Raw genomic sequence first — 71,225 nt, 5'->3', positions numbered from 1 at the left:
CAAGATGGTTGATTTTTGATGACGTATCAGGGCTGGTTTCTTGAAGTTTACAACCTTCACACTTTCATATTGAAGCATTCTTACAAACTAACTCAGGATATTTGATGTAAATAATTATTTCTTAGCAGATAAATTTATAAAAAAATAACAAAATTATAAACAAACGTTGAATTACATAGAGGAGCAAAAATCAAACATTTAAAAAAAAAAATAAAGTTACTGTTCTTGAATATACTTTGAGCTTAATACACACATAAGTAATTTTATTGTATTCATCTTAAAAATAATACAAGAATTTTAAAGTACATCAATAAAAAAATATCATCACTATATCTTTTTAAAAAAATTATAGATATGATGAGGAGCAAATGTTCATAATTAAAAAAAAAATTAGCTCCAAAATATTAAAAAAAAAATTGTATCAATAAAGAACTTAGAACTATTCAATTATTTTATGGGTATTTAAATTTATATATTTTTTTAAATTTTTTTAATTATAATATATTGTATTTCAAAATAAATTGAAGACATGAAGTTTCCCCCACCTGTCCACCTCTTAAATCGAGCCTCTATTAACGGGCTAATAATTTTTGTCCAGCTGGATATTACTAACGTGGGGTCATCATAATACACCCACGTGGACATCTTGACTGTGGTCTTCATTTGCGGGTCACTCCGTCTCTCTACAATGTATTTCGTACTTATGCGGGTTTCTATGATTTTTGACTTCTGACCGGAGACCACAAAATCGGTTCTTGAAACACATTTGAAAGAGTTATTAGACTCGCAAGAAAAATAAATAAAATTCTCTTTTTTTTTCAACTGGAATAAATACTTTTTTTATTTGTCAAGAAAAAAAAAAATGGAGGCATGGAATAAAATAACATGCAGAAATAAAACATAAAAGTTAAAGCTCGAACATTATTATTAAATTTTAAATTTTTTTAGAGAATGTCTGGCTTGTGTATTGTTTGTTTGTTTTTGACAAAAATATGCATATTTTTGTAATATTAAACTAACTTATGGTTCTCTTTTAATAAAAACATCTCGACAACCTCCCTCTGCTAAGCCGTAGCATCAGCCATCACCGAACGCTTGGTTGGTTGATACCACCCAGCGCAATCCCACCAAGATTGCTTGTCGTTATCGCAACACCACAAAAAAACCAATACTTAACAATATTCATATAGTATTATCCAATATTTATTTACAAACAGCAATTTGGTTCTCAAAATTATATGAATTTCATATAACGACAATAAGTAGATTAAAATATAAAATAATAATAAATAATAATAGATAATACTATTTGAAATGAGCGCTTAATTTTCGGTGTAAAGATTAAATTTCCAAATTTAAATACATCAATCATAAAAAAATCATAATAGGTCTCAATCAAGATATGTGGCATTGTAGAAGGCGCATTCATTTCCTAGTCAAGAACATTAAACATTTTACATAGAAGCATTTTTATCGCTTTATAATAAATAATTATTAGTTCAAAAATTATACTAAGATTGCTTTAGAAATCAAATAAACATCTCAAGCAAAGGCTTAATATGTGAATTGGATCCAATAAAAATCATAATTTCTTTCCACATTTGGCTAGAAGAGTTGCAAGCATGCTGTTATTATTAGCAAGCAATCACTACACAAATCACCTATTACGGGAGGCTTTTCCGACGGAATGTGATAATTCTAGGTGGCTTAGAATTACCAGGCCGGGAAATTATTTCGCCGATTTTATATTATTTTATAAATAAAATCATATAAATATAAATACACAAATTATAATATAATATATATATTTAAATTTATTTAATAATATAAATAAATATTTTATAGTAATTATATATAAATATTTATTAAAAATAAAATAAAAATTGATATTAATAAATAATAAAATTATATATAAATTATATAATTTAATTATTAATAATATATAAGATTAAAATTATTTATTCATAATTTAAATTTAATAATAAATATATATAATAAAAATAAAATTTTATATATTAAATAATATAATATATATATATATATAAAAATAAATAAATATAATTAAAAAAGTATAATAAATATAAACAAATTATAAATTATAATTATAAATAATTTACATAAAAATATAAGTTTAATATATAAAAATAGAAATTAATTATATTAAATATAATTAAAATTATATTTTTAGAATAAATTAATTATTTAATATAAGAAACTATTTCTTATATCATAAATAATAATTAAATAATTATATCAATATTAAAAAATATTTTATAATTAATAAAATATTATTTATAATTATTATAAATAATAAATATAATTATAATAATTATATCTATTTAAATAATAATAAATTTAAAAAAAATTATTAAATATAAATTATTATATTTTAAAATAAATCATATATAATATTATAAATATAAATTTAGATATTATAAATAAATTAAACATATAAATATATAATAAAAAAATAAATTAATAAAAAATATTAATATAAATATGTAATAATCATATACTACAATTTCATATTTATATAATTATTCAATAAATATATTAACTAATATAATAATAAAATAAATAAAATTATATATCATAATAAATAATAATTAATTAATTTTAATATAAAATTATTTAATGATAAAATAAATATATATAATTTTAATAATTATATTTATTATCTAAATTAAATAAAATATATAAAATATAAAAAAGAATATATAATAATTATAATATTAATAATATATTTTTAATATAAAAATTAATAATAAAAATTTATATATTAAATATAATAATATTAATTAATTTAATTTAAATTATTAATTATAAATTTTATATAAATAATTTATAAACATATAAATTTTTTAATATTCATTATTAAATTGTATTAATTATATAATAAAATTTATTAATAAATATTTATAATAATATTAAATATTAATATTATAATAAAATATATAATATTAATTTAAATAATTAATATTTATTATTATATAAAATATAAAATTTTATATATTATTATTATATTTAAATAATAATTATTTATATATTATATAAGTTATTATGTTATTATTAAATAATATAAAAATATTTTTATATTAATTAATATTATAATAATTTAAATATAATAAAAATAATTTTTTACTAAATAAAATGATGATATTTAATATAAATTATTATATATAATAATATATTATAATAAAATACAAATCATTATTAAAAATAAAACAATATATAATAAATAATTAATAAATAAAAAAATAAAAAAATATTAAAAATAAATAAAAATATAAAAAACAAATATTAAATTAATAAATATAATATTAATAAATAAAATTTATTAAATTTATACTTAATTGATTATAGTAATAAAAATTATTATAATCATATAATTTTATAAATATTAAAAAAAAACCACGCGTAGGAAAAATTTTCCAAAGGTAAAAAATTCTGAGGCTGTACTAGCCGCCTCTTGGGGTCGTCTGGAAAATAAAAAAAATAATAATTCAAAAAATTTGTGCTAGCTGCCCGACGCTCAAGCTGCCGCTGCCTGATCGCTCAATCTGCCCGCTGACCGCCAGATGCCTTTCTGCGGTCAGTTGCTCCACTACACAAGAACCCATGCCCGCCGCCCGGACACCTTCCCAAGCTTCCCGCACTACTTCCTGCTGAGTTTCGCCGAATGCCACTAACCGCGCTGCCCAAGCTACCTAGCTTGCACCAGTCGCACTGCCCGCTAGACGACAGTTCCCACGTTTCCCCTGCCTTCACGCCGTGCTGACCGAAGTGCCCGAACAGCCTGCCCTGCCCTGCCACCCCACATGGCCGCTGGTCTGCCCCTACCCGTGCCCGCCTCATCAGTGGATTCAGAACTGTTTGAATTTCAAATTATTATCAATCACACAACCATTATGATTACAACTGCAAAATAGTTCATTGTTTGGTTCTTATATTTTAAACTATATTACTTCAATAAAATTAATAATCCATTTTAAAAACAGAATATATAACTAATTAATTCATATATAAATATAAAATTAATACATAAATTTAAAAATTAAATAATAATTACTATTAATTTAAATGGAAATTAATTAAATTAAAATTTTTAATATACAAACAAACTATTAACTTAATAATTACTAATAGTAATAAACCATTACTAATCAATGAAAATAAAATTTATAAATAAACAAAATTAATAATATTTTAAATTATAATATAATTAGGAAAAAGTTAACTTAAATTGTTAATATATTTTTAATCTTTTTTTGTTAAATTCATTAAATAGTAATAATTTTTAATCATTTTATTTAACTTATATAAAAGCCGTCGAAAAGCTAAAAAAGCCGCTGGAAAAGTCGTCGAAAAATTATGCAGGAATTATAATTTTGTTCATTCCAAATTTCTTATAGACTCTATTGTATTATTCTATATTTTAATAATTTTAAATTATTAATTTTTTTTCTATGGCTATTAAGTGATAAAGGGGTGAATATTATTGTTGCTTGAGGACAAGCAAGAATTTAAACTGGGAGATATCATTAAGTTCAAATTGTATACTATTAATTATGTTCGAATTTTAAATATGAAAATGTATTATTTTAATTGTGTTGTACAGAAAATATTCAGAAATGGTAGGAATTATAAATTTGAAGTAGCATCGTGTTGCCTGAGTATATTACTCCACAGCACCAAGTTTTAAAAAGCTCTTATGCATATTGCGTCTACCCTTGAGGACTTTGACAACATTCCAACATAGGCATTATCATTGATGAGGTACCAATTTTTAATATTATAATGCTAGTTTTCTCTATTTTTAAGCGTCCCAGCACAAACATAATAAGCGTCATAGTGCTACATAGTGCCACTGCACCAAAAGTTTGCACTGCAACACCAGGTGCCTCAAAAAAATGAATGCCACAGTAATATGCCTTTCAACGCTTCAGCACCGAATTCTCCATTCAAGCACCACAACGCTCAAGTTTTTGGAGAGCCATGGAAGAATAGTTACTAACATGAGGAACCATGTTGACAAAGTGAAAAGATGTGTCATTTCAATCAGTAAATATGCCATGTTGGCCAGTCCTATAGTGTAGCTGATTTTACAGTGTCGAGGCGCTTGTTCAATTTTCACAGTCACAACGCCATCCTGTCGGGTACCATGATGCTTGAGCCCATTCATGTGATTACTATAAATAACTTTTTCTATTCTTTGGTTAGAGATTTATATCACTTGAGTGAAATCCTGCCATTATAAGTGTGTTTCCTTAGTGTCCCCTTAGAGTAAAGGCCAAGGGAGGTTAGGGAAGTAAAAGATACTCTTGTTTTATTGAGATCTTAACCTATATGTATATGCAACTCTGTAATTGGGGAAGAATGAGTGTGGAGAAGATCATTTGATTCTTTCTGATGATAATTTTATTATTACTTATATTGTATCTCTTCTTCCATTGAATAAAATGATAATGAGTTTGCTTGTTATTTTCTCTATGTCAAGCTAATTCTCTTATTTTGAGCTAATAATATAATAAGCATAGTATGTATTAATGTAAACTCTTGTGCTTTAATGAAAGTATTTATATTTTTAATATCTCTCATTCTTCTCTTAATGTATATAATGACGATTTATGTAGTTAAAACCTAGTGATGTATAGTCTCAACGGAGGAATGCTGGAATAATTAGAGTATTGAAATGAAATATTGGTATGCCTAGACGTAGGATGTTAAAATATTCTAAGTTCTATGTAGATAAAAAAAAATTTGTAGGAAGGCCATAAATCTTCCTTTCACCCCTCAAGCTCGATAGAAATCTAAGGATGCAAATGCTCTGATTCACATTTATATTTAAGAGTCTCATTAGGAAAGCCATATATTAATACATTCATTAGTCCAAAATATTTTGTTTCCAAAAATTTTTTTATCTTCAGTAGAATAAGTCATACATTTGAAGTAGCAGTAGTAGTAGTAGTTAACTTGCAACTGAGCATAACACTTCCTCGTGAGTTCTACACTATACTTTATCACTTAATTATTTAATTCGAAATGTATACTTGCATATTTTAGTAGGCTTATATTAATTTCACATCAAAGAAAACCTTAGCATATTTAAAACTCAGCAAATCTCATATTTGCTCATGTTATTAGCATATGTTATCCACCTTAAGCCCCATGTACCATGTGCTCTCACCCCCAGCCCTTGCTCCCACTTACATTTTAGTGTGTCGGGTCATGCCCTTTCAGGTTAGGGCAGGTTGGGTCTGGGTCAATATTTTTTACTCATTTGTCTAATCGTGTTGGGTTCGAGTCGGGGCAATTAAAGGTGGGTCCATTTTGAGTTAGATCAGAATCTGGTCTTAAAACCCAACACCCTTAGCCAAAATGTTCAACAAATTCAGTAAGAATTCATATTTTTTTTTTTAAATTACACCAAATTATTAGAGAATATTTAGAATATTATTTTAAAGCTTTTATTATTCAACAAAATAAATTTCTAGGGTCAAAATTATTTTTAGATTGTTAAAAATATCAAGTTTTTTAAATTTCTCTATGAAAATTTTCAAATAAATTATTAAAATATTCATACAAAAAACATATCAAAAGTTATATGGTGAAATATTAATAGATTTAAAGTTCTCCTTATTTTAACATTGCAAATCGATAAATTTAATAAGAAAAATATCAAAATATTTACATTATTAAAAGTTGAGATAAGCAGAATATAACATGCCTCTATCCGGACAACTTTCCAAATTGGGTCGATGACATAATATAATCTGAAGTAGTCCTAGCCTGACTTTCTCTCTCTAAAATCCTCCTCTATCTTTCTCTCACTAAATAATAGCCTTAGGTGTGGTTGAATAAAATGAGGATTTTAAGTGGAATTTGATATTTATTAAAAATTTTGATCTAGCACTACAATCTCTAGATAACGGCACCACTGCGCCGACGCATATTAAAATGACCTAAATCCAAGAGCTCAGTGCTATAGCTCTCCCAACCCAATGTTGTGGATCTCCCATGGAATAATTTTATATTTAGATTGTTGCATACTAAGCTAAACAAAGATTATAATCTACCTCAAGGGAATGCCTCTTGGTAACCATTCTAATGCATATGTCATAAATTTGATCCTAAAAATAGGAAGGCTTAGAACTTACTTTCACTATAGAAAAATCATCCATTACCGACGGATTTTTCTGACGAAAAGGGTCAATTTCCTGCGGTAATTAGTATATTTAGCTTTGCTATGAGGAATTTTTAAAGGATGATCAAATTAATATATTAATTATATTTTGACATATTTAAAGGTGTGTATATTAACTTATGTCATCATTGAGAAGTTTGTTGGATATGTGCACCCTTTGATTAATGGTAATTTGGTCATTTGATAGATCTAAGGACATAGATTACCTTTTGTCATTAAACTTTTGTATACTTGATCTTTAGTTCCATCAATATCATACATAATTATAAGAGCTTTCTCATATCATGATTATAAATTATTTCATAAAATTTATGCTCTTACATCATCATAATGATAATATGAATCAAGATCATTATGATCTAATCTTAAGAAAAATAAAGTAGTTTTAATTCTATAAGTATTATCATCTCTTCATTTGTTATTTGCATAGTTAATTTAGCATAAATCTTGTTTTTGGGGAGTTAAACCACCTTAATCTTTTGACATTAAGTTCTCAATTTTATAATCCATTTTTATCATCAAAATTTTATCTTTAATAAATATTATTCACATCACCTTCATAAAAAACTATTTTCCAACTTAATCTTTCAAAATATGTCGCATTCATTTACCATTCCACTTTCTCACCTAAAAGCCAAATTCATGAAATTTTTTTCCACATCAAAAGGAAGACAGTTTAACAACCAACATTTTCAAAATATTCAATGCCAAAAGAAAACTTTTAGCTCCTTTCTATCTTTAAATGCCACAGACGTGCAACAAAATAGTATGGTTGGGTTCCATTGGAAGCTGTGGAGGAGAAATTATTATGTGCGGAGTTCGGACATAGCTTACGTCCAGACTCCAATCAAAATAGGTCACATCGCCTGCACACAACATATGTACAATCTTGTACACAGTGTGTGTATAATACACACACTGTATACAAGTGATATAGCCCTTTCCCATTGGAGTCCAGATGCCGTCAGGACATTAAATCGGCCTCAGATTCGAACCGGTTCAAAAGGCCAAATAGCTCATCATGGTGGTTTAGTCCAGTCATGTCCAACCCATTTTTACACCTTGATTGTACTATCATAATCAATTTAAAACCTTACATCAATAATGGTTAACTTGCTCTATTATAATATTGTGCATGAATTTGAAATATGAATATTCATTTTGAGGTCAAAACTCAAAAGAGATTACTGCATCCTTCCAACTCCTACCAGAATTTACATTAAAGAGGTATATATTATTATAATAATTCTATATAATTTTCATTATTGAAATTTAATAATCTAAAAACCAAATTTTAATTTTAAAATGATATGCTTATTAAATAAAATATTTTTCTTCTTTTTTATTTAAATATTAAATCAACTATTAATATAAATATCAAGGGCAATATTTATCTTTATTATCTTTCTTTTGATATATCAACTTAAACTACTAAACCCTAACTTTAACTTTTTTTTTATAATTTGTTTTTAGTTTTTCTATATAATCATATTTATTCTTTAATTGTGTTCCATCAGATTCTTATCATATTTTTTTAAAAAGTAATTTATTAAATTTGCTCAATAATCTTTGTAAAATACAATTTGTTGGTTAATTACTTAATTCAATCTATTTTAAATATAGATTAAAATAAACTGATTTGATCATTCTAAATGCTCTCCCATCTCTTGTTTTTTAATAATATAAATGCATGATCACCAGCTGAAAACTTCATTCTGACACAACAGCCAAGCAGCAAGCATCAATCATAATTATATGTACAACAATTCATAAGCATCCCTCATAATTAAAAAAAAAAAATTATTTTGTTCGGTCACCGGCCGACGTCCGAAGGCAAATCAGAGCACGTCATGTCACTTTTTTACTATATATCAATATTATATACCATTGTGTACTGGATGACATGAAGAGCTCTGAGTTGCTTCTGAACAATCCGGTGACCGCACAAAATAATTTCTCGAATAGGCTTCGTTTAACACAATTTTTTTACCGCTTTTTAAAACAGCTTTCTAAGAAAAAAATTCTCAAATAAAATTTTTTGTAAAATAAAATGTTTTTGTACAAAAAATTTTATTTAAAAAAAAGTAAAAAAAATTGTCCTAAATGAAACCTTAATTTAGGGTGAGTTTGGGACGGCTCCAGCTGTCGATAAAGTAGGTTGTGAAGTTATGGTGCAGAAAGTTACTTTTTGAACTTGCTGTACATAAAATAGTATATTTTATTTGGATGATATAACTGTGGAGCTGCTGTGCTGCAGATGTGTGGAAACAAATTACCTAGATACCCTTATATATATTAAAATGAAAGAAATTTGTTTAAAAGATATTTTTTAAAAAAATATATATACGATAAACAACTAACAATTTTAAATTTTTTAAAAAAAGATATTTTTTTAAATTTTCTTTGCCGGTGCAAAGAAAATCCCTCCCATACAGCCGTAGAACTCCAAGCGCCTCCGGCCTCGACTGCCCAACCTCAATAGTTCCGTCGAGCATCATTTAGCCGTTTTAGCTCAAAATCCCTATTAAATCCCACAATCAAATGGCAAAAATACAGGAGAGAAAATGCCAGTAGCTCACTTTCACTAAAGATGGGAGGAGAGGGCAAAAGAGAAAGCCAGCGGCTCCAATCTCCAGATCCTTCCAAATTGTTTTCTTTCATTCCAAAAGATTAAAAAAAGAAAAAAAAAAAAAAAAACCTTTGATCGAGCAATCAAAAGAAGAACAGCGACTGATCCTATTGCTAAGGATCTTTAAAGACCTCAATACCCTTATGAATGCATATCAAAGTCGCCAAAAATGGATCAAAAACCACAAATATGACAGGAAGTAAAATAAGATTTGCAGATGAAACAGACCAGTGGCTCTCCCTTTTGGAAGAGGTTGGACATAAGCTGCGAGGGGTCAGCGGGCTTCTTTGGTGAGAAGAATTTCATGGCGAAGTACCACATAACCGCCATCCGGATTATTCCGGTCACCATCTGGCCAAACCCTCCCTGCTGCCTTTGCCTCACCGGCGTAGCCGGCGTAGCCTACGTAGCCGAAATAGCCTGCGTAGCCACTGGTTGCACCATCGATGGCCGCCGAAGAACGCGACGAAGGATTAGGACAACTGGAGTAACTTACTAACCTCTCCCAGTTCTCAGAACTCCCGCCACCACTGCCACTCGAAAGCTCTTCTTCCGACTCCGCCTTTGCTCCGCCTCCGGCCATCCTAATCCTAGCTTCCCCCGGAAAATTTGATAAAGCCAATGGGTTTTACGGTGGAAGAAGAAGATGCGGTGTATTTCGCAAGGCATTTACGTCTTTTTCTTACCCTCAAACAGCGGAAAACAGCGAAAGCAGGAGCCGACTTCTGGACGAAAAAAGCAGCCGCGGGACGCAAAAATTTTGAGAACGGAGCACGACCTTGTCTCCCCAAACCCCAACTCGGTTGCGTTTCCTACCGTACAGCAGGGAAAACGGCGTCCCAAACGCACCGTTAATATCACTCACAGTTTAGTTTCTTTTAATTATATGCCTACAAAGAAATCAATCTATACATAAAAAAGAGAGTACCAGCATTTAATAAATATTTTTTGCTCTTTCTTACTCCTTATGAGCAAATTACCACAAACTGTCGTACATAAAGCAAAGCAGCCAAAGAAGTTAGAAATTTATTTGAAATTTGAAGAAGTGGCACAAAGAGTTACAGAAAACATAGTAAATCGTATAGATTCAATGAGAACTTTGATACAGGCTTCATTAAATTGTCATTCATAAAGCTTATTATGCCTCATTTCCAACAATTTTGTAGCACAAAATGCTCTCGAACCATAAAGAGTAGCATAAGCAAAAGCAAGAAAGATATCTACAATGGCCAAGGCCGATTACTTCGCTGGAACTGAGAAGCTGCATACCTTTGATCATAAAAATCAGGTGCGAAGAAATGGCCAGAGCTTCTTGAATCAAACGGAGAAATAGAATTCGGATAATAATGGCTTAAATGACCCCTATGATCAAACTGGGAAGCATAAGCTGAATATGGTTGTATAAGAAACCTCTCTCTGCTTACTTGTGGAGCTGCAAATTTGTTCCTTTGATGTAAATCTGGGTGTGAATTGTCAAAAATGTTTGGAGAAGAAGGCCTCAGAGCATATTGATCCACTTCTCTTGCATTTGTGTATGAAGATGTCATCGTTTTGAGCTTCTTAGAATGCTTAGCTGAGGATGAGCTTGCTCTGATTTTGTTGTTGGAGTACTTTGTATGAGCTTTGGCATTATTGAAAGATTTTGGTTGGTTTCTTCCGGAAGTAGAAGCCTCTGAAGGTTTCTTCTGTCGTTTGATTTGATGTTGTTTAGAATCAGTGAGACTTCTCTTGCGCTTGGAACCTGCAAGGGTAAACTTATAATTGATAAGCCTTTTAAAGCGCAGTTGATCAGTACAAAGATGCAATTATTTCAAAGTGAGAAAAAAGTCAAAATGGTCTCTAAATTACAACTAAGAGACTATTTGAAGTTTCTAATTTAGACCTCTCATTTCACAATATTACAGTAAGGTTCATTGCTGTAACTATAAACAACCCTTCCACGTCACTCACCTGACGTGTCCTGTATCTCTGTAACCAATACATTCAATCTATTACATTTTCTGTTTCTGTTTTTCCTTTCTCTTCCTTTCCTTTCCTCGGTCTCTGTTTTCCTATATGGTATCAGAGCTGCCATGGCAGATCAAGAATCGGCAGCATCTCTTCCCCCTTCTTCTTCCTCAACCATCTCAAACTCTTCCAAACATCTCGCCATTCCACCGAAGCTGAGCATCGGTCTCTATCCTCCGCTACCTCAGACATACTATGGCTTCGTCGTCTTGTACACAAGCTTCAAATCACACAGCACCAGCCAACAGTTATCCACTGTGACAGCATCTCAATCATAGCCATGGCTAACAACCCGGTTTTTCACGCAAGAACAAAGTATATTGAGATCGATTTTCACTTCATACGTCATCATCTCAACTCAGGAGAACTTAAGATCGCTCATATCAACTCCGACAATCAAATAGCTGATATCTTCACCAAATCATTCGCAACAGCTCGATTCACTGACTTAAGAAACACACTAACCATTCGATCTATGAATGATTAGTTTGAGGAGGCATATTAACAACCCTTCCATGTCACTCACCTGACGTGTCCTGTATCTCTGTAACCAATACATTCAATCTATTACATTTTCTGTTTCTGTTTTTCCTTTCTCTTCCTTTCCTTTGCTCGGTATCTGTTTTCCTACAGTAACAACTAGCTTCATTCTTCTTCAGAAGGTAACCTGAAGAGACTCATTTGGCAAGCTTGTAAAGCCAGGTCTACAGGAAGTGCTCAAGCAGTCTAGGAAGAATTCATAATTATATACTACGGCTAAAAATATGATTGGCATTCTGTCGTTAAGAAATCATTGTCATTCATTCATTTTAAATCTTATAAAGTATTAATCATTAATCTAGCATTAAAATAAATGAAGTTGATATCAAGAATTTTTTAATCCTAAGAGTTATATCTTACATATGCCTCTTATAAAGGTATTGCAAACGTTCAACAATCGTGCAAAATATAAAATCTGAATTTGAGATCCAATTTTAACTGAATTCATTCATTTCAATTTTTGAATTAAGGATGGAATTATTGAAGTTAATGGGATATTAATTCAATTTAATTTTATATTTTTTTACAATTTATAGCCTTGGAGAAAATAGATTAAAATGTGTTACAGTTTCATAAATATTTTTTTTTTAATTTATAGCCTGTACAATTTTTTTACGAATTTGTATTATTCATAACCAAACTTGGATTATAGATATGCTAATTTTTTTTATTTGCAAATTAATGAAAATGAAGTATTTTACTTCCTGCATTATTTAGTTGTAAGTTTACATTTGAATGAAATTGCACGTTAGAATTACATTTTAAAATATAATTCCCATTTGAACGCATTATTAAGATAAATTATTTCGTAACTGACCATCCAAATTGAAAAATACAATCTGCTATTTTTTTTGTAATAAAATGTTTACGACCACATGCACTCAAACCATATAAATTTTTACTAAGTTATAAAAGAAGCCCATAAAGAGAGACAACCAATTCAAACTCCCAATGGGTTTATAAGATTGGATAGCTTCAGGAAATAATGAAAAAGTGCTTGCTAGAAACAGGATAAGGCTTTACATCTATGAATATATTCTCCACTTCCTAAAAAATGATATGGCAAACCGATTATTCAACTAGTATGAATTAAGAGGACTTTCATAATTTTGAAATAACGCAAACCTGAATTGACTCTAGCTTTAGTAGATGCTCTAACATGTCTTGCTGTGGCTCCCCTTCTGTGCTTCTCTTCAAGAACCTTGGATCTATCCGCCTCATTGGCCCAGCGCTAAGCATATAAAGTACCATGACTGACAAGATTATAATTGATGAAAGAAGAAAATCTATATTGATGGCAAAACTGATGTGAATGGAGAGCATTTCAGCAGTGAAAAACGGAATTGTCCAGTAAGTCTAATCAGAGATGGACGATTTCTTTAAGCAATATTGGATGCAGGAATTTCAAATGGAACTTGTATTCTATTTTCCAAGTAAATGAGCATCATAAGTTAATTAAAAGAAATGAGAAAATTCTACCTATTATCTGGACATAAAGAACAGCGATAAATATATGCAAGAAAGTAAACCAATCAAAACGAAAAAAAAACTGCCTCAATTAAAAATTCAACGCATGGAACAACGCAACTAGCTCCCCAGCTTGAAAGAATTCAACGCCAAACTATTCTAGCACGTCCTAAGAGAGAACTCATGTTAAGATAGTTGCTATTTGCATGCTTTATATTTTTGCAACTTGTATAGTTTTGATGATTCCAAACTTTATTGTTTAAATGTGTAGTTATCTCCTAACAATTTTAGAAGATTTATATTTGCTCTAGTGCTAATTACTAGACTCAACAACTCATGCATTGAAAGTAAAGCAGCAGCAAGCAGATCAAAATCATAAGGACTTATGATAGACAATTCAGTAAATGTGAGTGTAGTTGTAGCTTGGTCTACTTCAGATATAAATTATGCTCTTTTGATGCTAATGAAAAAAGATGCAAAAAGCAGATTACAGACTGAACTTGTTCATTTATAATAACAATTTTTACAACAATGAATTGTCATCTTGGTTGGCCATTAAAAGAGAAGCATAATGCTAAGTTAAGTGTTGCAGAGATGAGGATGTTCAGGTGGATGAGTGGATTTACCCTTACAGATAGGATACGAAATGAGCATTTATGTCAAAAGGTTTGAGGTAGCTTCAATGAAAGATAAGATTAAAGAGAGTCGTCTTAGATGGTTTGGTCACATAAAATGACGGTCTTCTGATGACCCGGTTAGAAAAGTAGAGGTATTAGATTTGACCTATATTAATAAAGGCAGAGGTAGACCTAAAAAGACTTCGTTATAAAATATTACAAATGATCTTTCTTTATTAGATTTAAATGAGAATTTGACTTTTAACAGGATACAATGGAGAAAAAGGATTCATGTAGCCGGCCCCACATAGTAGGACAAAGGCTTGATGTTGTCGTTGTTGTTATAATGAATTGTCATCTTGATGATCCAAGCGTATTGTTACATCATCAAAAATGTTAAACGAATTCACAAAGATATAAAGATACCCTCTTGAGAAATCTGTGAAATGAGCAACTTCTAATCTTCTTTGAATCATCTCTCTTTATTGCTACTATTATACTATTTCTATTTTTGTTTGTCTTATGAAACTTGGAATTTTTTTCTCTTATTGAGAATGTGTGCGGTTGAAATTTAAAATGGTTGGTGAGTGTCCTTATTTTAAATACCATTTTGTGGCTTCTCTTTAGTGGATCATATCCTCTCTTATCTCACGTGGGCATAGGCTTCGTAAGTTGAATCACGTAAATCTTAGGGTTTTCTTTGTGGTGATCAATCTCTATCTATGTAGCATTGTAGTTCATCGTATTTTTTCCTGAGTGATGTTTTCACATAAAAAATCAATAACTTTTTTATAGTAAGCTCATGCATAAATGTTATAGCTTCCAATAGAGACTAGAGTATCATTAATAAAAGGGTATACTGTGATACCTCTAGTAATCAACATCAATGGTGGTCACAAACACATCAACAAGTATTGAGATGCAAAAAAGTAAGAGAACTCAATGAAAGAGATGATGCTTCAAGTAGGCAAGGAATTGAACCACCTTGATAGTGGTATCAATCAGGTGATACTTGACGAAGAAATGTTGTAAAGAGAAATAATATTCTCAAAAGAATTGATATGCTTGCGATTTGAGAAGGATCGGTAGTACACTATGGGGCTTTGAACTTTAATGGGACAAGATGCTCTAGGATCTTAGGTGAGAAGGGGTTGTTATGAGTGTAAGTGGCGGCATGAGGAGGAGGTCAAGGAGCATTATCAGTTATGATCACATTACTTTTGTTGAAAAGGCAAGAAACTTGGTGGGCAAATGAAGCTTGCAATACTTTTGCGAGTTGGGTAATCTGTTGGCAGAGGCTCTTTACATGGGTATCAAATCACTTTTGAGGGATGAAAGCATTGCTTTTGAATGGCTTTTCAGTATGATAATCAAGGTTGGGTTGGATTTATCAAGGGTGCTACTTCCTTCGGTCAAAACTCCTTTTTCATCACAAGAGAGAGTACAATTTCCCCCATACCATGACAAAGAATATGAATAGTGAAAAGTCATTCTCTAGAAAGGCTGAGGGAGAGCACAGACCCAAGAATTCGAAAGAAAGAGTTCATGAAAGCACTATACCTAGATTACTCTGTAGGAGACAGAAGAAAACCATATCATAAAATAAGACTAGATTTATTATGGTTCAGCTGAAATACCTACATGCACTTACGGGCTAGTCGAGAAGAAATGTGCACTATTTAAGTGAGCTCCTGAGCATGAAACATGCTACATGACAGGAACATGGAGAGAAGAAAAGAAATATAATAATGAGAGATTATACTAAAAAGAAATTTTAATTGCGAGAAGTAATAGAAAATGAGAAGGAAAAAAAAAACAGAGAAAAGAAAGCCAAGAGCCTTGAATAAACTTTTCCTGATATCAGCAACTTTTTATGAATCTGTAAATTATCGCACTTGTGTATCTGTATTTACGTAGAAGATGGTGTGCCTCAAAGTTGGGATCAATTGTAAGGCTAATCCAGGATCTTAAGACAATGGACGCTAGCATTCCCTAGTAAGGGTGTAATTGAGTCAAGCCTACTCATGAAGCGGCTTGGGCTAGACTCAATAAATGGCTTGTGCACCAAGCTCGATAAGCTTATGAGCATACTCTGACTCAACTTGTTGGCTCATGAGCTTGCTTGACATGTTTATTAAATATTAATATAAATACACTTAAAATATATTAGAATTCAAGAATTTAACTTCAAAGTTGTTAAAATTTTAAAATTTATATATCACATCCATAAATGAAGTGATTCATTATTATTTCTCTTCTTAGTTATTATCATCTTCATCATTTCATCATAATAAATGCTTCAATCATAATCATTTTCTTTTTTTTTTTTCCATAATAAATAACCCGACTCGTAAGCAAACTCAAACTCGTGGAATTGAGCTCAAGCTCAAGCTTGAACTCGTTTAATTAATCATGATCAAGGTCAACCTTAAGCCCAAACCAAGGATTACTCAAGTTCGACTCGACTCATTTACACCCCTATTCCCTGTGATATAAAAGACGGCATGACAAAGTAGGAAACCATACATAAAAATAGAATGGTGGCAACATTTGACACCACGGGCTGCACAACAAGGCCATAGAAATTAGAACTTCTTGGAAAGTGGTTTCATGATGCGTAATAACTAATGGAGCGTCATGATTTTCTTAAATGCTCTCTTATTCCAATAGTATAATGTGTGTGGATCATTGATATTGCTCGTTAAATGACATGAGGCAAGGTGCCCAAAACATGAAGAAGGTACACAAACGTGCCCAAAACATGTCGAAGAAGATACAGTCCTATGAGGAAATGCCATTCCAGGACTGTCATAGGAACACACTCCCACGAGATGGCAAACAAAGCAACACTCCTGAAGATAATTCCAGAGAGATGTTTTTGAAGGACTTCACAAGAGAGTAATTAAGTCAGTGGAGGTTAAATATGTTATAATAGCAATAGCCACATATAAGATCGAAATTGCATTATAGATTCAAATAGATTTGAAGATTAGATCTAAAATTGTCAGGAAAAATCAAGAATATGAACCAAGAGAATGCAATTAAGTCAGCAATATTTAAATATGTTATAATAGTGATAGCCACATATGAAATGGAAACTGCGTTAAATAGAGTTTGAAGGCTACATTTACACTTCCCAAGAGAGCAATTAAGTCAGCAACAGTTATACATGATATAATAGTAGTAGCCACATATAAGATGGAAATTGCATTAGATATTGACGATTACATCTAAACTTCACATAAAAACTCATGAATGTGAATCTGAGCTTTTACAATTCGTCTATGAATTTATAATTGAACAAGTCATGTATGCTATAATTTAAGAGCCTAATGAGCCAAAAAAAAGAGATGATAAATCAATTGAATAAGTTGATCCAACTCCATACGAAAATTTCAAAAAAGTTATTTCTATCAATAAAAAATCATTTTGCTTTTGGTTCATAATTTCTTCGCATACAAATTCGAAAGAAGAGACATAAGAAGGTAAAATTACATCTATATTTCAATGAATTTGTTAATAAATTATTTTTTAAATAATGAAAGTCATAAAAATATGAATTTAGTGTTTGCTCAAATTTGAAAGTGTGTAAATCATCTCCATAAATATTCAAGTTATATGTATCAGCTTTCTTTAAGGAGAATGTTCATTCATATAATCATTGTGGGCTCCGAAAGTTCAGCCCCGACCTCCCCTGCTACTTTCGGGGTAGTTTTAATGGATTAAGTTCCGGGAAAAATTTTAGGAAGACAGATTGGATTTGTAAATAAGACACTACCCAGAGATTTCACCCTCAATTTGTGAGTACTTTAGATCTGAGTTCTAGTTTCCTATAGGCGAAATCCCCTAGTTAATTACTCCTCCCAATAACAAGAGATAACTTTCGATTAAGGCTAGTCGTCGATCATATATGTTGTATCTATAAATACAAAGTATCAGACTTATAGTAGCAGCATTGACATTTGGAATTAAAAATTTTAACATTTAAAATTAGAAATTTCACCATCTTGCACTTAAAGCAGATGGTGGGAGAATAGATGATGGACCAATCAAGATCCCATGGTTTCGTCATCCTGGGCCATCATAGTCCCTGGTCTACTTAGTCAGAGGAGGTAGTCAACCCAACCTGACAGAAGGATCCTTGTCGGCAGCCATGGGTTGCTTCGTCTAAGAGTACCTTGTAGACCTGAGATAGATATTTGTCTAAGGGGACAAATTTGAATCCACCTTAGCTAAAAGAGGGCTTTGTGCACTATCGATTATATCATATTGATTCATATCTCAAGGATTTGATGCCATTGGGGACCATACAGGCTCTGGTCATGGCCGTAATTTAGTGGTGTCATTTGATGGCAAACCACCAAGTTCAGAGAGCCCCGATCATAACCGTTTACCTACGGTGAAATTTGAGGGCAAAACTGTCAGTTAGAGGACATGTGCCACGTCCTTAATGGTATGAGACTGTTTGAGAATAAATCCTAGTGATATTCTTGACCAGACATTAGCTCTTTATGAGCTGAAGTTATTTTTAAATTTGTTCACCGTAGCAAACTGTTGCGGAGGGTAGATAGATTTTGTTTTGAGTGTTTGATAGTTGAATTTTGATTTTAAATATTTTGAATTTTTGGGATTTTGGAGTTTTGGATTTTGATGAGCATTTGGGTGGAATTTGTAATATTCAGAATTAACCCCTCCGGTTGAGATCCATGCTGAACACAACCATTACCGGGGTGGATGTAGGCAATTTTATTTCATTGATTGAACATTGTCGACTTTGTCTGCTTGCCGACAGAGGATCGAGTTCGCCGATTGTACGCTCTTACTAATGAATTTTTCTTCTTATAGATCTTGAAGGTATAATATGAATGTTTAAAACAAATATATCGGTCAACGTCGTGACTGTATATTTGTTTAATAGTCGAGTTATCTACTTCTACTAAACCACGTTGAAGGATCGGGTTTGAACTTGACTTCATTTACTGACCCGCGCGGCATCCCTAAACGTCAAGTGTACCCGTAACACGATCGTTGGGGCCCATGTTGATATGTGATTGCACATGCACTTTCTTGTAATATATTTTTATGTATACATATTGTAGAGCAAGTGTGGGGGTATTTTGGAATATTCTAGCTGTGTGGGCAATTGTTGTTTCAATGTGCGCAACATTCCAATTGAAAGTTTATACATGCTTTTTTTCCGGCTGTATAAGTGTTGCAGATCCGATGGTGTAGCGTTGTACTACGATCATTTGCCTGTTTCAAACAGATAGACTGTCGTGCACTACTTGTTGTATTCTGCAAGTATATTGTTGCGCACTAATGAATATCTTGCAATGCATTTGTAGATACTTGCATCCATCGTGATTCTTTCATATTTGCTCATGGACATGTTGAATGTATAAAAGGTCTATTTCAATGGTCTGTTGGCATTTACATTTGTTGTAGTCATCTTGTATTTTGCTTGTGGACAACCTATTGGGTGTACAACGAATCTTCTATAACAGCTCATAGGAGCTTGTATGCTCGTATCCCTTTGTTGCATTTGTTGTGGTCTGCAGTATTTCCACTATCATTGAATGTGTGCAAATCATTATGCTCATTAACAAATGATCTTTTTTTTATTAAATTTAAATGAGAATTTAACTCTTAATAAGACACAACGGAGAAAAAAGATTCATGTAGCCGACCCGATGTAGTGGGATAAAGACTTCTTGTAGTTGTTTTACTTTGTACAAATCATACGGTACAACCTTGAAAATTGTGCCTTACAATCCATTATGAAACCTCAAACAGAAACTAACAATTTTCATTGTATCATACCATATTGATTTTTGGTACAACCATAACATGTATTATAACAATCACTATGGAAAAATAAAACAAAAGTATAGACTCAAGGGCTCAAATTACCCCCTATATAAATTAAAATGAAAAAATTTAAACAGTGCAACAAATTTGCATCTCCGGTGATAACCACACACTATAAACTCCGACAATTTACATTTTAATTATTTTCACCCACAGAAAGGTGATACAAGGGAAAAAAAGCACTTATCAATGAATTGAATTGATTCCATTGTCAATTCAGAGAGAAGAAGTGCATTTTTACCTGGCGGAAAGTTCTGTACCTATAGAGATTGCGCCCCTTCACAAGCAAAGGATACAACGATGGTAATGGCTTGACACCTTTGCTCCACAATACTTCGACCTTTTTAATCATGTAAAAAAAATAAAAATAAAAAAAGAAGTTACCAGATAAAATAATTCTCAGGCGGTTTTTAGTTTGACTTACAGTAAAGGTGTGTTGCTGCTTTGCACTACCATAGCTTTCCTTAACAACCCTACCAGCAATTGTTCGCTTTCCTATAACTTTTCCATTTCTTGAAACTTTGTTAAACCTTGAAAAAAAAAATTAGGAGCTCCCTAGTCAAAGAGTACAATCAAAAACAATTTGGAATAGTGAAAAATAAAGTTATCAGGAGAATTTAAGTGCAAAAATGACATACTTATCATAGACTCTTTGCTTGAACATAACAACATCACCTTTGCAAACATCACCTATATTGACAACAACAATTCAACCTGCTTGACAAATGATATAACAGGAATCTAGAGTGAAGGAGACGAGATGTTACCTGTACAGTTGATGGTAAACGAAGACTTTGGATAAAACCTCACGCCATTTCCATCTTTTAGCCTGATAGATACATAATTAGAATGATAAATGCAAGTACATGCCAAAATGCAGCAACAAGGAAAAAAAATTATATTATTATTTGTTATTCAAGATTTAGGTATCATCCTACTGTTCAACGCTTCAAAATTCTAAACAAACTAGCCAGGCAATGTACCCTGTCCAATGCCTAAAACCGGATTTTTGTTAAATGAAATGAAATTAATTGATCTCATAGAACTAATGGAACAGTTTACCAGATCAATTTTAAGTAGCTGTCTGATATTGCACTTTTTTTCTCTGCATTTCTTATATGGATTAAAAGTGTGAGTCCATTCCTCTGTATTTTTAATCTATTTTTCCTCTTGCATCAAAAGGTGTCGAGTTTCAGCAATAGATTTGAGGTTAAATGGTTAATGATAAGTATGGAAAGGAAGAATTACTTGAGAATATAAGAAGTCATCAGAAAGAGAAAAAAGCAGCAACTTTGATGGTTATAAAATGAAAAAAATGGATTCAGTTATCATAGAAGATGAAGTTAATGTGCATAGTTTATTCCAAAGATTAGGAAAGGAATAGAGAAGAGAACCACAGTAAAATAAATATTTCAGCTGGAGAATGGTAGTTAATCTGCTAAAATTCATGACAACTAAATTTTATGGGACAAATCTGAATCCTGGTATTAAGAACTAAACTATTTTGCTATTTGGTGTTGAGAAATAAAAACGGGATTAAAAGAAAACTTGACCATAGCAGAGCTGAGACTGCTGAAGTATATAAACAGAAAACTATACAGAATCGAATGTTAAACGAGTATCAGAAAGTGATGATGTTTTCATGTTTGTGAAAATTATGAAGGCTGATAAGTGGTTAAGAAAGGATTCACTAGAAAATGGGATAGACTAAATAGAAACTACAAGTAACTAGATGAAATTGTTGGTAAGGAGAGTTGAAATACCAAGTTTTTAGAAGAAGAAAACAGATAAGTACTCTATGCTAGGGCCGGCGGTTTAGAGAGAGGAGGATAGTGGTAGCCGGCGGTTTGGAGGGGAAGGGGGAAGATGGCCGGCGTCTTGGAGAGAAAAGAGGGGTGGCCTGCGATTTGGGAAGGAAGGAGGAGATGGATCGTGAGCCCGGACGCTTCCTGTGGTTGATGAGTGATACATTACCCTCACCTAGGGACCTCAACTCTCTCAAGACTCACCAAGACACAAGTGGAGAAAATAATTTCATAATAATCATCATCCCCCTCTCTAGAAGAGAAAAGAGATATAAATAGCAAAGTACAATAGAATAGTAAACATCAAAAGACAAAAGTATCCCTCAGGGATCACAAAAATCTACTCCCTCAAGTGAGAGTAAAATTAGAAACAATACAATAATTAATAAAAATACAAATAATAACTCAGAAATAAAGGAAAGCAATCGTGGCCGTCGATCTCCGGCCACGTCTCTGATAAACTCTCCACTATGGGAAGTCCTCATCAAATATCTTGGCAAAAACTTTCAAGAAACTTACCAACTGAACTAGCATGCACCCATATAAAAATATATCATATTGTCCTAAATGAGGTGGATCCAACCCACTCACTATAGATGGATCGAATTTATTATTGTATTGGGTTTAGAACTATGATGCACCGACACGGACACGACACGACACGACACGGACACGGCAAATTTTAAAAATATAGGACACGAGTGCGGCGTGGACACGACATAATAATTTTTTAATATAATATATAATAATTTTTAAAAATATAGGACACGGACAGGGCACGGACAGATGGCTCTTTTGAACCTTCACCTAATCCACTCTCGCTAGCAGTAGAGCTCATTTTGCTAACAAACCAATCATACATATGAATACATCAAATTAAATTCATATGAAGTTAAATCAAAATATCTCAATAATAAGACAACATGAATACAACAATATATCAGTTTGCATCCAAGGGGGCACTGCCCCCTGGTAGGATTTGACCTGCCCGGTTAGATCGCGGGGTCAAGGGGCAGCGCCCCTGCGGGGGTTTCTGGGGGCAGCGCCCCAGGAACAAAATTTTATTGTAAGAGTAATTTTGAAGTTTTGCATGTTTTTAAAGTTCGTAAGTTGTTTGTATGGGAAGATACCGAGCATGTACCTAGCGGTACCGAGCATGTACTTAGCGGTACCGAGCATATATTGAGCGGTACCGAGCATGTACTGAGCGGTACCGAGCATGTACCTAGCGGTACCGAGCATGTACTGAGCGGTACAGAGCATGTACCTAGCAATACCGAGCATGTACCTAGCGATACCTCATTTAATAACCGGACACGCGTGTCCGATTTTAATTTTAATTTTTTAAATTGCGACACTCCAATGCCGTGTAGGACACGTTTCCATGCAGTGTCCAACATGTGTCCGTGTCCGACACGTGTCCGACACTGCATACCTTCTTTAAACGGAGTGCCGGTGCATCATAGGTTTAGAATCTATAAATTAGTCCTTTACAACATTAATTAGATTAGATCGGGTCATAACCCAACCGAATGACAAGCCCAGTTGCATGCTTCAATTGATACAATACCTCATCAAAATTTAATAGCATATAGCAAGTCTTTATCTTTATTTCATTGAGAGTGTACTAGTCAATATACAATCTCAATGTATCATCCTTCTTATGGACCATCATAATGGACAATCAACAAAGGTGAAATGATAGGCTAAAAACTCCATCCTCTAATAACTTTGCAACCTACTTTCCGGTTTCTTCATTCTTGTTGACTGAGTTATAGAACATCAAAAAGTTTGGTAACAACACATCTAAAATCAAATGTATACCATGCTTTGTGGGTCACTTCGGAGTTAAACCCTATACCTAATGAAGACTCAACCTAATGAAAGAGTGTTGCATACATCCCCGTCAATTATTATAGTTGTAATTATCCAATCTTGCTCAATGAAGAAAGAGTAAAACTCCTCTCTTCCTCAATAATAAGTCTGATGAGCACAAGTAAAAACTTTTGTATAGCAATTAAAAGTTAATCATTTTGGTTTGTTGTCACGTCATCTATTGTTGATACTCCAAAATGCTTTAGCAACTACTACATATCCACAATATGATGTTGCGTACTTGTTATGCATGTACAAACTAATCAAGATAACTTCATAAGTCTCATGTGGAACCACCTCAATCAACACTTCATCGAAGTAGTTCTTAGTGATTACAAACTTCAACTAGCACTAGTGATCAATTTTCAAACCAAACCCCTTTGGAATGCATCCCAAAGAGTAGGGATTTGGAATGAGACTAGTCACCAAACCCAACCTTTGTACTCGCTTTGCAGGGATTAAATTATTCTAGCAATCAATGCAAAAGATGGCAATGATCACCTCTCCATTGACCTATAGCCTTAAAGTGAATAACTCCTCGCTATATCCTTCAGCATTACCATAAGAGATAGAGATTGGTCCACTTTGTCTGCTGTACTCATAAATCATAATGATGTTTTCCACCAAAGAAAATAACAATCTTATTTTTAACATTTCTTCCACCTTTCGGTAGTAATTTAGAGTGCACAATCTAGTATTTTTCTTAGGTGAGGCTAGAAACCTAGCAATGTCATAGAAACACCCTAGGGCATGGGCATTTGTTTTTTCCCTCATTTACTTGTTTTTGAAGGAAGTTAATTCCTCTTTAAAAGTTATTGGATCATTTCAGTCTTAATTTTTTTGTTTTATGATCATTATCATGATATTGTCTTGGTTGAGGTCCGGGATAAGAAAGAGGCAGAGTTCATTAGCAATTTGAAAAAAAATCAAAGATATACTTCATAAGTGTTTATACATTCCAAAAGTTACTAGTTGTCTTCTGAAACTTTTGTTGTAATCGTACACAGATTGTTCTCAATGTTATCTCAAACAATCATTTCTTGAATCAATCCTCAACATAATTCATTGAGTAGAACTCATAATGCATTAATCTTTTGAATTGTTCTTTGGATGGCTACTTCCTTTTTAAGTGGTAGTTAACCAAGCTAATGGTGACCCCATAAGCCTAGCCAAAGCATATGCAGCTCATTCCTAATTTGTTAATAATGAATCATATGTGGTGTCATCTAATCATCTACAACAACAACAATAAGCCTTTATCTCACTATGTGGAGTCGGCTACATGAATCATTTTTCTCTATTGTTTCCTATTAAAAGTCATATTCTCGTTTAAATATAATCGAAAAAGATATTGTTAATACTTTCTAACTAAGTTTTTTTAAGTCAATCTCTATCTTTCATAACATAGGTCAGATATAATGCATTTATTCTCCTAACAAGTTCATCGAAATGCCAACATTTTGAGTGACCAAACCATCTAAGACGACTCTCTCTAATCTTATCTGTTGCTGGAGCTAATCCAACCTTTTTAATGCATAAGCTCATTTTGTATTATATCTCTAAGTGTAAAGCCACTCATCCACCTGAGCATCCTCATCCCTAAAACACTAACTTAATTTAATGCTTCTCTTTTTTTAATGACAAACATTCAAAACCATAAAGCATTACAGGTCTCACCAACATCTTATAAAACTTTCCCTTAAATTTGAGGGGTACTTTCCTATCACACAAACTTGATGCATTCCTCCACTTCAACCATCCAACTTGAATTTAACCAATGATATCCCCATCGCTTTGAACAGTATACCTGAGATATATAAAACGTTCACTCTTTTTAATAACTTGATCAACCAATGTCAAAAGCTCACCATTAGATCTATTACTACTAAAATTACATTCCATATATTTAGTTTAAATCTACTCAAATGAAAACCTTTAAACTATAACATTAACCTCCATAATTCAAAATTTTCATCAGCGGCCTCTCTAGTCATATCAACAAAGAGAATATCATCAACAAAAAAAGCATACACTAAGGTACATCCTCTTGTAAATGCCTGGTAAGAACATCCATGACTAAAGCAAAGAGATATGGCTTTAAAGCTAATCCTTGTGTGGGATCCGAAAATTCGGCCCCGGCCTCCCCGCCGCGCACTGATTGATTGTGCTTTTGTTTGAGCGAGGGAGTTTTAACTGAATAAGTTCTGAGGTAAATTTTGGAAGGCAGATGGGTTTGTAGATAAGATACTACCCAGAGATTTCGCTCTCATTTTGCGAGGACTTTATGATCTGAGCTCTGGTTTCCTATAGGCGCAAGCCCCTATAGTTAATTACCCCTCCCGATCACGAGAGAGAACTTTCGATTAAGGCTAGTCGTCAATCAGATACGTAGAGTATACGTGTAATCTGGCATATAATAGCAGCATGAATTTGAATTTGGAAATTGGGTTTGAATTTGGGTATTTGGAAGGGTCTGAAAAGTTTAATATTTAAAATAGGAAATTTCACCACCTAGTACTTAAAGCGGATGGTAGGGGAATGGATGATGGACCCGATCAAGATCCTATCTCGATCATCCCGGGCCATCGTAGTCCCTGGGCTACTTAGTCAGAGGAGGTAGTCGACCCAACCTGACAGAAGGATCCTTATCGGAAGCCATGGGTTGCTTCGTTCAAGAGGACCTTGTAGACCGGGGTTGAATATTTCCCTAAGGGACAAATCTGAATCCACCTTAGCTAACAGAGGGCTTTGTGCCCTATCGATCATATCCTATTAATTCATATCTCAAGGATTTGATGCCAATAAGGAGCGTATTGGCGCTGAACATAACCGCTATCTGTGGTGCCATTTGGCGGCAAAACCACTCGGTTCAGAGGGCCCCGGGTCATAACCGTTTATCCTGCGGTGCCATTTGGCGGCAAACCGCCGGTCAGAGGACACTTACCACGTCCTTACTGGCAGAAGCTTGTTTGAGAATAGATCCTAATAATATCTTCGCCTAGGCATTTGACTCTTTGTGAGTTAGAGTAGTAAATTTTGATTTGTCCACCCAGCAAACTGTTGCGGAGAGTGGATGGATTTTGCTTTAAGCGATTGATAGTTTATTTCAATTTTAAATATTTTTGGGATTATGGATGATCTTTGAAATTTTTGGATTTTGGTATTTTTGTGGAGTTTTCGATTTTGATAGGCATTTGGATATTTGGGAGACATTTGAAAATATTTGTGAACTCCTCCGGTTGATATCTGCATTTAACAAGGCCATCATCGAGGTGTTTTGGCGCATTTTGAAATGTAGCTTGAACCTTGTCGACTCTGTCTGGATGTCGACAGAGGATCGAGTTTCGTAGGCTTCATGCCCTTGTTAGTGAATTCTCTTAATTGTAGGCCTTGAAGGCCTAATATAAATGTATTGAAACAAATACATCGATCCCCACAATCATGTATTTATTTGATAGTTCGAATCCTGTCGACTCCTATTGATCCGTATAGAAGGATCGGGTTCGAACCTGGATTCACTTGTCAACCCGCGCAGCATCCCTAGACGTCACGTGTGTACCAATAACATGCTAGCCGGGGCACATGCGGATGTTGATTATATACCCTCTTTTAGTGTACCTAAGTGTGCACAAATTACAATGTATGTGCGAGGGTATTTTGGAATATTCATAAAACGCCTTCTGTCCGTTTCCAAGAACGTCGTAGATCCGGTGGCGTGGAGTAGCAGCTTCTGGATCAGTTGTTTGCTGCTTTGTATAGGTAGACTATCGTGCACTATTTATTGATATTTGTAGGCAGATCATAGTGCACTAACTAATCTCCTGCCTTTATTACAAATGATGATGACCGCTAGAAGTCTTCTGTATTAATTAGGTGATGGTATGTATAACAAGTATCATACGACAGCCTATAGGTGATTGCATTTGCTGAATATGTCCCACCTCTTCTTGTAGCGGGCCAGTGTGTTAACCTCAACTGTATGGTTGTTGGCTACAAAGAGACTTTAGCCTTTACTATTCTTTATAGATCATCACCCGTAGGAGCATTCTTGTGTATATGGTGACTCCCTCATCATTACTAATGATCATTCGTATTCGTCACCATCTTCTATCTCTTATTTGTAGGTCTCCCATACTATTGATGCATAATACACAGCGTATGTAGTTATACATGCAAAGGAGGGTGATAGATTTATTGGATGTTGAATGGTGATTGATTATAGGAGTATTATGACATCCACATCTATTGATAATCACCCGCCTATGTATATTATTGTGCATGAGATGCATTTTCCATTACAAATAGTAGATCCTTGTATTTACCACAATTTTTTATCTTTTTCCTATAAAGGATACACCACATTAGTGATGCATTCACTATCGTTGTTTATAGATAGGATCATTATAAGAGTGAAGAGTTCCCCTGTAGTAGCTTGTAGGAATTTACACTTTAATGTGGTCATCTCATATTCGTAGGTATTTACACTTGATGTGCCAATCAATCACCTTTTGCTTGCAAGGGATATATGTGTTTGTATGGTAACTTAGTTGCATTCATTCACTTCTTCATGCATGTTGATTGTCGTTGCTTGCAGGTTTGATTGCATGATTGACATAGATGTTATTTGCATGAAGTTTAACTTTGGAGTTTTGCTCATCACCAATGATATTCAGCATTTTATTGATGTTACTTACAAACCTCAACCTGCACTTTGACATTCATCTATCCAATGTCAAACTCTCAATTATTTGATCCATGGTTTAAAATTGCGCAATATGAGGCTCGCCTTGAGGCCCGCCTTTGCGCAATTCCAATAAAAAACGCCTCGATGCTTACGCCTTGAGTTTTTGTTAAGAGGCTTGCGCCTCAAATTGGTTGGCCCGCCTCGCCTCACTGGCATGAGGCTTACGCCTCACGCTATATATATATTAAAACTTACATAAATCTTGAAGTAAATGCCCGACATTTGACTCTATAGGAGAGGAGGAAGGGGAGAGAGCAGTTCATCATAATGATGACTCAAATGAAGAACCCCTTAGTGATGACAGTGCTGATGACTTATAAGTTCTTATGTGATATGTCATTGCTATTTATTTTTAGAAATTGGAATTATATATTAATGAAAAGAATATTGGGATTTGTGAAAGATATAATTTTGAGTTGAACTATATTTCAAGTTGTCTTATTATTGGGATATTTTGATTTCACTTCATATCTTATGCTTTTTTTTTGTTTTATATTATTCACTCATTAGTATATAAAAAATTTATCATTTTATGTTTACGCAATCTTTTGATTTTGAGGCTTACGCCTCAAAACGCCTTGAGGCTTACGCCTCGCCTCAAGAATGAAAAACGCCTCAATACCAGAATACGCAATTTTAAACATTGATTTGATCCTTGTTCATTTCAAATTTCACGTCATTATGAGTTTAGCTCTTTAAAGCTCATTCAAGCTCAAGTCCTATATTTACAAGTTTGATTGATATTCAATTCGAGTGAAGGTTCTTCATGTTTGCTCAAATTAGAGTCCAAATTTGAGTACAAGTACTAGTTAGTTCTAGTTCTTTGTTCAACTCATTTGAGTTCAAGTAGTCCCCTACTGTCTTGTAGAGTTCAAGTCCGAGTTCAATATGAGTTCAATCAAGTTCCCTTGTATCATTTTCAAGTCCAAACTTCTTGTTGTTCGATTTGAGTTCAAAGAGGAGCTTGAGTTCAAGTGGTCCTTGTAGCTGTCCCAAACTACAATCTCAAATTAAAGTTCTTTGTATTTGAATTCAATCAAGTTCAATGCAAGCTTCGTTGTCTTTCAAGTTCAAAATCATGTCCAAGTTGTTCAAGTTATGACTGCATGAGTTTAGTTTAAGTCATTTGTTCACTTGATTATAGACACATTAAGCTCCTTTTATTCGTTCACTTAAGTCCAAAGCATGTCTTCCCTTTGTTCAAAATTTGTTCAAGTCCTTGTCCTTTTCAGACAAAAATTTGGCAACCTTCTGGCGTCTCCCCCTTTTAGGGGAAAAACCAAGAGGCTGCCTACCCGCCACGTCACTAAAGACGTGCACGGTTGGTGTTGGTGAGACACCGTGGAAATAAATTAATTATGAATGATTATAATTATTATTAATTAATTATAATCAAAGTAATTAATGTAAAATTAATTAATTATATTTAAATATAATTAATAATAATTAATGTTATGACAATTAATTATAATTAAATTAAGTTAATTATAACTAATATAATTTTTAATTAATTTTAAATTAATTATAATAATAATAATAATAAATAAATAAATAAAAATCCCTCTCCCCCTTTGGCATTTCACGGGATTTGGCCAAAAGCGAATGAAAGGGAGAGAGTTACCTTCACAACCCATGAGCTCCTGTTCGTGCTTCCGATCAAAACTGATCCGACAAGAGGGAATGGCGTCGGAGGAGCGAGTGAAGTCGGATAGGGGAGGCGGGTCTCGGCTCCAGGTAGGGAGAACTCTCTCTCTCTCCCTCTCTCTATCTCTCTCTCTCTCTCTCTCTCTGTTTGTGCTGAAGGAAGTGTGGAGGTCGGGTAGAGCTCGCGGTTTTAGGTGGAGCAGCGACGGGAGTTGGGAAGGGAGAAGCCGAGAGCAGCGAGAGTGTCGTGGGAAAGAGAAGAGTCGAGCATGGAAGGAAGCAACGGGAGTGTGTGGGAGGCGAGTGAGAAGCTGAAGCCTCTTTGGCCCCTATTTATCGACGCTGAGAGGAGCGGAATCGAGGCGAGCCCATGTGCGAATGGACATTTTCGACGCCGTTGCAGATTGCGGCACTGTAGCAAACGGCGGGATTTTGCAGGATTTGCGCAGTGTATGAACAGCCGGCTTCACAGGTATGATGCGAATTTTCTCTTCTTTTTTTCTTTTTTTTTTTGTTCTGTCTTTGAGGTAAACACCTTGATGTAATAAAACTGAAATAAGAAATTACTAGGTCAAATTACCTTGTGTTTGAACACTAGTAACAACTCGTGCATACATATCCTTAATGACGTGAATATAAGCATTATTAACTCATTTCTTCTCTAGAACTGCCTTTAGCACTTCTCTTGAAACTTTATCATATGCTTTCTCTAAACCAACAAAATATCAGAGGTAGATCCTCCTAACTCTCTTTGTACTTCACCATCAAATCTCTCAACAATATATAGCTTCCATAGTAGACCTACCCAGCATTAATCCAAACTAATTTTGAAAACCATTAGTATAACTTCTTAATCTATGCTCAATTACTCTTTCCAATAATTTTAATATAAAACAAATTAATTTAATTTGTCTATAATTTTCACACTATAATGCAGCACTTTTATTCTTAACACACGATTTCTCTACTCATCTAACATCTTTTCATTTTCAAAATAATATTAAAGAGTTTAGTAAGCCAACAAATTCCTTGATCTCTTAAGTAATTTCACACTTCTATTAGAATATCATTAGGTCCTACAATTTTTTCTCACATCATAAATTATTTTCTTAGACTCCCTATGGGCTTCTCTATATATATCCCAATTTTCCAAGCTTGTTTCATCTAATGATCTATTAATTATTTTCTCTTAGGTTTGGAGATGGACTTAAGGAGATGAATTCATGAAGACTAAATTTAAAAGTGAAAATCCAATGTTGTTTAGCTTAATGTGTTTGCTTAGAATATATTCAATTTTAGCTTAGAGTGAGTGTTTAGAATATATTCAATGTAAATTGATTGAGATTGATTTATAAATGATTCAAGGATGATGAACACAAGTGAAGAAATCCTATAATTTTGTTAAATTTGAACTAAATTATGTTTATGTATTATTCTAAATTTATCTATGACTTTTTAGGATTTATTTTAATTTATATTCTATTTATTTAATTTATAGTCATTTATTTTCTATTTAGATAGTTTATTGCCATTTATTTTCTATTATCTAATTTATTCATATTTATTACTTACATTGATAATCGTAATTAGTTATCATGAACTAAAATTTTATTTCACTTTAAAAATGATTAATACTACAACAAAAATAACAACATCAACCATTTATCCCACTACGTGGGGTCGGCTACATGAATCCTTTACTTCATTGTGTTATATTAAGATTCAAATTCTGATTTAAATCTAATAAAGAAAGGTCATTTCTAATATTTTCTAACCAAGTCATTTTAGGTCTACCTCTACCTTTCTTAACATAAGGCAAATCTAATATAATTACTATCCTAACTAGGTCATCCGAAGGCTGTCATTTTATGTGACCAAACCATCTAAGGTGACTCTCTCTAATCATATTTTTCACTGAACCTACTCAAACCTTTTCACGTATATGCTCGTTTAGTATGTTATCTCTATGAGTAAAGCCACTCATCCACCTGAGCATCCTCATCTCTACAACACTTAATATATTTTTCTCTTTTAATGGCCAACATTCTATATTATAAAGCATTATAGATCTCACCACCATCTTATAGAATTTTCCCTTTAGTTTGAGAGGGTCATTACTATTAAACAACAAATCCAATGCATTCCTCCACTTCAACCATCCAACTTGAATTTTACTAATAATATCTCCATCTATTTCACCATCACTCTAAACAATAGACATAAGATATCTAAAACGTATACTCTTAATAATGACTTGATAGCCCAAATCCACAATCCTCCACTAGATTTATTACTACTAAAATTACACTTAATATATTCAGTTTTAAATCAACTTAAACGAAAATAATTAGACTCTAAGGTTGACCTCCATCATGGTTTAAAATTGCCCAACAAAAGGCGCTACTCAGCGCAATATGATCCCTTTAAGCCTCAAAGCCCACGCAATAAGTTCAGGTTTTGAGGCTTACGCCTCAAGTTTACTGAGGTGCACCATAAGGCGCGCCTCGCCTCACATTTTTGAGGCGCCGCCTCTTAAAAAAACTAACTTAATATATTTTTTTTTCAGTTCGGACCCCCAATTGCCAACGTGGAGTCCTGGATTACTTAGTGAGATGTCGACATGGCATCAACATTTAAACTCTGGTAAATATAAAATGACAGAAAAATTTCACAGTATACGCGGCGTTTTGATTTTCAACTTCCAGCAAACGTTTCAAGCATTCACTCCGGAACAATTTCAAGCATTCACTCAGTTCCTTCTCAGATGTCGTCACCCCCAAAGAGAAAGGTAATTTGCGGGCATGTTTTCTGTTCAAGTTCTGTGTATTTTATGCTTATGCTATGCGTAGGTGTTCAGGGTATTGAAGTTCTTCATATTTTATGCTTATGTTATGCGTATACGTTGTTTCTCGAAACTTTTAAAATGTTTGATACTTTGATGCCATCATATTTTTTCTGTATTTAAGGTTTATGAATTTATGTTGAAATTTGAAACCTAAACTCTAACTAAATTTTAAATTTTTAACAATTAAATCCTGAACTTTTAAAATAGAGTAGTTTGTGTCAATTTGCGCGTAGGATGTGCGGATGCTGGCATAAACATTGAGTATTTTATACATATAATGTGTCTATAATGTGCGTGCTTGTGCTTATGTTGTGAGTACTATATACATATATTGTGCGTGATCTTTGCGTATATTGTGCGTACTCTATACGTATGTTGTATGTTTTTTATTCGTATCTTATTTACTTATTTTATATATTTTTATTTTTAATTTTTCAGATATATGTTCATCCAATTACCTATCGATGCTATGTTTCGACGTTTCGAGCAATCTGTGATAATTTTGCTCAGCAAATTTTTCTTGAAATCGTGGACATTGAAACGTTTAAAGATCATACAATTTTTGTAGCTTCTTGGATTTGAGCAAAATGTCCCTCTTATTTATGAGCTGATCTCAAGGTGGAATATTTCAAAGCAATACTTTATTCTAAAAGGTCAGCCCATTTCTTTCATTGCTGATGAAGTGACCCTTCTTACTGGTCTGTCAAATAAAGGAGAAGAAATATCCTGACTTTCCTTAGCACATACTTCAGTTATATTATTGAAAATTAAGGCAGACATACTGGAGTTGAACAAGCAAACCCCCACACCGAGACCATGTTAACAACGTTTATCATGTATTTATGTTCAAATTTACTTTTTCAACTTAACAACTTTAAAACTCCTCAATTGTTTCAAAGAATAGCAAATAATCCAGATGATTTTTTGTCAATAAACTAGGCTTATTCGATTAGGGAATTTCTAGTTTGAGAGTTTAATAAGGCATCCTCCAAAATTTCAAATAAAAAGCCAGCAAGTTATATCAACGGTTTTGTACCTATGTTAATTGTGAGTGCTAAGTGCTAACTGCTAAATTCATTCAAAATTTTATTTAATTTTTATAATTCATTTGCTAAAATTTTCTTTCATCTTATACAGATTTGATTTCTAGAGCATACTTCTTTTCATGCTCCTATGTATACTGACAAAAGGCCCCATTTTCAACGATGGGCCGATGATATTGTATATACTACAGAGGTGATCACTAATTTATTTGTTAATCTAAGAAAAAATCAGATTTTTAATGTCCTCCAGGGAGTTTTCCAGGCTGAAATTGATTTACTTAATGTTAGGAAATATCCATCAGATAGCCCTCCATCCCCTGATTCCCCTCATGAAATATCCACCCATCAACCCCCCCAAATCTCCCAATCATACCCCACCTCCTCAGCAAGACCCCCACCAATCTCCTCAGCAACTACACTTTAGTTTTTCTGCTAAAGCACTGGATTCTCTCCAAGAAAGAATAATCAAATCCTACAAAGAAACCTGCACAAAACTCTTTCTTGAATTTGAAGGTAGACTGAGCAGAAAGTTTAAAGATCTAGCTGAAAGAGTTGAAATTATTGAGGTCAAGCTCAATAATCACATTGATTAGAGCAAAATATTTCATTATAAACGATATGTTAGCTACTCTTTATCTTCCAATAAGAAATATAAATCAGATATCACTCCCCCAATAAATCAATCCCCCAAAATGAGCCAATCCCCCAAAATGAACCAATACTAGCCGAAATGCAACTAATTCTATACCCAAATCCAAATGAACCACTACCAGTAGATGACATTCAAATAATTCCTGATTATGCAAATGAAATAGAAATTACAAAGGTATTCTGAGTTTGAGTTCTGAGAAGAGAAATTTTATGTATGAATGCTTGAAAAAGTTCAATCAAAGATAAAAACTGCAACTGTTATGAACTCATAATTCTATTAGTTTTACGTATGATATGCGTTGGTATGCTTATGTTATGTGTATGGTATGCGTATGTTATGCGTATGGTATACGTATAATATGTGTATGATATTCGTATTCTACGTGAATTTTTTGCATATTTTATTTTTATTTTTATTTTTTTGCAGGGACGATAATGTCTTTTTTTATAACCTTCTTATTTCTAAAGCTGACATTGATGAGTTATTAAGCGACAGTTATTTAGAAAATGAACAACAACAACAACATCAAGCCTTTATCCCACTACGTAGGGTCGGCTACATGAATCCTTTTTCTCTATTGTCCTATTAAAAGTCAAATTCTCGTTTAAATCCAATAAAGAAATATCATTCCTAATATTTTCTAACCAAGTCTTTTTAGGTCTACCCCTATCTTTTTTAACATAAGTCAAATCTAATACCTCTACTCTCCTAACCGGGTCATCGAAAGGCCGCCGTTTTATGTGACCAAACCATCTAAGGAGAATCTCTCTAATCTTATATTCTACTGGAGCTACTCCAACCTTTTCACGTATATGCTCATTTCGTGTCCTATCTCTAAGGGTAAAGCCACTCATCCACCTGAGCATCCTCATCTCTGCCACACTTAACTTAGTATTATGTTTCTCTTTTAATGGCCAACATTCGGCACCATAAAGCATTGCAGGCCTAACTACCATCTTATAGAATTTTCTCTTAAGTTTGAGGGGTACATTTCTATCACATAACAAACCCGATGCATTCATCCACTTCAACCATCCAACTTGAATTCTGCTGATAATATCCCCATCTATTTCACCATCACTCTGAACAATTGATCCAAGATATCTAAAACGTGTACTCTTATTAATGACTTGATCGTCCAAAGTCACAATCCCCTCACTAGGTATATTACTACTAAAATTACACTCCATATATTCCGTTTTAGATCTACTCAAGCGAAAACCTTTACACTCTAAGGTTGACCTCCGTAATTCAAGTTTACCTTCAACTCCCTCTCTAGTCTTATCAACAAGAAGAATATCATCAGCAAAAAGCATACACCAAGGTACATCCTCTTGCAAATGTCTACTGAGAACATCCAAGACTAAAGCAAAAAGATATGGGCTTAAGGCTGATCCTTGATGTAACCCAACTGAAATAGAGAAATACTTGGTCAATCCACCTTGTGTTTGAACACAAGTAATTGCTCCTGCAAACATATCTTTAATGATTTGAATATAAGCATTATTGACTCCTTTCTTTTCAAGAACTCTCCATAGCACTTCTCTTGGAACTTTATCATATGCTTTTTCTAAATCAATAAATATCATATGTAGATCCTCCTTATTTTCTCTATATTTCTCCATCAAGCCTCTTAATAAATGTATGGCTTCCATAGTCGACCTACCCGGCATGAATCCAAATTGATTTTGAGAAACATTAATATCACGTCGCAACCTATGCTCCATAACTCGCTCCCATAGTTTTAAAGTATGACATATTAACTTAATACCTCTATAATTCGCATAATCTTATGCATCACCTTTATTCTTAAAAATAGGAATTAACATACTCATTCTCCACTCATCTGGCATCTTTTTAGTCTTCAAATTAGTTTTAAAAAGTTTAGTAAGCCAAGAAATTCCTTCATCTCCAAAGTATTTCCACACCTCTATTGGAATATCATCAAGTCCAACAGCTTTTCCACCCTTCATTTTCTTTAAAGCCTCTTAAACTTAATATCTTATTTATTTAGGCAATGAACATGTAGATATTTTTGCCCTTTTGTTAAATGAGAAGTATAACCTTATGTCTGACAAGTACCATAAATTTCTATACATTTCACTAGTCTATTGGGTTAGCAACGTAGTATTCAGTTAATCAGTTTAACCAGTTTTAATATTTGTTTTCTATTTCTTACATTTACTTCTTACACTTGCAGAATAACAAAGGAATAAATTATCCAGATTGCAAATCGACCATATAACTGAACTTTTTGTTACTTCAAACAATATTTTATTACAACCAATCATTGAATCCTCGTACTGAATCCTTCTGGTTGGTTTGCTGAAAGAACAAAGGTGGAAATTTTATGACTCGTTGCCCCACCGCGTCAAATAGTATAAGCTTGTTATTCTAAAAATCGTAAGTGTTAAATGAAATCATGAAACTGATGAACTCTTCAATTTTTCAAAAACTTACATAACTAATCCTTGCTCTACGTATTTTTCAAATTAAAGCCCTATATTCTGATACGAAAGAAACTTTTGATAGTGATATCAAAAAATGAAAGCTTTCTACCATTAAAGGTGTGCCAAAACAGACCAACTATATAGATTGCAAAATGTATGTCTGTAAATATATGGAAATGATAAGTCTTGAAGGCAACACTGTGCCAAAACAGACCAACTATAGTACAAGTTGGCAAGAAGACATGCCAAAGTGTAGGATAGAATTTGCATATAAAATCTTTTGTAAATCATTAGGAAAATAACAATTTTTCACATTGTTTGTAAAACCTATTTGCTTACGATATATTGAGGGAAAACATTATCAACAAGTTAAATCATAATTATTTGATGTAAAATTACAAAAAAAATGAACCTGACTCAAATTTAAAGCTAAAGATGATAATATTCGATGTTAGAGAGTTTATAGCATTAATTTGTCTGAAGAAATTTTGAAATTTTGGTAACTTTTTTAGTAAAATTATCACTTATGTCGAGGGTATTTTGAATTTTCTTTTAAAACATTTTGTACTAAAAACATTCTTTAATGAAATAGTTAGAAAATTGTATGAAATGAAGCCTTAGCTTTTGTTATCGACGGCTTTCTTACTGTTTTTTAAAGTAATTTTTGATACAAAATTTTTTTGAACAAAATTTTATGTAGTAAGAAGCTGTTTTAGAAAGCAATAAAAAAGTTGTCCCAAATGAAAACTTAAATTTAGTTTGGGATGATTTTTTTATTGCTTCTTAAAGCCATTTTTCAGTGTAAATGTAAAAATTAAAAATTTAAAATTGAAAAGTTGTTTTAAGAATCAATAAGAAAGTCGTCCCAAATGAAGTCCTTGTCATCATAATTAATTAATTAAGCTCAAACTCAAATTAGAGGTGTAAAAATAAATTATTATAAAAAAACCGCTTTTACTTTACTCTGGTTCTACCTAACCAAACAAGGGAAACAATTATCCTGTGTTTATTTTGCAAACAACCAAACAGTCTCAAAGTATTCATAATACATTGCATTTACTTTATACTGCATTTTTTTTTTCAGGCAACCAAACAGCCCCATATAGAGTTTATTATGTGTATAAATGTTGTTTACATTGATTTGATGAAAAAAAAAACTTATTTAATAATCATACGCATAAATCACGCATATCATAAGCAGATAGAACGCATAAATCATGCATATCATAAGCATATCATAGGCATAGAGTACACAACGTACTGCTTAAAAGGATTTTAGTATTTGACATTTGTGTTTAAGGTTTAGTGTTAGACATTCTTTTTTGTTTAAAGGAAAAAATAATTTTATAACTGTTTTTTTAATATTTTTTTAAAATACGCATAACGCACGCACAAAAGACGCATACATTACGCATAATACACGCATAAACGCAGCTATCCATATTTTTAAATTTATATTAAATGTTTTAATTAATATAATAGATCTTTATTTTTAGATTATTTATATTAAAATGATGAGAAATATGTTTTACACATTGAAATTAAATTTATTATTACACTTTAGACTCAATGTGATTATTATAATTTCATTTTCTAGTCTTGAATGTATTTGAACAAGTACAAAGGGTTTAGGGATCTTGATGGATAGTATATAAGGATGAGGAATAAAGAATATGATATTTAAAAGTATTTTAATGTTTGGCATTTGCGTTTAAGGTTTAGTGTTAGACATTCTTTTTTGTTTAAAGGAAAAAATAATTTTATAACTGTTTTTTAATGTTTTTCAAGAATACGCATAATGCATGCACAAAAGACGCATATATTACACATACATTACGCAACTATCCATATTTTTAAATTTCTATTATATATTTTAATTAATATAATAGATCTTTATTTTTAGATTATTTACAATAAAATGATGAAGAATATGTTTTACACATTGAAATTAGATTTATTATTATACTTTAAACTCAATGTGATTATTATGATTTTATTTTCTAGTTTTGAATATATTTGAACAAGCACAAAGGATTTAGGGATCTTGGTGGATAGTATTTAAGGATGAGGAATAAGGAATGTGATGTTTAAAAAGGTTTTAGAGTTTGACATTTAAGTTTAAGGTTTAGTATTAAACATTCTTTTTTGTTTAAAGAAAAAAATAATTTTATAACTATTTTTTTAATATTTTTTAAGAATACGCATAACGCACGCACAAAAGACGCATACATTACGCATGCATTATGCATACATTCTTTATAGTTTAAAGGAAAACAACTTTTTTTAATAATTTTTTTTTATTTTTTTTTAAAATACGCAGATCATATGTATAGAGTACGTATCAATTACACATAATATACGCATAGAGTATGCAGAATTTATGCATACAATACACATAATACACGCATACATTACGCAGTTATCCATATTTATAAATTTTTATTAAATGTTTTAGTAGATAAATTTATATGAACTGACGGGCCGTGACATGAGTAAATTTTAGTTAGCTGTGGACTGACAGGTGACACATATGGTTGGGAGGGTTGGTTGAAATTTTATGAGCCTTTATTATCATTTTATTGCTCACTCTTGTTCAATATTCAAATTCCCACTATATAATAATGGAACGCTTGGCTTAGGGAACTCATGATTATGCAAACAGAATGAATGCAGCTTAGACATAAGGTAAGATTTTTTACTTCATAAACTAAATCTAAGGCTGCTGTTAGTTTGTGATTCTTTTGAGGATGAGGATAACTAAGTAGATTTCAAAATCGTAAGAATTAAAAAACTAAATAATCCTTATCCTAAAATGAATCACAAACTACCAAAAGCCTTAGACTTATTTCTGAAGTAAAAAATATTTCCTTGAGTCTGAGGCTGCATTCCTTCTGTTTGTATAATCATGTGCGGAGACCAAGAAAGCAAGGCACCTTGACCCCTACATCTAAAATTCTTTTGATTGAATTTTTTTCATAGAATATATATATGTTCTCTTGTAATTGTTATTAATATTCTTTTAATTGGTTCCTTATATTTTTTTTATTTTATACATAGACATTATTTATTGTTTAAAGGAAAAAAAACTTTTTAATTATTTTTTATTTTTTAAAATACGCAATGAATATCAGAGAGTGCGCACAGAATACGCATAGAGTACGCACGATATACGCAAGAATTACGCATAATATACGCAGAGATTATGCACAATATAATACTGAACACATCCAGTACACAGAAAATTATATCTTTTATTAATTATTAATATAAAATCATGCATTAAGTTACAACTGCTCCTATTGCTAATTTACAAATACTTTAAAAATAGTTTTACAAAATACACATTGCATACGCATTACGTACGTAAAAAATATGCATAGTGTACGCAGTGTTCTGCTTCCTCGACGGCTCGACATATTCATAAAGACACAACACAACGACTTAAACCTTTACCGGGGTTTAAGTGTTGAAGCAACGAGAGTTACTCTTCGCCTTTTGCTTGGAGGTTTCTTCTACTGCGAGTTGGGCTGCTGTCTTCTCCGTCCGGCCGCTTCTGTTTGAGGCTGCTGCTTCCTCCGACCTACTGCTTTAAGCTCTTCTTATTCGTGATTGGAGTTAGGATTTACTTCCTATTTTTCTCATAAAAGATGATCAGAAATAAGGATAAAGCTGCATCAGATCATAGAAAAGATCCAGCATGAAAACATAGCACTCAAGTGGATGTAGGAGGAAGTGATAAAACATATATCTATCTAAAATGCAATTACTGTGATAAATTTGTGAAAGGTGGTGTGACTAGGATAAAAGAACACCTTTTAGGATCTCACAAAAATGTTGCTCCATGCTCCAAAGTTCCTGATATTGTAAGGGTTGAGATAAAGTCATACATGAATAAGTCTACCACGTCAAAACACCATGCACAAAAGTAATTTGAGGACAAAGTTGATGTTGGATCTTACTACGGGAGTGAGCGCAGCGTTAGGGATTCGTCTTCTTCGATGAAGCCCATTTCATCTAGGGGTACTAGAGAGCCTATGGATCATTATATGGTTGACACATCCGAGGATAGGCCTCCTGCTACACAGAAGATGACCCTAGAAAATGCAAGGGAGGCACGGAGAAGAGTGTGTAAGGATATAGGCAGATTCTTCTACGAAAATGCAATTCCATTTAATGTTGCAACATCACCTGCTTATTACAACATGATTCGTTCAGTTGGAGCATTTGGGAGAGGGTTCAAACCTCCAACCATGTATGATTTGAGAACATGAATTTTGAAGGAGTTGGAAAGCATTGATAAAAGTATCGAAAAAATTAAGATGACTTGGACCCAAATAGGACTAACAATTATGTCAGATTGGTGGTCTGATATCAAACATAAAAGATCAACATCCTCATTAATAATACTTATGGTACTGTATTTTTAAGGTCAATTGAAGCATCTGACCAGATCAAAGATGCTGAGTTCATATTTGAATTATTAGATAGCATTGTTGATGAGGTTGAAGAACATTTGATTGTACAAGTTGTGACAGATAATGCAAGTTCTTATAAGACTGCAGGTAAAAAACTTATGGAGAAGAGGAAACATCTGTACTTGACTCCATATGCTGCACATTGCATAGATCTGATTCTTGAGAAGCTTGGGGAGCTACCTCAACATAAAAATGCACTTACTAAAAAAAATAACCAAGTTTATTTACAACCACCTTGAGTTCTAGTTCTAATGAGAAAATTTTTTAAGAAAGAAATTCTAAGGGCAGCAACAACAAGATTTGTCACCGCTTACTTGATCTTAGAGAGCATGTTGGATGCTAGACAATCTTTAGAGGCTATGTTCACATCTACACAGTGGTTGAGTTGTGCTTGGGCGAAGAAGACTGAGGTAAAAGAGATTAGAAAGATTGTTTTAAATGACAGATTTTGACAAAGTGTCTTATATGCCATTACAACCACTAGACCTTTAGTTCATGTTTTAAGGATGGTGGATGCTGAGAAGAAGCCTGCAATGAGTTTCATCTACAATGCCATGGATGAAGCCAAAGAGATGATTGCCTCCAACTTAGGAGGCAATGAGGGAAGCTTTAGGGAAATTTGGAATATTATTAATGATAGATGGGAGCTACAGCTTCACCGACACTTGCATGCAGCTGACTATTACCTAAACCCTCAGTATCAATATGCAGAAAACAAGTCTACAAACCATGAAATAAAGTTGGGATTGTATCATTGCGTGAATCGTATAATAAGTGATACAACTGAAAGATCAAATGCTTACATGCAATTGGTACCTTTTAGGAACAAAGAAAGCTTTTTTGGATTACAATAAGCAAAAGATACAATTGTCAAACAATCTCCAGTTGAGTGGTGGATTCAATTTGGTGATGAAACTCCAGAATTGCAGTGTTTTGCTGTGAAAGTTTTGGGCTTGACATGCTCTTCATCTAGCTGTGAAAGAAATTGGGGTACCTACAACCAAGTACATACAAAGAGGAGAAATCACTTGTCGACATTGGGGATGAATTCACTGATGTACATTATGTACAATATGAGACTTAGAGATAGAAATTTGAAGAAAAAAGGATTAATGGATGATGAAGATCCTTTGCTTTGTGAGGATGTGACATCTGATGATGAGAAATTTGTAGATGATGAAGTTGAAGTGATGTCGTTTGAATTATAAGATGAAGATTTAAATGTTGATTTATTTGATGGTCTTAAAGCATCTACATCCACCACAACTCAAGAATAAATCAAAAAAGGTATATAAATAATATAGTTTTTTTAGACTTTTATTAATGTATTACACTATTATTCATTATGATATTCTTCAAAAATATTTAGGGAAGAGGATGATAACTGATAATGAGGAATGAGCTGATTGGGAGACATTGGACTCTATAGGAGAGGAGGAAGAGTATAGAGCAGTTCATCATAATGATGATTCAAATAAAGACCCACTTAGTGATGACTGATGAGTAGTGATAGTGCTGATGACTAGTGAGTTCTTATGTGATATGTCAATGTCATTGCTATTTATGTTATGCATTTTTATATTTTATATATTATTTACTCATTAGTATACAAAATTTCTCATTTTATGTTTACGCAATTTTTTTATTTTGAAACTTACGCCTCAAAATGCTTTGAGGCTTACGCCTCGCCTCACGAACAAAAAATACCTCAATACCCGATTACGCAATTTTAAACCTTGACCTCCATAATCCATATTTACCTTCAATTCCCACTCTAGTCTTATCAACAAAAAGAATATCATCAACATCAAGTAAACACCAGGGTACAACCTCTTGCAAATGTCCAATGAGAACATCCATGACTAAAGCAAAAAGATATGGGCTTAAGGTTGATCCTTGATGTAATCCAACTAAAATAGGCTAATACTTGGTCAAACCACCTTGTGTTTAAACACAAGTAATAGCTCCTGCATACATATGCTTAATGAGTTAAATATAGGCATTATTAACCCCTTTTCTAGAACTCTCCATATCACTTCTCTTGGAACTTTATCATATGCTTTCTTTAAATCAATAAATATCATATGTAGATCCTCCTTATTCTCTCAAAAATTCACCATTAAACCTCTCAATATATGTATAGTTTTCATAGCAAACCTACCCAGCATGAATCCAAATTGATTTTTAGAAATGATTAATACTATAATTAGAAAATTGAAGTGAAAAATTTTATAATTATACCATTAAATTTGATATTTACATGTAAATAAAAAGCTAATTATATTATTTAGAATAATTAACTTATAGCGTATAAACACTTAATATGTTTAAAATTTTATTTTTGCTTAAAACTTCTATGGCAGCTTATTAATATATTTATGTTTGTTCAAAAAAAATTAGATTTTTTTAGCTCATTTAACACAATCAAAATTTTATGATAATGATGTAATAAGTAGGATTAATAAAGTAACTATATTATACTTAATAAATTTGGGCTTGATTCAAATTCCATTGGATTCATTAAGTTTTTTATATACAAATTTTTATATCATATTAATATGCTTTATATTAACAAATATTAGGATTTTTACAAATACTAGTTCTTTCCTTCGAGATTTGGCCAAAATACTGAACATCGAAGCCACACCAATTTGACCATATTGAGGTCTACTTCCAAGCACAATAAGGGTTAGTTTTGCTAGTTGTTGGAAAGGCGTTTTAGAAAGATTTTTTAGGCATCTTTTGGTATATTTTGATAGGGCTTTTGTACCTATAAATATTAGATGTTTGAAGAAAAAATGTAAAGGAAAACTCAAGTGATAAGGTTTTGAGAATTGTTACTATAGTCGCGAGTTCAAACATCTCCCATGCGATGATAAATTTTCAAGACGTAAAGAGCTTTCAAGATCTTGTTGGAAGAAAATTAAGAGGAAAAATCAAGTGTTGATAAATAATCAAAGCTACTTGGGGCATTCTTGTGGAGATAGATGTCCATCAATCTCTCTAGCTTTCTAGTATGTTATTTTACATTGTATCTTTTGCAATCTATTATAGAGATTGAATGTGTAGATTTGTTAGGAGAAAAATATAGGTCACCATCAAAACCTTGAAAGATTTTGATTGGCGTTTCTATATCATACTGTTGTGGTTGTTCTTTTGTACCTATAAATACTAGATGTTTTGAAGAAAAAATGTAAAAGAAAAATCAAGTGATACGGCTTTGAGAATTGTTACTAAAGTCACGAGTTCAAACCTCTCCCATACTGTGAAAATTTTTCAAGAGGTAAAGAGCTTTCATGATCTTGTTGGGAAAAAATTAGGAGGAAAAATCAAGTGTTGATAAATAATCAAATCTACTTGGGGCATTCTTGTGGAGATAGTGTCCATCAATCTCTCTAGCTTTCTAGTATGTTATTTTACATTGTATCTTTTGCAATCTATTATAGAGATTGAATGTGTAGATTTGTTAGGAGAAAGCCATAGGTCACCATCAAAACCTTAAAAGATTTTGATTGGCGTTTCTATATAATAATGTTGTGGTTGTTCTAGTGAGACTTGAAGAAGCTTCAGATATAAAGCTTGTCTTAGTGAGGAACTTTTGTTGGAACAAGCACTATTTTCTAGCCCTTGAATCAAAATTGTGTGAAGGTTTCTCCACCTATTTCTTGAAATAAATGAGTTTAAATTGTGGTGGAAATTTACGTAGTCTAATCCGAAGCAAAGGGAGGGCTTAAGCGTGGATATAAGTTGGTTTAGGTACTGAACCATGTAAAAATATTTGTGTAAAACTTGCTTTATGATTTAGATTTACTTTCTTACACGTTTGCTTATTTATGTTGATTTCTTGAATATTCATGTTGTAGATGTTTTATTACATGCTCTAGTCCAAACTTTGGTAGAGAGAGATCTATATTATTATGCACAAATTAGTAGCTAGCATAGATCTATTTACCCCACCATATCTTTATTGTGGACATTTGTAGTGGTGCTTTGGTGTATTTTGAATCAATAGTCCATAAGCTTATGCAATACTATCAATCAATTTATATTGAGCTGGCTAGTTTCAACGCTCTCACAATTAACATCATGCTCAACACAACTGCATCTTTGTGTGACTAAAAAATCTAACAGGAAATTTATTTACAATTTTCAAAGGAATTTCAACAGACCTTGTAATACTCGGCCTCCAAAGTTATTCCAACTAACTAAACAACATGCAAGAACAAAAAAACTGGACAGACTTCAAGCGCATCATCAAACACAAACTTCCAATGCTCAAGACTTCACATTATACATCGATAGAGTTGAAAAAGGTCATTAAATGATAATATGGGATCTTAATATAGGCACATGATATGAAAATAAAAATAAAAATAAAATCAATTTCACCTAAGGTAATTTATCAATTGTTTAAAAAAGAAAGTTCATAGCCCTGAGAATTTTCAAGTCCATCATTTCCAGCAGAACTCAACAGTTCATAAGAAATGGAGATCCAGGCAGCCCCAATAATTCTCAAAGGTAACTCCATACTAACCTCCAGTGCTCAATAATTCTTCGGATGCATGTCTCTTTTGTACCACTTATCATAAGATCGTGCTTTCTCAAATAGGCTTTGCACTCTTCCAACTTCAGTACATCCAATTTTTTGCTTCCTGTATGGCAAAAATTAGCAAAGAAAGTTAAAATAGCTTGAATAATAAGCCAGCATCATTATTCATCTTAATTCAGCACAGCATATCTCGTAAGAGGAGCTTCTTTGAGATATATGATTGAGGAAAGGTTTGATAAAAATTACTTTGGCGAAGAAGATTGACAACTTTGTCACAATGATCTTTATCTGTCGGTTTACCCTCTTTCCAATCACAAACTTTGTCGCCATCGTCCTCATTGCTCTCGTCATCGCTGCTTATCCAGCCAAAATCCGTAAACATCATCAAGACAACCAATAATAAGCACACTCCACTGTAGGCTATACTTCACAATAACAGATAAATGTGAAGCAAAGGAAAGATGAGACCTAATGGACTCGTAGTACTCATCCTCGTCCTCATCATCATCCTCATCAGAACACCCATCGGATTCAACGTCTCCTTCCTGATCTGAATCTGACTCCTCGTCTTCATAATCCTCTTCCAGGCTTTCTAGCTCTTCTTCCTCCTCTTCGCTTTCGTTGTCGTCTTCATCTGTTTGCCCTAGATAAGAACTGCTTTCTTCTTCGTCTTCATCATCTTCTACAACATTGTCTGAGTAGGAATTTAAGATAGCTTGCTTCGCCTTCGACATAGAATTGGCGGCAGCCAATTTCTCCGGCGAACAAATCGGAGTACGAAGTTTAAGCTAATGAAGACAGCACGCCCAATTTTAACGGACTCGAGCGCAGGGCAAAGTATACTTTGCCGGGTGGCGCTAAGTGCGGAGTGACGTAGAGGAGTCCAATGAAATGTTCATACGGTTTAAAATTTGATTTTTTATATTATTGGATATTTGTTAATTATTTATTATTGAATATTTTTATTTATTTATTAAATATTTTTTGAATATTTATTGTATATTTAATACTTAGTAAATATACAGTAAATACTTCGTAAATATGCAGTAAATATATAATAAATATTCAACAAAAATATTTAATAAATACTCAACAAATACTCAATAAATATTCAGTAAATACGCAAGAATCCGGACGTTAACTCTATGCCCGGACTCCGCATGTAATAATTTCTCGACGCGAAGAGCTGACTACTCCAACGAAAAGATAAAATAAATATTAAGAATTAGAACATATTTAAATAAAATAAAATAAAATTATGGATTGATGTTATCTTAATTAAAAATATTAATAAAAAAATCTTTAATATTTTAAATTATAAGAATTGGTCTTAAAATTAGAAATATTTGAATGTATTTGTTATTCCTAATATTTCCCAATGAATTTGTTTCCTATAATGAATGTCCATCAATGAATAAAGTGGTTTGAAATATTTTAAGGAATATAAATTACTTTATTTTATAATTTTATATTGTGGAAAATCTGATTTAATTTTTCGTATTATGAAGTGAGAAATTAATTAAAATGATACCTCTTGAAAATAGAATTTTTATTTGTGGATATTTAAATAAACATATTGATAGAGTGATAGAAAATTTAAAAAAATTAATGGTAGTTTTAAGTTTGAAGCAACTAATAAAGATGATAAGATTATATTAGATTTATCTATAGCTTATAATTTTGTAATTTTTACTACTTTATTTAGGAGAAGAGATGAGCATTGATCAATTATAAGAACTGACATAGTAAAACTCATATTAATTATTTTCTTATATATATATATATATATATATCATTTAGATTACATATTGTAAAGTCATTCAAAGTGAAAGTTTATATACTCAACATCACTTATTAGTTTTGGACTTCAAGATAAATTGGTGGAATAAAAAAATAAAGTAAAACATTATAATGAGATTAAATAGGGGCATTTAAAAAATACTAATAATAATATTTTTTAGAGTAAAATTAAATATCTTAAGATTTGGGTTGTTCATAAAGAAGCTATTATTAAATGAGAAAAGTAGATAATGATATTAAAAATATTACAAAGTATTTTATTGGAGAATAAAAAACAAAAGCTTCGAATATAAAAAAATAGTTGAGGTGGAATAAAATGTATAACAAAAAATAAAAAATAAGAATCTTTGTTTAGAAAATTAGTTTAGATGTAAATATTCAAAAAATTGAGAAAAATATAGAGGGACCCATAGAAAGTTTAAGAAAATATTATGTGATATAAAGAATTTAGCTTTTAGAAATTTATATTATAGATTAAATACTAAAGAGGACAAAAGATGTATGTATAAGTTAGTTAATCAAAGAGATAGAAGAAGTAAGGACTTATTTTAAGTGAAGTGCATTAAGATGAATATAAAAAAGTATTATTTTTAGAAGTGGATATTCAACATATGTGGATGATATATTTTTATAAGCTTTTAATGAAGATTGTGAGAATACAATAGACTTTAGTGACTTTAGCACCATAAATAAAAAATAGAGATTTTTATTTTTAATATCGCATCAGTAAAATTAAAGTTGGAGAGGTTTTAAGGAAAATGAAGTGTTGAAAAGCAATTGGACATGATGATATTTCGATAAAGGTGTTCAAATGCTTAGGATATGAAGGTATTTCATGGCTTGCTAAACTTTTAAGTATCATTTTAAAGATTAAAAATATGTCTGATAAGTGGAGAAGGAATTTATTTGTTCCTTTTTTTAAGAGTAAAGGTGATGCATAATAGTATGCAAATTTATATAGGAATTATGTTAATATGTCATACATTAAAATTATGAAAGAGAGTAATTAAGCATTGGTTACAATGTGATACTAATATTTTTCAAAATCAATCTGTATTCAATCGAGGTAGATCTACTATGTAAGCTATACATTTGTTGAGAGGTTTGATAGATAAGTTTAAACAGAGCAAGGAGGATCTATATATTATATTTATTAATTTAGAAAAATCATATAATTATTTTCAAAGAGAAGTGTTCTAGAGAGTTTTAGAAAAGGAGTTAATAATACTTATATTAAGTCATTAAGGATAAGTATATAATAGGTGTTACTTGTGTTCAATGACAAAATGGTTTAACCAAGTATTTTCCAATTTTTGTTAGATTACTTACATCAGGATCATCTTTAAGCCCTTTTTATTTTTTTCATGGATGTTCTTATTAGACATTGTAGGAGGATGTACCTAGTGTTTCCTGGTGATATTCTTCTTATTGATTAGATTAGAGAGGGAGTTGAAAGTAAACTTGAATTATAGAGGCCAACCTTAGATTCTAAAAGTTTTCGTATGAGTAGAACAAAAATTGAATACATGGAGTGTATTATTTATTAGTAATAAATCTAGTGGTGGGATTATGACACTAGATGATCAAGTCATTAAAAGGAGTGCATATGTTTTATATCTTCAAACTATTATTCAATGCGATGGTAAAATAGATGGGAATATTATTAGTAGAATTCATATTGGATGATTGAAGTGGAGGAATGTATTGGGCCTATTGTGTGATAGACAAGTACCCTCAAACTTAAGGAAATTTTTTATAAGATGGTGGTGAGATCTGTAATATCTTATGGTTCAGAATGTTGGCTATTTAGTGAGAAGCATAAATTAGGTTAACTGTTATAGAAATGAGGATGCTTAGGTGGATGAGTGGTTTTACACTTAGATGTATAATGTGAAACGAGTATATACATAGAAAGGTCAGAGTAGCTCTAGTGGAAAATAAGATTAGAGAGTTTTCTTATATGGTTGGGTTACATAAAATGTCATCCTTTTGATAACCCGATTTAGAGAGATGTATTAGATCTAGCCTATGTTTAAAAAGATAAAGGTAGACCTAAAAAGACTTGGTTAGAAAGTGTTAGAAATAACATTTCTATTAGATTTAAATGAGAAATTGGATCTTAATATGACACAATAGAGAAAACAGATTGATGTAACTGACCCCACATAGTGGGGTAAAGTCTTGTTGTTGTCTTTGTTATTGATGATGAGGTAAACAATGGAAAGGGGATGATATGGCTAATGAAGATGATGCTCTTACAATTATCCTCATGATTCAAGTAGGATATCACAAACATAGAGAGGGGAAGCATTAACACAAATTAAGCTAATGATTAATAAAGATTGAAGTAGGTTTGTCTTGTTGTCAAAGATGAAGAGACTTGTCCTTGAGAGAACAACGATGAAGTTGACAACGACAAAAGCACGTATAAAAGTTGTTCGAAGGGAAATAACTTGAAAATGAGACCTAGGCAATTGTAATTTCGGACAAGATTGTCACTTAGGAAGCAATGATTATAATATCTTTCATGTTACAATGCCATCGAAAAAATGTGCCCACATTGGAGACTTGCCCACATTGTTACAAGGATGTGGTGCTTGAGTCCTTGTGGCAAGAGGAGGTGACACCTTCAATCTTGATTTATATTTGATAATAATATGGAGGAGACATTACCCAAATGCATTTAATATGTTTAGCTTTGTTGCACCCCATGAGTCTAGTGTACACTAGGATTTTAATGATCACAATTGTTAGTTATGCTAATTAAAAGTATAGTTATATGTGTAGGTTATTATTTTTACACTAACATTTAAAGTAAATCAAAGGACAACTAATAAAGCAGTATTTGGCACACAAGAGATGGCATAAGAAGGTGAAACTAATTGAGCTTTTAATTAAAAATGAGAAGACACTCAAAGATAAGAAGATCTCAAGAAGTTAAGTGATTGTCGATCTATTTTGTTTCTTTCAATCTTTTTGTATTCTAGATTTATTGTGTTTTAAATAAGAAATTTAAATGTTAATAAACACTTGATTTTTTTTTTATTTGTACTATACGATGAGCAAGACAATTATTATAATTTATGATAATTAAGCAATTTTAATTAACAAAAAATTAGAAGATCAAAATTTTCATAACAAACGATAATGTATGATATTTATCATCTTAGATGACTAGCTATTTCAAATTAAACCACAAACTCTCTCAATATATATATTATTTCCAAAAATATGTAATTTTGAATTTGTACTAATCGTATTATATGAACCCATTCATATTGCATGAATTTTTAATATCTTAATAAACATTTACCTATTTTAAAATATAAAATTATGGAGTCAAATGGAAGATAATTTCATACTATATGATCTCTATCGTACAATCCAACCGATAGAGAACTTATTTAGATGACGATGCTAGGCTAAATTTTAATATTTAAAATATCCAAATTCATTATTCTATTTGATTCCTTTCATTTGAGTTGTCACCTAATGAGAGAAAGGGAGAGATTCCTAGAGAGGAAGTCCATTTTGAGATGCTTTAGATCATTTTTTAGCTGACGGCTCAGTTCTAAAAGTTACCCGGCTTGAGATAGGTTGCATTTTGCCTATCTCAATTTTTCATAATTTCACAATTTTAAAAATTTTATGATTAAAAATATAAATTTCTTGTGTTTGAACTGAGATAACTTTTAAATAGGGAAACTTTATATTTGCAACTTTTGATATATTATCGAGAACATAGTTCTAAACATTTAGATATTTTTCTATAAAATATTTGTTACGTGTTTTTTAAATGCCGCTCTTTTAAAATTAAAAAAAATATATTTAGCCACTAAAAATAATACTGTAGAATAATTAAACCTCTGAAATGTAGTCATGTATAATCTTTGGTAATTTGGTAGAATTCTGAGTAAGTGAAACTTTGCTAAATTGTACTAGGTTTGACTACTAAAATGCTTCCTATAGGGTAAAATTCTAAAATTTTATAAATAGCCCAATTTATGTTTAGCTATTTAAATGTAATATTATGTCGCACAATTTACATATTGTTCATCTTTGGATGATATTTTATCTACATCTAAAGAGTTTGGGGGAGTTCTGTTTGGAGTTTTGTTATACATATATATTTGTGAGGTTCTATTATAAAAATTCTAAAAAGTGTTGAGAGAACTAAAAGGCTGATGGGTCAGGTGTTTAAAATGGGAGGCATAAGAGTTTTGGAGTTCTAAATGGGAGATATAATGACTGGCGTTATGTTACTTTCTTCTATGTATTGTGCATTTATTTACATTCTATTCAACATATTATGCTCTGAATTCAATAACATGCTTAGTTATTTGTAGAACACTACACTATTATGACACAACTCTACTAAAAGTCTACTATTAAGGAATAACTATTTTATTTTATGTTATTAATTTTGATATTATTAAGAAATGATTTTGATAATGTAATCTGCTGAGTTGTATTAGCTCATTCTATGTTTTGTATTTTATTTTCAGTTCAAGGTTGGGAGGGGTAAAGGACTGGTTGAGTATATAAGGTTACTTTTCTAAGTCTGGTTAGTGTGTATGAACATTTTATATTTTTTCTTTAAGATTTTGAACAATCTTGACATTTATGAAATTTTGACCCTGTGTATATTTTTTTTCGGGAATTATGATAACAAGAATTTGTAATATATACTCTTATGGATAAATAGAAAAGAAAGGAAATTTTATGGATGTGTAAGTTTATTTATAGTAAGAAAATTAGAAGTCTTTATGTCTGTTATTAAAAAAAGAATTATGATATTTCTCTAAATAAAGGATCTTAGTTTGTATAATTCTGCCTCTATTCTGCCACCATCCAACATGGTGTGACCTGTAATTATGGATCATATCAGGTTGGGTTATGACAGTATTTTTTTGTATCAGAGCATTGTTTAGAGAAAAAAAATTTAAATAGAGCTATAGGAATTGATCCCTGGTCGCATGAGAATGTTCTGGGTAGTATCATGCATTCATTTTGTTTTGTTATTCATATGCATGAAAGTTCAATAATTGCTCATGAAACAAATTAAACGTGAAAATGGCACACCAAAGAGGGAGTGAATTAGTGATTTAAATTTTTTCAAAAAACTTTTTGAACTAAAAAATAAATTCAAACTTTATTCGAAAGCACTTGAATAAACAAGATAGAACAACCCATCACATAACTCAAAACAAGTAATTTTTTTTTTTTTGTAGAAAATAAATAATTTTTTTCTAATTTTTTTTATTAGCATAATTATAAATCATAATCAACAACAACAAAATTCTTTCACAAATATATCCAAAATCAAACAAGAGTACTGAAAATAAAATTGCATTGAAGTAAAATGCAAAAAAGTAAAAATATGCAAACTAATTTTTATAGTGATTTGATTAACTTGACCTACATCGACTCCTTGAAGGTCCTCTCCACGAGAATTGCACTAATAAATTGACTCTCCTTCAGCCCACAACTAGGCAGAGAAGCTCTTCTCTCTTTTTACATGCAAAGAATGCACATTTATAGACTATTCACACCATAAGAATCCCTTATTTCACCTCCTTGATTCGGAGAGCCATTGTGTCCTCAATTTGAGGGAGTCGCGGTGTCCTTCTTTCTCCTCCTTGGTCCAGCGGAGTCACTGAGTCCTCCTTTCTTATCCTCAATTCGGTGGAGTCACCGATAATATTTGGCCTTCAAAGACTTTCCTTCACATAACTCCTCTCAAGAGACACACCAACACAACCAAAGGAGCTTAGGAGAAGGTAGGTAAGAGAAACTATGCGAAAACCCCTCTAACACTCTCTTAACTCTCTCAAGGATCTTCTCCCTCTCACATAAGCTCACTCTCTATCTCCTTTTCTCAATGTTCTCTTTTTAAGCTCTCTCACGAAAGAAATTAAGACCTTTGACTACCAAAAGATGCTTCTAAAGTCTTAATAAGAGTTTATATATAGGGCATAATCCTAAAGTTTTAATTATGTCACCTTTTTATATAGTATGATATGTGTATTGCATAGTACAATTAGTTCATTCTCTATTATATGATCCAAGATCATCTAGTACAATTAGTTTAATCACATAGTGGTTTTTATAGGATGAATCCCTGTATGATTAATTATCATCTAGAAGGTCACTTTGTTGATCACTTAGAATAATCAAGATCATACTATATAATCATCTATCTTAATTAATCATGATTCGATTACTTAATCATAAGAATTAAATTTGGCAAGATTTTTAAAAATTATATAATATGAACTAGTTTGTATAGTAAAATTAGAACAAATTTCAAAAATCAAATTCTTGCCTAATATGAATGATGGTGGGGATATTAAATACAACTAATCATCCACTATGATGTTGTCGTCGTACAATATGATTAATTATAACTAATTATAAATTAAAATATTTTAAATAATTTTTATTTGCACTGATTGTACAGTAAGAACAAGATCATCCAACAAGATATTAAAAAAAATTAAAATATTTGATTACACTCCCCCTTGTGTATGTGTGCATGATTGCTAAACCAACATACACTTAAAATAAATATAGACTCAAAAAAATGAAAATTACTTGCTCTTTGAGATAAATGAAAATTACAGACTTTGAGATAATTTACTCGCATATACTTTCTTGAGCTTTGATTATTTGATGGTGCTTTATGTATGAAAAACTTAAAATGTTAGTAATGCACAAGATAAATATACAATATAAATTTGGAGAAAAAAATAAACATCTAATAATATTTGAAATCACCAAAATACAAGTTCAAGCTCCCAAAATTACAACAATCTTCATTTATTTATGTTGACAAACAATATTATTTGTAAATTAAATTTGCAAGTTTTAATTTTTATTTTCTGCTAAGTTCTCTCCCCTTTACAAAATGAGTTCTTTTGAAAATAGGGAGAAACCTTTATTTTTAAATTTTTTAACTATTATTATTTTTAATTTTTAATGAGAAAAAGCTGACAACACTCATAACAAATACTGAAAGCAAGAACTAAACTGCACTAATAAAAAATAAAAAGTATAACTAACACACTCACTTTTCCCACTTTTGATATCACCAAAAAGAGGAACTACAGGCAAATAATAGTATAAAGTAAAAAAGAAATACTAAAAATTGAAGGAATAATCAAACACATATTATAAAAGACAAAACATCACAAACTACTCATAAGATGGACCCTAATCAAGTGGTGGTGGTGGTGATTGGACGTAATAATATAATTAACCAAACTAATTATTGAACAAAGCCTGATCATCCTTGTGTTACTGTTGCATATAGTGTGCGTACAAATAGGTCTAGTACCTGATTGTTCAGAATTTCTTAATTTAGGATTTTGGAGGTGAGATGGTGGCTATCTTGTACCTGTGATGTATAGCTTCATCCACTATTTATTGAAACCTATCATCGACTAGATGATGTTAAGAACTCCCTTATAAGAATTAGGTTCTTTTGACATCGACCATCAAGATAAATATGGATAGGAAAATTATGATCTATGCTAGATTCTTTATACAATAATTCAAATTTCTCATTTTGAAATTCTCCATCATGATCACTATGAATTATTGAAATTAAACAACTTATTTTCCTCTGAATCCAGTAAAAAAGGTTATAAATTCATCAAAACATTCACTTTTATGCCCTACAAATTTAACACATGTAAATCTTAAAAAATCATCTATAATTATAAATCCAAAATCTTACCATCTAGACTAGTTGTTCTAACATGTCTAAATATATTGATATGGAGGATTTATAGTGGTCTAGTGGTTACTATGTCTTTGATTGAGTGATGGGATGATCTAGTTTGCTTTCCTAGTTGACAAGCATCATAAGGCATTCTCTGAAAGCTTTTATCTTATGAATGCCTCTAACTGACTCTATTTAGGTGATTCTTCTACGTATCCTCAAGCTTACATGCCATGATTTCCTATAACATAACCATCACCTAAAAAAATTATTATTATTATTTAAAATAATAATAATTACTTGATTCATTAATACAATTCAAATCAATTTGTTAATATTTAATCCTTCCAACATAATTTTGTCATTTAGCTTTAGTGGACATTTTATAGAAAGAAATTCAATATTGAAACCTTTTTAACAAGGTTATTTGATGCTTTAAAAGATTATGTTTCAATCCTACTACTAATAGAACATTAAAAAAATAGATTTATCAACTTTACCTTATAATATATGTACCCACTACCTTTCTGGTAATGTTTCCCTCCAATGCAATTCTTCTTTTATTCCTGGCCTCCAGTAAGATAAAATGTTTGGATCTACAATTATGTGTTGTATGCATCCATTTCCTTTTATGAGAGCATTCTTACAGAATAATCATAATTTAGGTTTGAGAACCCAAGTGAGTTTGGATCTCACTTTATGCTCATATATGAATATAATATTGTAATGCTAATGCTTTGGGCCTCCAAATTAAATATGATTTATGGTGTAATGTGTAAGTGCATGTAATATGTCCTAGTATACCACACGAATAAAACCTTATCCCTATAAATGAATTTACTAGTCTAAATGAGGTATAATGTCTCTCATTAGGGATGTATAATGTATGTTATATATTGCAACTTAGATTTCAAGATTAAGTTTTATATCATGTGATTTTTTGATGATACCAAAATATTATTGTTATGATTATTGTTTCTCCTAACATACATTGGATATATTTTTTTGTGTTATTTGTGTGTACTAACATTTCAGGAAAATCATACTCCAAACTGTCAAAGACTTCAAGACATATTAGATTAGGGTTTTATGTAATGAAGTCTATAATTTTTATATTTTTCTTGAGTTTTAGAGAATGTGATTGTAATTGGGTAATCGTGCAAACACACACTAGGGGAGTGAGTCAAAACTTTAAGTTTTAAAACTAATTATACTATACAATTTTCAAATTGTATTGAACAGTTTGTCATGGTAATTCCTCCAAAATAAAGTTAATCAAATTATGCATGGGAAATTTTGTTTACTGCTTGTACTGTATAATAATGTTTCGTGTATATGACTTCCAGAGTACGAAATGGGTACGTACCAATTTTTCACTTATGAATAAATCATTTTTTAACTATTTATACTGTACGAAGTGGGGTTCATATAGATGACTTTTAGAGTTTGAAATGGGTGCGTACCAGCTCGTCATACTATATGATGCGGTGTTTATACATATGACTCATATAGTATTAAATGGGGACATCCATGTTCATACCAAATAAAGCATGATTTGTTTAAATAGTTTGCATTGTACGATGTTGGGTTCATACAAATGACTCACATTATATGAAATGGATTCGTACGTAATCGTATCGGATGAACTTATTCAATTTTGAATTGTTTGTATAGTATGATTTCTGTTCGTATGGATGAATGCCAAAGTATAAAATCAGATTCGTACTGGTTTATACATGGCTTTTTGAATTGTTTGTATAGACGATCCTCAGTCGTACTATACGATCTGAGTACGATTAAGTTGAAATTTTTAGTTTTCTGAATGATTTTTCTTGTATTTCATATATAAGTGTTCTAAAAATTTACATTGAATATCTTGTTGTAAAATTCTCTTAGGAGTGGATAAGGAGAGTGTTTGAGAGAGTGTTTTAGGAGCAAAAAGAGAGATATCTTGTAAGAGGAAATTGTGAAGGGATTCACAAGGTTGCCCAAAGGTAAGGATCTCTTATTTGTTCTTTAAAATTCTTCCCTACATCCTTGAAGGCACTTGAAAGAAGGTTTTTAAAGAAGATTACGATACCCTGCTATCACCAGGATGATGAGAAAGGATGTTGATACTTTGCTATAATCAGGAGGGTGAGAAATGATGTAGGTACTCTTCCATCACCAGGAATATGAGAAAGGATTTTTGTACTCTACTATCACTAGGAGGGTGAGAAAGGACATCGGTACTCTACCAAATCAGGTTGGTAGAAGAGAGGTTTTTTAAGAGCTTCTCCGCCTTACTGTGGGAGCAAAATGAGGGTCTAAAAAGTCTGTATAGGTTATTAGACCTAATATAATTATCCCAAGGCTACCAAGAGGGGGGATGAATTGATAATTTAAAACCTTCTTGGAATTTTAAGAAAACTGTTTAATAATTTTAGCACAATTTATTTTTTTTTTTTAAATAAACTTTTCAACCACCAAAATAAAATTGTTGAATATAAAAATGCTGAAAAATAAAAAGAATACAAAGATTTATAGTGGTTTAGTCCAACTAGTCCTACATCCACTCCTTAAAGACTCCCTCTGTAGGTATTGCACTATTACCAAAGTGACTCTCCTTTTGCTCCCACAGCGAGGCGGAGAAGCCTTTATAATTATCCTCTCTTCCACCAATTTCTGGTGCAGCAGAGTACCATCATCCTTTCACACCCTCCAAGTATTGGTAGAGAATCATTGTCCTTTTACACTCTCCAAGTGTCAGCAAAGAACTGATGTCCTTCCACACTCTCCAAGTGTCAGCAGAAAACCAGTGTCCTTTCACACTCTCTAAGTGTCGACAAAAAATCGACGTTCTTTCACACTCTCCAAGTGTCGAGAGATAACCAGACCTTCTTCAAAGATCTTCCCTCGAGCATCTTCAAAGAAGTAAGGAAGAGATTGCAACGAACACAAAGAGATTCTCACCTTTGATTAATCTTATGAACCCTTCACACTCTTAATTTGTAAGAACTCTCTCATAAATACTCTCTCAAATGACTCTCACACTTTTGCTCTTTAAAAATTTAAGAAGGATTTGTCTAAAGTCAGTTTTAAGGATCTTATATATGAAAGACACAAAAAACTATCCAGAAAATTAAAAATTTCATTTTTTAGCATCCACGATCATACAGTACGATTGACAATCATCCCAGACGAACAATTCAAAATTTTCTCGTACGATTATATACATAATATTTTTGTACAAACATATCGTATAATATAATATGTATATCGCACAATATGACTAGTTATAAAAAAAATTCCTATTCATCTGGACAAAAATATGCCCCATAATTTCGTACTCTGAACATCGTCTATATGAACTCCAAATCATCCCGAATGAATAGTTCAAAAATTTTATTTGTTCGTATAGGCAAAATTGTTTGCATCATTTTTGTACTTTGGACTATGTCTGTACAAACTCTAGATTGTCCCGAACGAACAGTTTAAAAAAGTTACATGTTTGTATGGATGAAAATATTTGCATCATTTTCGTACTCTATATGACATCTATAGAACTCCAGATCATCCTGAATGAATAATTAATACAAATTTACCTATACATATGGACAAAAATATTTGCATCATTTTTGTACTTTGGACATCGTCTGTATGAAGCCTACTTCGTATAGTACTAATAATACTTAAAATTTTTTATGTCCATGATTGGATTAACTACTTTCTGGAGGAAATAATTGAACAAATTGTCTCGTACGATACGATATCATACAATACGATTAGTTTAAAAAATTATTAAATTTTAACACTTTCTTAGTGCGTGTGTGCACGGTTATTCAATTACATTATACTCTCTCAGACTCAATAAAAATGTAAAATACATACTCCACTTAGAATAAACTTTAATCTAATATGATTTGAAGTCTTCAATAATCTGAAGCATGATTTTCCTGAAATGTTAGTAAACACAAATAACAAAAGCAATATATCCAATACATGTTAGGAGAAATAGTAATCAAAATAATAATATTTGAAATCATAAAAAATACACATGATATGAAAACATAGTTATGAAAACTAAGTTGCAACAATCTCTCCCTTTTTGATGATGGAAAAATAATTATTATTTGAGTTAACATTTAAAGAAAAAATTTCTCCTTAGCTCCCCCTAAATGAATAACCAATGTAAATTTAGGGATTCCCATGAAAATAAAAAATTCTAAACAAAAAAAAAAATAAAAGACACAAAATAAAAACAAAAAACAAAAATCCAAACACAAAACACGAACACTAAAAACTATACACATAAAACATATACACATCACACGACAAACATCAATCAATTAAATAATATTATTACTCCCACTTTTGACAATAATAAAAAGAGAAGTAGAACATGAAATGAACAGTTTCAATAGAGAAACTAAAAGAATTGGTCTAGAAAATGTTTGTAAACCAATTGCAATTACAATATTAATTCCATAATACTAAAAAGGAAAAATTCAAAATTTTAAATAAAAAAATAACTAAGATAAGAAAAGTTAATCAAGGTCATGATTCATGCTAGAAAAATTTAGTAAATATAATTATTGCAAAAATGATGAAATGAAAATTAGTTAACTTCAAATTCAATATAGAATATAATTATTAATTAGATTGATTTGGATTAGAGATTAAATGATAGTGAAAAGAGCACAATCAAAAAATAATTTTAATTGGCAATATTGCACATCTTTTTAAATATTTATGACACACTTTGTGCATATTTTTTTATTTGGTCTAATTTTATGCCTCTTTTCACTTTGCGAATCATTGCACATTCTTTCGATTTTTGCACACATTGTGCATTTTCTTTTGATTTACTTTTTAGGTCTTTCCAAAATCAGTAATCTAAATTCAAATTTCATTAATAACAAAAATAAGCATAATGAAAAAGAAATAAAAAATAATAAAACATCAATATTGTAATAATTATATTCTAGTTATATTTGCCTAAAAGAATATGAAATTGATTTCTTTATCTAAATCTAGTTATAAACTAATTTAAATTTTTGAAAAATTAGATTTTATAATGAAATTAATTTATAAAGCAAAATAATTTATAACATATTTTTTATCAATTACAAAAGGTTTTTTTGTATTAGGCATAGTAACATTTCAAAAAGTAAGAAACAAACACAAGTCTCCAAAATATGACATTTTTCATTAATATCAAAAGGATCAAATACATTCATTTCACGGATATCAACTCTAACAAAACACAACATCATCACAGAAAAACTTAACAACAAACAACAAACACAACTAACATGAAAGAAAAATACCATAACGCCACTCTCAAAAGGCTGAGTAGAAATAACATTAATGAAGTACATCTAGAACTCGGAGTGATCTGGAGGATGAGGCTGGTTGAACATTAAAAAATAGTTATTCATCATAGCTACATTTGTATTTATCATATCATATAGACCATAGATCCAACCCATGTCCTCTCGGTATCTCACATCCTGTTGATTTAAATAAGTCTCAATTTGATCAAAATATTGATCAAAGTGAGTCTCCAAATGATCTAATTGCTAGATCATTTCCTAAAAATAGTTTTGGTCGGGTCCTTATGCAGGTGCTGGAGCTCCACCTCTCTCTGTATCATCACTAAAACTCTGATCTCTCCCAAATAATGATCGAAAATAAGCATTGGTAAAATAGACCGGGAATTCAGTGGGAAGATCAGAATGAATTAAGTTGTACTTCTTGTAAAGGATATAAACAACAATATATCCTAAGGCCACATTCTTTTTCCACTTATGGTGCGGAAGTCCAATTTTAGAAAGGTTGTACAGGTAATCCATAATGAGTTGGGCTTCATCAAATGGCTTTTCAGTGATTATAAGATATGTGATAGTGGATAGGAGTGGAGTCTTATTTACTCGATCATCAGCCTTAGAATAATCGAAGTTCTTAAGACATGCTGGATGATCCAGGAAATTTGGTTTAATGTGTAGACTCTTGATTAATGACACACTTGAGAGACACCTCTAAGAACTTTGTTAATTTCAGACCAGTCAAAGTCATATCTAGAGGTGTTATTAATCAAGAGTTGTACTTCATAGTGTGTGCTCTAATCCCTTGGGTTCTCAAGAAGAGGTAGTTGCCTAAATATTTTTTGGTAATCTCTACATATTATTTTTGGATGAATGAACTTATCCTAAAGTGGTCATCAATGACTCTCATGTTAGCCAAGAAATATAAAATATTTCTTTGTGATAGGCATTGATAAGAGTGAAAATGAAGGATAGTTGAGTAGAGGCAAATAGAGGCATTACTGAGAAGTGAAGATCATCTTGGATTAGAATTCTAGATGGAATGATCTTGGCAGCAATGAACCTAAAATATGCATCCTCATACTTCTTAGATAGGAAGTTTGAATCAACAACACTAGAAGAAGAAGATCCATTATTACCATGAGGATGTTTGCTGTAACTGGCCATTTCTTAGATGAGGGCTATAGGGAGTTTTAGAAGGAATAAGAAAGTAAATGAAAATGATTTCAAAACCCTTATATATATAGAAAAATAGAAAATTGTATTGTACAAATTTTTCTTCGTACGTATGATTGTGAAATCATACGGGATGAAAATATTTTTGTATGCATGAACAAAAACTGCCAAAGCTAAAATGGCTTTTCGTAAAATATTATTTCTAAGGCGCCCTTTTATGCAGTCTTTTTGACCACTCGATCAAATAGAAGAACATGTGTTCGTCTGGGACAATAAAAAAATTTAAGATCATTTTAAAGACTGTTAGGTTCATCCCCTGCAGAAACTAACACCTAGATTATACAGACGAAGATGATTTTGTACATACAATTAGTAATAAATAACTAAACTTAACTAATAAAACCATCCTCACTCGTACGAACAAACTAATGCAAATCATACCATGTAATGACATCATCGTAAGTATGAAACCTTTGAAAAAATTGTGGTTTCTCATGCTCAACTCCCAAAACTATCAGGTGTACACTATAGAATTCGTATAAGATGAAAAAATATTCATACAGTACGAATAGAACACTTAGAAATCAAAACATAAAAATTAGAAAAACTTCTCAAAATAAATTATTTCAATTAAATGACATGCTTTGAGACTAAAAATACACAAAATAAAAAAAAAGCAAAAACAAACACACACAAATAAACAAAATAAATAAAGAGAAATAAAAACTAAACAGACACAAATAAAGAACATATCAAGTTTGTAGAATATTTTATCTAAGCATTAAGATCAATCATACCTAACCTTGTTCTTAAAGTGCTAAAAGTATCAAAGGCTAGTGGTTTTGTAAATATATCTACAAGTTGATTTACTATAGAAACGTGATTGAATTTAATTTCTCATTTGGCTATATGATCTCTAATGAAGAGATGCCTTATGTCTATATATTTATTTCTAGAATATTTGATAAGATTTTTTGAAATGTAAATGACATTAGTATTATCACAAAAAAATAGGAATTGTGCTAGTTGTAAATCTTATGTCAATCAATTATTATTTTAATCAAAGTACTAGTGCCACACAACTTCCTAAGGCAATATATTCAGCATCAATAGTAGATAGGGCTACAGAATTCTATTTCTTACTGGATCAAAAAACTAAGGAATTTCCTATAAATTGGCAAGTTCTAAATGTAATTTTTTGATTAATCCTATAACTTGTAAAGTTTGAATCATAATATCCAACAATTTTAAATGAAGAGCTGTACTTAGGAAACCAAATCCCTAAATTTTAAGTTCCCAAAAGATATCTCAAAATTATTTTTACTATTATCAAATATGATTATTTTGGATTATATTGAAATCTAGCACACAAAAAATACTAAATATTAAATATAGTCTGCTAGCACTCAAATAAAGCAATTAACTAATTATTCCTCTAATTTTTTTTTATCAATATATTTTTCGTTTAGGTCCTTATCCAACTGAACTAAGGAACTCATTGGTGTAGTTACTAGTTTAACATCATCTATTTCATATTTCTTGAGGATCAGTGGCGGAGCTAGAAAATTTATTGAGGGGGGGGGGGGGGGGCTAAATTAATTATTTTAAATTTTTTCTATCCCAGCTTGAAAATGGCAAGACAGTTAAAAAAAAATAATTATTATATAAAAATATATTATATTATATTATCTTTGAAAAAATAATAAATACTTCAACTAAGAGGCCTACACCATTGCATCTCTATTCAAGAGCCCTTTTCTCATTAGCCTAATCCAGATTCCAGTGCTAATTAATTCATCTGATCCTATCTACTCTAACTCTTATCTTCTTCATCTCTCTCTCTCCTCTCTCTCTCTCTCTCTCTCTCTCTTTCTTCCTGACAAATTAAGACTTAGTTTGCTCATGCCTTGTGCTCTCACCTTCTAGACGAAATGCCAAGTCAACCCAGCTAGTAGTGATGAAGTTTTCACTGGCTCCGCCTCCCCTTCTCCCTCCTCCCACTCCTCGCCGTCCTCGTCCTCCTCAGCTTCCATGCCACCATCCGTCGGACCATCACCTCTCCGACCAACTAAGTCACCGCCATCACCCCATCTTCATCTAAACCTTCTTTCCAATGCCTCTCTTCAGATGACCCTTATTCTGAAACTGTGGTGAGGAGCATGCTCATACCTTTCAAAAATTTTTTTTTGGGGGGGGGGGGGGGGTCCTCCCTTCGCCCAAGTTGAGGATGTTCTTAATATATTTTAACTGACTAAGAAAAGTTTCCTCCTTATTTTTCTTAATGCTAAAACTAAGAAAATAACTTAGATCTCCTATTAAACTCATTTCAAATTCACTAATTATTTTTAAAAAAATTATCATAAAGATTTTTATTTGTAGATCCAAAAATAATATCATTAACATATATCTGAATAATAAGTATGTAATCTCCTATTTTTTTTTCAAAAAGAGGGTGGTGTACACACTTTCTTTTATAAATGATCTATCTAATAAGAAAGTGCTTAACCTCTCATACTAAGCATAGGTGTCTGTTTCAATACATGCAATACCTTTTTTAAATTAAACACATGATTAGAAAATTTAGAAATTTCAAATCCTAGAGGTTACTCAACATAAACTTCCTCTTGTATCACCCATTCAAAAAGGCATTCTTAACATCCATTTGATATAATTTAAATCCTTTAAAATAGGCAAAGGCTAACAAAACTCTAATTACTTCAAGTCTTGTTATAGGGGCAAAAGTCTCTTTAAAATCAATCACTTCTAATTGATTATACCCCTTAGCTACTAATCTAGCCTTATTTTTAATCACAACTCTTGAATCATTCATTTTATTTTTGAACACCCACTTAGTTCCAACAACACTTTGATTTTTTGGCCTTTCTATTAATTCTCAAATATCATTTCTTATAAATTAATTCAACTCTTCTTGCATAACCAAAATAAAAAATTCATCTAAAATTGATTGATTAACATTTGTGGGTTCAATCATTGATATAAAGGTGGAATGGGTAACCTATTTTCTAAGTCCATGCATAGTCCTAACAACCTCACTTGGTTCACCTAAAATCAATTTCTTAGGGTGATTCATAAAAAAAATCCATTATCTAGGCAAAGGGTTTTCTTTTTTCACATTTTCTTCCAAATTTATCTTTTTAATTTATTGGGAGTTATTTTTAATATAATCATCTTCTAAACTTGGCTCTTCCAAAATGCTAGATTCATCAAACACAACATGTGTGGTCTCCTTAACTACCAAAGTTCTTTTGTTAAAAACTCTATATGATTTTTCAACACTAGAGTATCCAAGAAAAATTCCTTCATCAGATTTTGTATCAAATTTTTCTAAAGAGATTTTTCATTATTATGAATGAACACCTTACATCTAAAAACATTCAAATATGAAAAATTTGGTGTTCTACCTTTAAGAAGCTTATAGGTTGTTTTATTCAATTTTGATCTAATATTCACCCTATTCAGAATATAATAAGCTGTACTAACTGCTTCAGCCTAAAAATATTTTGGAAGTGAGTATTCTGCCAACATGGCTCTTACGGATTCAATTAATATGATGTTCTTTCTTTTGACTATCCCATTCTGTTGAGGGATCCTTGGTGCAAAAAAATTGTGATCAATTTCTTTTTCCTTACAAAACTCCTCAAAATTTTAATTTTTAAATTCAACTCCATGATCACTTTGACTTGACAAGATTTTACATACTAGTTTTTTCTAAATCCAATATAAAAAGTTTCTAAATTCTTCAAATGATTCACTCTTATGAAATAAAAAATTAACTCAAGTGAATCTAAAAAAATCATTAACAGTCATAAATCCATATACCTTACCTCCTAGACTTATATTGCTAACCCATACAAAAAGATCTATATGAATAATCTCCAATAGTTTTCTAGTTCTAAGATCTTTAATGGAATGAAAGGAGGACTTAATAGATTTTCTTAGTAGATGTGCATCACACAGGTGATCCTTAGTAAAGTCTAGTTTTGGTATACATTTAACAAGTTCTTTTTGGATAATTTTCCTATAATTTTTTATGCTAGCATGACAAAGTTTCCTATGCCATAACTATGATTCATCAAAAATTATTTTCAAACAAAAAGTATTAGGAGATTTAATATAATTCAAATCTAGTATATACACATTATTTACCCTAGTTTCATGCAATACATCATTTATATTTTAGCTTAATATATAGCTAGTGGGAAAAAATTTAACACTAAAACTATTATTACACAGCTAACTAATACTCAATAAATTATGCTTTAAGCCTTCTACAAATAAAACATTCTCAATATAAAAATTATTCAAATTTCTAATCATATATGTGCCTACCACTTTCCTAGTGGTATCATCTCCCAATGTAACCTTGTCTCTATTTCTAGCTTATAGTGATATGAATTATGTTGTATATCCAATCATATGTTTGTAACATCCATTGTATAGGAACCAAATGCCCTCATGAGATCTTGTATGAGAGCATTTCTACAAGATAATCAAATGTTAGTATTGGAAACCTAAATAAGTTTGGATTCTCCTCTTGGCAAAATTAAACTAGATGCATATATGATAAGATTTGTTTTATGCATATTTGGTCTTTACACTACATATGATATTCTATAAATAGTGTAAGTGTGAGATATGTAACCAATCATTCCACAAGAAAAATATTTAACTCTAGAAAAAAGATTTTTTAATCGATGAGAATAAAACTGTCTTTTCTTAGGTTTTAAAATTTTTATCTTTTTATTAGAATTAAAAAAATTTTAGGGGTAGGTGGAATCCTATTTTTCTCAATTACATTTAATTGTTCTTTAAAGAATGAGTTTGCACTTTCTAACATAACATTGACAAGTTTCAGATAGTGCTCTCTACTATCAAATTCAACCATAACAGTTTTAAAATTTTTTTCCAATTTAGTGTGGGATGATTTTAATAGTTCATGTTATTTGTTCAATTCATCATACAAATCTAACAGTGTCATGTGGTTGCTATCAATTAGTGTGTGATCTTTTTTAGGATTTCATTCTCTTTTTATAGTTCAAGGAAATATAAATTCAACATAGCATGCATTTTCTTGAATTTTCTATATTTCGTATGAATTCTTTCAAAAACTTCAACTAACTCATCATAGGTTAAGTTACATACCTCTTCTTAATTTGATAGATCAAGCTTGTCAGCCATCAAGCATAAATTTATGACTTCTTCGACTACCTTTATTTTTGAAGAGTATGAAGTTGAGTCCAGCCAAAATGCTCTGTACACTCTCTTCTTGACCTTTCTCACATTTGTTTTCTCCTCTACATTCTCCTTACTAGGATTGGCATTGCGATTAGGGCAATCAAATTTAATGTGTCCAGGCTTCCTGTTTTTATAGCTAATAATATCATTAGAAGTCTTAATATTTTTGTGAAACTTACATTTATTCCACTACTAGCGTCTCCTTTGCTTCCTCTTTAAAAATCTCTTGAATTGCCTAGTCGTGAAGGTAATGTCATCTTCATCCTCAGGCTAAGGGTGATCACTCTCTAAGTCATCCACTTTTAATGCTATATTCTTTTCCTTTTGCTTCTCACCTATGTCAATCTATTTTTAAGTCACTCCTTGCTCGTAAGCAATTAATGATCCAAGAATATTTTCAATGGAATAAATTATTAAATCTTTAGACTCTATAATAGCAATAATTTTAGCACTATAAGTAGTAGGCAAGCAATGAAGCTTTTTATTCACTTTTTCTATATTTGTTAATTCCCTACCTAAAGCATGCAATGAGGTGACTATTTGAGTGAAATGTGTATACATGTCAGTGATGGAATCATTTAGTCTCATATAAAATATTTCATAATCATAAACAAAATATTTAATCTATATTATTTCACTTCATTAGTCCCTTCATATGTGATATGAAGTCTATCACAAATTTTTTTTCCACTTTTACAGGTAGAAATACACATGTAATCTTCAGATTTAAGTGCATATAAAAAACTTCTCAAACATTTGACATTTAACCGAGATAAGTCTCATTCTTCTAATATCTAGTTAGCAAATATTATTTCAGTTCTAATACCATCTACAAGTCTGGTTGGCCTAGTGTATCCTTCCTATACTAAAATCTATATGCAATAATCAAGTGATTGAAGAAAATTTAACATTCTTACTTTTCAAAAATCAAAAGGGATGTTATCAAAAAATGGGGGTCTAGTAATTGAATACCCTTCATGAGTGCTACAGTTTCCAAAAGTAGCCATAATCAATTTTAAAAAAGTAATATAAACTTTAAATTTGAAATAAGCTATGATACCACTTGAAAAGTCTGTATAGGTTGTTAACATAATGTAACTATTCCAAGGCTAACCAAGAAAGGGGGGGGGGGGGGTGGTAATTTAAAACCTTCTTGGAATTTTTAGAAAACCATTTACTAATTTTAGCATAATTTGGGGGGGGGGGGGGGGGGGTGAATTGGTAATTTAAAACCTTCTTGGAATTTTTAGAAAACCATTTACTAATTTTAGCATAATTTGATTTTTTTTAAATAAAATTTTTAACCACCAAAATAAAATTACTGAAATAAAAATGCTAAAAAATAAAAAGAACATAAAGATTAATAGTGGTTCAGTCTAACTAGACATACGTCCACTTCCTAAAGACTCCCTCTTCAGGTATTACACTATTATCAAAATGATTCTCCTCTTCTCCCACAGCAAGGCAGAGAAGCTTTATAATTACCCTCTCTTCCACCAATCCCCAGTTTGGCAGAGTACTATCATTCTTTCATATCCTCCAAGTGTCGGTAGAGAATTATCATCCTTTCACACTCTCCAAGTGTCCACAGAGAACTAGTATCCTTTCACACTTTCCAAGTATCGGTAGAGAATCAACATCATTTAACACTCTCCAAGTGTTAGTAGAGAATTAGACCTTCTTCAAAGATCTTCGCTCGAGTGTCTTCAAAGAAGTAAGAAAGAGATTTACAAATAATTCAAAGAGATTCTCACCTTTGAGTAACCTTATGAACCCTTCATACTCTCAATTTACAAGAACTCTCTCACAAATACTCTCCTAAATCACTCTTACACTTTTACTCTCTAGAAAAAATGAAGAAGGATTCACCCAAAATCTATTTTAAGGGCCTTACGTATGAAAGATACAAAAAATTGTCCAAAAAAGTGAAATTTTGATTTTGAGCATCCACGATCGTATAGTACGATTGACGATCATCTCGGATGAACAGTTCAAAATTTGCTCGTACAATCCTGTATGCAATACTTTCATACAAGCATATCATACAATATGATATGTATACCATACATTACTACCAATTTTAAAAAAATTTCTTATTCAGCTGGAAAAAAATATTCCTCATAATTGTGTACTCTGGACGTCATCTGTACGAACTTCAAATCCTCTCGAACGATAGTTTGAAAATTTTACCTGTTTGTATGGATGAAAATGTTCACATCATTTTCATACTCTTGATGTAATCTATATGAACTCCAGATCATCCCGGACAAACAGTTCAAAAATTTACATGTTCGTATGGACAAAAATATTTGCATCATTTTCATACTCTAGACGTCATATGTATGAACTCCAGATCATCCCAGATGAATAATTAAAAAAAATTTATCTATTCATATGGAAAAAATGTTTGCATCATTTTTGTACTCTGGACATCATTTGTATGAAGCCAACTTCGTATAGTACAAACAGTCTTTAGAAATTTTTCTGTATATGATTCGATTAACTGCTTTCTAGAGGGAATAATTGAACAAATCATTCTGTAAGATACAACAACATATAATACAATTAGTTTAAAAAATGTTAAGTTTTAACACTCTCCTAGTCTGTGTGTGCATGATTACCTAATTACATTCACACTCTCTTCGACTCAATAAAAATGTAAAATACATACTCCACTTACAATGAACTCTAATATAATCTGATTTGAGGTTTTCAACAGTTTGAAGTATGATTTTTTTGAAATGTCAGTACACACAAACAACAAAAGCAATATATCCAATACATGTTAGGAGAAACAGTAATCAAAACAATAATATTTAGAATCATAAAAAATACACATTATATGAAAATATAGTTATGAAAACTAAGTTGCAACAGAGTCACTTTTGATTTTGTACAATACCTGAAGGAGTCTTCAAGGAGTGGATGTTGGTCTAGTTTGATCGAACCACTATAAAATTTGGTGTTCTTTTGTTCTTTTCTTTTTTACTACTATTTTATTTTCTAAACTTTAAATTATTGTGATTGAAAAATCTTTTGTGAAAATCTATCATTGTGTCAAATATCTTAAATCAGTTTTCTAAAATTCAAGAGAATTTTTAAATTACCAATTCACCCCGGCCCCCTCTTGGTTATCTTTGGGACAATTTTATTAGGTCTAAAAACCTATTTGAACTTTCATTATATAATAGGATGTGGCTTTAATGTATGCATAGACTTGGGTGTATTATCTTGTAGTACACTTACTTTATTTTTAAATATTTGTTTACACTTTTATACGAACTAACCTTTATCTTTAGTACATATTCATTACTATTTAGTTCTAATGCAAGTTCTTCTAACTCTTGGAATGCTTCTTCTAACTCAATATGTTCATTTTTTAAGGATTCATGTGACTTTAGTAATTCACATGTTAATTGTTTAATGAGTCAAAATATTTCATTAATGATTCATGATAGTTATTAAATGCTATATGCTCAATTTTAAAAATTGAATGATCATTGGTTAAAATTTCATTTTGTTCCTTTAAATTTGAAAATTCTATTTTCAA

At 31.5% G+C, this 71,225-nt stretch overlaps 1 protein-coding gene across 1 annotated transcript; it reads right to left on the bottom strand.

Annotated features, from left to right (window-relative positions):
• Positions 1–10,841: 10,841 nt before the first annotated feature.
• Positions 10,842–47,296, bottom strand: LOC110102061 (zinc finger CCCH domain-containing protein 62). Its single transcript, XM_020830234.2, has 9 exons — positions 46,883–47,296; positions 46,661–46,767; positions 46,400–46,517; positions 21,100–21,161; positions 20,971–21,022; positions 20,757–20,862; positions 20,574–20,672; positions 13,506–13,611; positions 10,842–11,574 (listed from the first exon to the last, which is right to left on the bottom strand). Exons 1-9 carry the CDS (start codon positions 47,146–47,148, stop codon positions 11,054–11,056), a joined length of 1,437 nt encoding a protein of 478 aa, XP_020685893.1. The 5' UTR covers positions 47,149–47,296; the 3' UTR covers positions 10,842–11,053.
• Between the last annotated feature and the right edge of the window lie 23,929 nt (positions 47,297–71,225).

The sequence above is a fragment of the Dendrobium catenatum genome, unplaced genomic scaffold (assembly GCF_001605985.2).
Source record: "Dendrobium catenatum unplaced genomic scaffold, ASM160598v2 fragScaff_scaffold_414, whole genome shotgun sequence".
NCBI lineage: Eukaryota > Viridiplantae > Streptophyta > Magnoliopsida > Asparagales > Orchidaceae > Dendrobium > Dendrobium catenatum.
The sequence above is the reverse complement of the archived record's forward strand: the minus strand, read 5'-3'. Positions and strand labels throughout refer to the sequence as shown.

Bases quoted from the DNA above. Each gene is read 5' to 3' on its own strand.
- LOC110102061 (XM_020830234.2), bottom strand. From the start codon at position 47,148: ATGTCGAAGGCGAAGCAAGCTATCTTAAATTCCTACTCAGACAATGTT. The intron at 21,162-46,399 runs GTTAGTATGGAG...TGTATCTATCAG, and splicing joins AGAATTATTGAGCACTGGAG to GCTAAAAGATGGAAATGGCG. The intron at 11,575-13,505 runs GTTTGCGTTATT...TTACCCTTGCAG, and splicing joins TAAAGCTAGAGTCAATTCAG to GTTCCAAGCGCAAGAGAAGT.